Source organism: Metopolophium dirhodum, chromosome 7, assembly GCF_019925205.1.
Source record: "Metopolophium dirhodum isolate CAU chromosome 7, ASM1992520v1, whole genome shotgun sequence".
In the NCBI taxonomy this organism is placed as follows: domain Eukaryota; kingdom Metazoa; phylum Arthropoda; class Insecta; order Hemiptera; family Aphididae; genus Metopolophium; species Metopolophium dirhodum.
The window spans coordinates 8,134,315-8,206,403 of record NC_083566.1 but is presented as its reverse complement, the minus strand read 5'-3'; the positions used below and the strand labels follow the sequence as shown (position 1 = coordinate 8,206,403).

Genomic DNA, 72,089 nt, shown 5'->3' with positions numbered 1-72,089 from the left:
TATTTATATGACTTGTAAAATATAAATTATAACCATAACTTTAGTACAATTATAATACCAGTTGGTAAAAATAGAATTATATTTAATCGTTAAACGTAATTATATTGTGTTTCGTGAGAAATTATTATAATAATTCATAAATGGTTCATAACCATAAGTAATATAAAATAATATTAGAAAATATTTGTATATATTATACAACATTTAATTAAACATTAACCAACTTTCAGTTCATTAAATCGACAGTTTTCATTTTATTGGCACGACGACGTAACGTCATATTTATTTAACGAACCATCTCTCGATTGCGATCAACGACCACTTTCAAAATCGATGTTATGTGTGAGTTTTATTTAAATGTATGCTTGTGAATTTATTTTTATGCGAATAACTCAACTAGTATCTGGTACACTGAAGGAACATCAAAATTAAAATTTTAAAAAACCGTGAGCAAAATGCACCGTCTTAGCGAATAAGTCGTTTCGACTCGATGAATAATACGCGTAGGTAAAAATAAGACACTCGTATAAGAAGTACAATCTATAATAGCATGACGGTCGAAGGTGTCTAAATAATAATAACGACATCAGAAGTCCATTTATTAATTGCTATTGATGTTATTTATTTCACTCAGCAGTCGACCGTTGAATATACCGAACGAGCTTCCTGTGGTGCACAGTGATCGTCACGTACAAGCACGCGATATGTATCATTACGTACGCCATTATAAACGCTATAATATAATATTAAAGACTTTGACGTATCCACTCTCCTTCTGTCTCTGTCTGCTCTGTCTCTCTCTTTCTCTCTCTCCCGGTGAGTGATGATAGTGCTATAATACACGACTACCGCCGAGGCCGGATAATCGTCGACCGTCGTTGTCGGTCTGTGATATGGCGGTGTTTTGATTACATAGACGGTAGCCTCACATTATAATATTAAGTGCATACCTGCTCATCGGCGCAAATTGGGTTTTGCTTAGGCAGGAGCTTTGTCACCCCACCCCCCTAATCTACTGTTATATCATTATCTAATTAATTACTCGACTGTCTGCAGTGTCCTGCGGCTGTACACGCGCTGTTAACAAAAAAAAAAGTTGTGGAGGTTTAGGGATAGGTAGTTAATATTGAAAAAGATATTAACAATAATGATGTGAGTCATTATTATCGATAATCATAGTTTCAAACGATTGTCGTGATATCTATAAGATAATCAATGTGATTTTCGATTATTATTGACGATTAAAATAAGATATACTATGTATATAAGTACCAACTACTGTTTCTAAAAAAAAAATTACAGGGTTTGATCCTACTTTGATTCCATTTCCTATTTGGGCCTATCCTCGCATATTATACGCTGCACAGAAACACGGCAACCGATCACCACCGGTTGGAATCCGAACGTCATGATGATAATAAAGAATAATAATGGCATATCGGTCGGCCCGCTGCGGTTCATCGTCGTTGCGACCGGGGGCGGATAATAGAAATAAATAAATCGTACCATTATAATTGCGAAGCGATTATTGTTGCTCTGTATAATATACCATATTATACATGATGGCGGCGGAGGAGTAGAACGGACCTGCTGCAGCAGTGTATTTTATAACATTAATTATTGTGCTCTTCGCCTTGTGAAACACCTTGTCCGATCATCACGCGCGCATCGGCCCCGGGAAAATTAGCGAATATACCTATACGCCGAACAGCCGCCACCACTCGACGATCAGAATATTGTTCAGAACGAGTGCGCGCGCAACATGTACTTGCGTGACATCGATGGGCCGCCGCCGCGCTCTTGTATGATAATGCCTATGGGCACCCCATATTATGATGATGATAAAATATAAAATTAAAACGCCGTACGATACGTGTAAGTGATCACACTTAGTGGATGATAATAGCAATAATTGTAGTAATGATAATATGTATATCAACTATATTATATTATCAAGAGAACTGGTTTTTTTTTTTTTTACTATTATTATTCTGAACGTGTCGAATGCACGAGCCCCGTATACGTGCATGACGTAATAATATTAGAAATAAGTCATCTCGATACCGAGCGCATAGTAAATTGGGTTTCGTTACAAGCCATATATATATATACAAAATACATATACATATATAATATGATATAGAATCTGATGGTACTCCGTAATTTATTATATAGGTACTAAGCACAATACACGTCAATAGGAAAAAAAAAAATGTAAAAAGTCGTGCGGACAGTACGGCACGGGACTCTATAATATGTAGTATGTACTCCATAATATAATATCGCCCCAACGGAACATATCATATTATTGTGAAGTGGCCAGTGCAGGTACCTAAATCAAAAGTTGTTTAGTTTTAGTCGCGGCCAACACAATACGATTTCGTATAGTAAAAGTTAACGTCGTTGTAGACGATGCACTTGTGGTTTTTTTTATTTATTTTTTATATAGTGTACAAGCAGTAGGCGTTGCCCGCGGCGATAAATGAATCGCCGAGTTGGGCAATTCGCCCGTGGCGGATAGTGTGATAAACTGACGAGTAACTTTTTTTTTCTTGTACGTGAACCAATTGCAAGCAGAAATTAACGAATAAGTGCTTATGACATTAGTATCATTAATAGCGGGGAAGCCACCCTTTAAATAACTGGTTCGATCTATATCGTCCAAACCTTCCTTAAATCGTTAAAATTGTTCGAGTACTTTTTGATTCTATAAGCCTAGGCCATACACTTTGCCTTTTATACATAATAGATTAATACCTGTGACTATACTTCTCTAATACTCTTACGGCCCATTTTAAATCCAAAATAATATGTGTGGAAAATGTCATGCATTTTGGTAAAAAACTGTCGATTTATATAATATGCGTCACTTAGGTGTATAACCCTACTAATAATATAATATGTATTATTATACCATTACATATTATAATCGATCATTTTCGTTTTGCTTCAGTTGAAATATTTTCAATAATATATTATATTGTCTTTTGGCAAAATGTTTATGGTTTATAAACCTCAACCGTACACTTTGCCTATTGCTCTAATACAAACGGAATAATAGCTGTTACTCAATTTTACATAACATATTGTATATATTATATTAACGAGTGGCCTGAGTGACTGATTCATAACAACGCAGAGCCGAACCTATTAGAGCTATCGATTTGAAATGTTGAGGGCGTAGATTAAAAGTAGAAATTAGTATTTATTTATTATTGGTTAATGCAGGGAGTTACACCCAAAAGGAGTCGAACAACCATATTTTTTTTTTAAGAGTTGCCATTTTGTACGGGCAACAAAGTGCACGGGATCAGCTAGTATAATAATATATATAGAATAGCCCTAAATATCAAAGTATAGTACAATAAGTATGGACAATTATATCCAATCGTAATCACCGGAAACAGTCCAGGACTGTCGTATTGATGGTTAGGCGGATTCCCCCCTGCGTGGAGTCGTGATACTATTATCAGCTTGTATGTATTTTCCCGACATTTTGTATACGCGTTTTGCTTCAAGTAAAAAGCATTTGAATGTATTTGATAATGTTAGTAGAAATTGTACTTACCAACTTATACAGTTAGCTATAGACTATAGGTAACAGCGAATAAAGTGCAGTCGATAGCAAAATTGATTAAAAGTAAAATAACCAATATAGAACTATATACTTTATACACGAGTATCTTAAATCGGAAGGTACGAATTGTTTTCCCCAGAGCACATTTTGTTAATATGTTTACCCAATAGTGTTATATGGGTTGAAAACCAAGTTACCCCGAGTAGTAGAGTACCTATCTATTGATATAACTTTTATCGAAAATGGTACAGTATAGACGTATAGTCTATAGAAAACGGACAAACAAACATTCGTTTTTAAATATATAGGTACTAGAATATTATATAATGCAGTAAGATTGGATGTAAAATACTTTATTAGCGTCTAACATTGTGCAAAATCCAAACTATCTCAAGGTACGGGGACCTTAATCATATGAGCACTACGCACTAATGTTCTGATGGTGCGATTCGATATAGTCGTTTAAAAGATTTTTTTTTTAAAACCACCGTTCATTGACGTCAGAAATTTCACTATTGCCCTGGCCCCCCTGACCTTGTGCGTCATTTCATTCCAAACACGCATATACATATAGGTACTGGACAATTCTGTTGAATTAAAATTCTCAATGTCACGAAAATTACTAACGTTATTGTAATTCTTTTTTATTATATGTTTTAAGTCGTTACAAGTTCTATATCGTTTTTTACTTTTTTGAATAACGACTTACTTATATTTCATAAAACTAAGTAGAATAATTTTCTGAGAATTTATATATTTGGGATGATTTTCCAAGTATGCTTCCTTTTATAATTAGTTTATTAAAGTTCTTTTTTTTGAATTTTTAGTGTACAGGACCATTTACTATTTATTACAGGACAATTATTATTTTTTTTTATTGTCTTGAACATTCCTTGAACAAAAAAATATTTTCAATCCCTTTCCTAGTTAAAAACTAACATTTTCGTTCAAGCTATCTAGCTTAGTTTTGATATTCGTCGGAAATCTTTCGGCCGCATTATTCAAAAACATGCGTGATATGTATGGAAATAACAATCAACAAGTGTCGCTAGTACTTAAGTTAAAAAAAAATTCAAATTTTTGAAATTATTAGTTTGTCAACGACTAGATCACCATTTACTTGTATGGTAAAGCCCAGTTTGGTCGGTCGAAATACGCTACTTCTCCTTCAAAATCTATGGAACTTAAACCGCGCTTTGAAAACTATTTTTAATTACTTTCCAAGTTGATTTACAAAAATATAATTAATTTATCATTGCAAATATTATGGCCCTTGAGCTTTAGCTATATACCTGCTTGAAAATTTCATAAATTGGAATTTGATATAATATGGCAAATAATGGGGGTGGGCCTGCTTGATAAATTCCTAGTATTAAAATTAAATTTCGATAACGTGATTAATTTGTTATGACTTACAAGTTGTGTTTAAAATGTTGAAACAAACGGAGTGGCAGACCAACTTCATGAAGGATACCCTTTGTCTAAAAATGATTAGGTACTAACTAGATAATTATTGGTAACAGTAAAAATATAATGTACCGATTTTCAAAAAATTGGTTTTATAATAATTTCAAATTATTTAAAAAAAAATGTTTTCATAAAAATTAATTATTGTATTGACCGGAGTTGAAAGATGGATCTTGATTATGTTATATGCTACCCGATATAGTTCACCCACTGTATAATATTATCATTAAACTCGGGCTAATAAATAATTATAAAACCGACTATAAAGTTAAAACATTATTATTATACAATTAACGGGCACACCTTAGGTAGGTACCTACATCATCCTAGAAAGGCATCATGCCCACTCCATTAAGTGTGATTAGTGTGAATATTTTTTTTTCGCACTCGGATCTCTGCAGTTATTATGTGCTCATCATTAACAATGTTGCGTAGCAGGTGAGTATATAATATTATATAGAAAAGAATTAGATGCAAATATTCAAGTACCCATTGATCACGCGCAAAGTGATCGAATTTATTGATTTATGTTAAATATTTTCTATTTTCACACGAATAAAAATGACACGTAAGACATCGTCTAAACTATCATATTATAATTTATACGTATACACAATACTGCACAACTTGTCAATAGTATATTTACGTATATTGTATATTATAATACAATTATTATATAATAATAACATCATATATATTATAGATAGGTACTTATTTAAGTATAATAAATTATATATTGTTGTATTTTATATCATATTGAAAAATTAGAAGAAAAAAAGATCTAAGAATAAGACGCGGTGGTGAACTTTCCAACGACGACGAAGTCTAGTACTTGGGCGGTCCTAGTGTTCGCTGCATAGGAGGCAACTGAAAGTACCGGCCTTGCTGGTTGTTCGGTACGTACCACATCTGTTGCGGCTCAATGCTGAACTGACGTACCGTCCCGGGACGTTGCCGCTGATTGAAAGTCGGTTGCTGCTGGTTGAAAGGCGGTTGCTGCTGGTTGAAAGGCGGTTGCTGTACCGGTCTTGCGTTGAACTGAGGCTGTAGCTGTAGCTGCTGCTGCTGTTGCTGTTGCTGTTGATACCCACCGGGCACCAGCCTTTGCAACACTGGCACGACCTTTGGCTGGGTCTGTATGGCCTGAGGCACCACCTGTAGGACAGGCACGACGGACGGCGCTGCCGATCTGGGTGGTTCGAACCTCTGCATGACGGACTGCTGCTGCTGCTGTTGCTGCGGTGTAGGTCGCGGCTGCGGTCCCGGAGCTGGGTAGGCTGATTGCAGTTCCGGAACGGGTTGGCCGCGGAACTGTTGGTAATAGTCTTGGGGATTACCAGCCGACGGACCTTGCGATTGGTCGGCCGTCGCTACTGATGCGCGGACGATCATTTCCAACGGCTTTTCGGTTGGCCCACGGCCCACGAACAACACGTTCTGCGATTGTTCCGCTTGACCTGCGCTAACTTGTTCTGCCACCGACGGCACTTGTGGCTGCTCCGATGACCGCACTTGGGGCTGCTCCGAAGACCGCACTTGGGGCTGCTCTGATAATCGCACTTCGGGCTGCTCCGATGACTGCACTTGAGGCTGCTCCGATGACCGCAATTGTGGCAGCTCCGAAACCGTTTGAAGCTGCTGCTCCGACCGGGCTTGTCCGCCATCGTCCGACGAATCGGAGTTGGCCAACCTGAACTGCGGCCGGGCGAAGGCGGTCGTCTGGGCGACGTTCTTGAACGCCAAACTTTTGGGCAAGTTGGACGCCGCCGGCGGACCAACGGGCAGATGTGCGCCGTATGCTCGGAACCCGTCTACTCCCGCGGTGTAGGTCACCTCTATTGGTACTCCTTCCGGAGAGACGTACTTGTACGAGCCGACCACCGAGTTCGCTTCGTTTTCCGTTCCCTTGTTCAGCATAACGCCACGTTCTTCCGCAAAAATGCCATTTCCGGTTTCATATCTGCAGCATATAAAATATACATCATATAATGTATGTAGATATGGATATAGGTATGTATATAGGTATAAACCAACACGAAAGAAATTAACTGGATTAAACACTGCACAAATAATATTCAACTGCTATAACCTTACCGCGACATTCATGCGAGAATAAAATAATGCATGTGACAATATAGATGTTCGCAGCCTTACAGATAAAAGTGGATACTCAGCTTGGACGGATATATAGGATATCTCTTGAACCCTGATTCCTCCTACTATAGAGTGTGAATTAAATATAAAAACTCGTTTCTAATAATATGTCTCATTACTTTTCTTGGCCATTATATTTTACTGTAAACAACCAAGTTTATAGGCCACGTCTAAAAAGGTGGCAGGGTCGTAAGTACCTACATAATATTCTATTAATTATAAGATCCAATCAATATCATTTAAATTTATTTACTTTACTGACTAATATTAATTTAATTGAACGTAAAATATTATTTAGATTTGGTACCTAATAATAATTATATTATAAGTACCTACATAAATACGGTTGCAAGGTGGTCCAAAATATAAGTTTAGCTGGTCAAAGTTAAAAATAAAACTATTGACACACAAAAATATAAATTCTATATGATTTTTTGATATGTAAATTACATTATGTTATATGTCTAGATATTTTCAGGGCAACAATAATAATAATAAAACAATACAAACATATAATATATTAAACAGGAATTATTCTACTTCTTGTCTGTATATTAGGTTGGGACAAAAATATGTTATATTTGGAATCGGTAGATTATAACTTATAGGCGATCAATTTGTCATCAGTTTATTATTTATTAGACAACTTTTTTCCATTGCCTATTTTTGACGCACTAACCTTATGTTTTAAAATTATATGCAACGGTTGACGACTAATGGGTAAAATTCACATCAATCAAATAAGCAAAATTACTTTTTAAACACGCTCCTCAGTATATTCGCTCTTATATACTTATATTTTATATATTCCATGTACAATATACTTAACTAATAAGCGATATTAGGACTAAATCCTATCCTTTATTAGACATTTCCATATTATCAGTTAAAATAATAGTAAGATATCCCTATTATGTGGAAAATAATTAATATTATTGCTTGACAAATATTAATCAATTCAAACTTGACATTTTTGACTTGTAACAATTTTTTTTGCAACATTTTTAACAAATGTACACCAAAACTGTGTTAAAAATATATTCTGTGGCAAATTTTGTATAGTAACAAACGGATTTTCAAGGTTATTAAGAAAAATATGTTTTACAATTATTATAAAGTTATTCTTTTTCCTGTTATGTATATTTATATTACGAAAATTATATTATACTTAATTCATAAATAACTAATATTAGCTAATTTTATTTATCCTAAATCGTAATCATAAAATCCCACGATAGAAACTAATTCCTCATTCATATCTAGCTATGCGATTCCTCAATACTCATGTTTTCATGTTTATTTCATCTAACCAACCGTAACCTCTAAATTGTACAACACGTTATTAAGTCCAGCTTCCCACGCCATCGTCATTTTCTAGTGATAAAAAATTATTTTAAAAATGTCAAGATCTATGTACCTACTACAGCGAGTTATAAATATTTGAATATTTTTTTATAACATATTAAAATAGCTTATTATTTATATATAGGTATTTGGAATAGATTAATAAACAATGTTCACTGTTAAATAATACCATACTTATATGCCTAATATGGCTTATATGCATATTTTTCTTGCTCACATATTTATAATATTTAAAATTGTAAATAATACATATATATATATAAGTTTGGTCAAAATAATATTTACGCATTGAAGAAAAGTAAAAATTGTGTTTCATTCAATTTTAGTAACATTTAAAGGATACATACATTTTTATTTTCACTATAACACTACATGTAAGTCATATCCATTATCCATATAAATACTCGTTTTTTTATAATGTGCAACAAGCAGTTAACCAAATGGGCGGAATCAAACTGGTACAGGGCCAAGAAAAATTGCATCTTTTTAGTTTATTAACTATGTGGTGCTTAAATAAAATCATATAATTAATTTTGAAATCTCACTTGAAGTTATAATCACCGTCCAATGAATTTTCTCTAGCGTACAGGTATATTGGCACAAAATCTGGCTTTAACTCATTAGCTACTTGCTCTTGGGAGTTTTTTGCAGGTGAAGAATTCAATGTTTGTGGTTTTTGTTTTAATGGATCAGCTGCCACTGACAAACACGTCACGATCAAACCCATCAAGGTATATTTCTGAAAGTAAATTAAACTCTAAAATGAATGTTATTATAGCTGGTGCACTTTTGCACATAATGTACAATATGTATAGTACGACTATGAACCAACTATTATTATTTTAGTAATTTTATTATTTTAGTTACACCCCCATATGACTTGGCTTTAATCGTTAATACATCGGATGTTAGATGATTATCTTGTTAAAAGTGGAATGATTATTATAATGAACGTTAAAACTTAAAATTAATTATGAGTTGTAAATAAATTCAGTAAAACGTAATAAGTGTTGATTAGGATATGAATATAAATTATAATATTTATACATATATATATAATTAAAAAAATTACTCACAAATAAAAATAATAATTCAACACTATAATGTATTTTACTTAATACGTGTTCATCAATATCATAATGTATGTAATAATCAAGAAATACTGTAATATTAAACAACGAAAACCTTAACTAAAAATAATAAAACGATAGCTTTAATCATTGTTTAGAACATAATATTTTAATAATTATTAGTAACTTTTAAGTAAAGAGTAGTAAAATGTCCAAACGAAAATCAAAAACACATTTTACTCGTAAAGATAATATAAGATGAAATTATTAACGTTAAAAAATATTACTCACCAGAAGCTCCATAGTTTTTGTGTTATATTTTAGAACCATTTTGGAACTGCGAGAGAGAGATTATTGTTTTTACTTTCTTCTCGTCGAGCCTATTTATATGTATGTAAACTCACGGCCAAGGTTAGGTTACAAGTTCATGTTACATCCGAGTACCTGGAATGGGTAGGGTAGAACCACTTCCTTCGATGAATATCCAGGCCTATGGTGGCGATGCATTACTTTGGGCGAAAGAAGTAGGAAATTAATACAGAAACGTGTGGGTATTATGCAATAACTATAATATGCGGCAGCCGCGTCGAACGCAGAGGTTAACGACACTCAATTATTATTGTTGCCCACAAGACGCCGAAATCATATATCTTAATCCCGAGGCGATTATTGTGAGGAAAAACTGGTCATCGCCGATGATCCGCGGTATACATTATCATGTTCCACGTCCGTTTCGAGTGTTCTATTTGATACCTATACATAAAATATAGATAGATAATATACATCGTGGTAGATAGGCAAGTACATCGCCGTAAATTATTATTGTAGCACACGAAACGCGTCAGTTTTTTTTAATTAAAGTGTAAGACGTATCCACAATGTTTTGTCGTAGCATTGAAATCAATTACTTTTACTTTGTACGTTTCGTAAATAGTGCGCATGGCTCTCAATTTTCGATAGCTATACCATCTGATAACAATAATATTAACGATGTTAGAAATCCGAGGTAATAATAAAAATAATATATATAGGTACATTCTACCTAATCTTGTGTAATATTATAAAATCGTTTGTTTACAAAATTTAACGTTTAGGATTAATAGCCTCAAGCGTCGATCTACAATTATAGAAATCGTATCGTAATATCCACTTATTAAAACATTTTTTTTTTTTATTACCACGAACACATACGTTGCGATGAAACTCGCTCCTATCATAATCATCTTCGTTTATGTTCTTAGAAGAAGTACCGCGCATTTAACATAACGTGACGACCTGATTTGCTTAATATAGTGACGATGCAAATCGGATAGATTTATTACACATATATTTTATTATTATTATATTCGTTGCATTAAAATTGAAAAAGTCTCAAAAACGCTTTTAGTCACATACTCACATTAACTTGTATTATTCAATTATAGCTAAATTATTATTTTTAATTTGCACTTTCAAAAACGATTTTTTTTTTAAACATTCTGATACTCAGAAGCTATTTGAAGGATAACGGTTTTTCAACTATACATTTAGCTAAACATACTTATTAGTTATTGATGATAAATAATTATGACGATGATACTAATTTATTATAGAAAATATAGTATCAATCTCAACAACGTAGAATACTCATTAATCATTGTTTTTACCGTATAGTTCTTAAACAGTATCTGAAATATATATTATTATATGATGTTGCTTAACAAACGTCATAAAATCTAAATCATGATAGAACAACTTTCCAGATTCATAACACATTATAACAATAAAACGTGAATTAAAATACGCATAGCCGCATAATATAATATTTTAATCTGAATTGTAAAAATAATCACGTTTTACTTAAAAAAAAAATCCACACAGAGGCGTATTTTGGGTAGGGCAAACGTACGGGGTTTGGTAAGTTCCCACACGAAACATTATAGCTGGTAAACATATTATAATATGCAATAGATATTATAGGAAAAAACCCAGTAAGTGCGTACACTCATAGGTACACGAGTTCCTACATGTAGATACAATTTAATATGCGTTATTTTCTGTATTGTACATGTGCATAATAATATAATAACATTAACAACATACATAAAACATTATACCTATAACATAATCCATACTATTTAGACATATTTGTATTGCCTACCTATTATGATACGAAAATAAAGCAGTTCATTCTCCCGAGTTCAGTACTCGTTGACCGTTAAAAATTGGATTCAAGACGGTTTTTTATGCAACATAAAAACAAACAAATTTTAACCTCACCAGTATCACCAACTACATTTAATTTGTTTTCCCTAACTCCCGAGTCTGAATAAAGTGGAAGAAAAATTTGTTTTAGTTTCAAAATGTTGTCATTTCTGATCCATATTTTCTAATAAAAATTGAGCTAAAGTAAATATAAATTAAAACGATTTCTTTTGACGAATGGTGGGGGGGGGGGGGGGGTGTACCTATATAATTTATTATTTTTTTTTTGTCGCAATATATTAATTATGAAACGTGGTCTCAAAGTGAGAGGGGCCAGCCCTCTTCAAATCCACTGCATAATGTACTTATAGTACTACATATCTGACTATTAATATTGAGAAGCTTAACAATAGGTGCATGACAAGAAACACGAGTAATACTTAAGCTTATACTTAACAGTTTCAATAACTGAACAAACATATAGAATACATTTATACCTATATATTATATAATATCAAATAACTGTTTGTCTGTTTAAGTGTATAATACTATAGACTTATAGGTTGGTACTAGGATCACAGTTATTAACATAGTTATCGTGGCTGCAGTATTCATCTTAAGTAACAAAAAAATAAACTAAATCATGTGATTTATATATAACTATTACCTATTTTAAAACTTGTATTGTAATAAAACGTAATGTATTTGCTAAAAAATCTGTTTTATATAAAATGTATATTCTAGAGCAAATATTAATTTAATTTTAAATATGTAAGTATAATTCGGGACTGTCGAATTATTACAGATAATTTAATTTCATCATTAATGCTTATTAGTAGGTACTAGACGCGGTTGGATAATATATTGGTAATTATAGATGTATAATTTCCAGCAAAAGCATATTCATAAGTACCTATCTGTTTTTCTGACCAGCGACCGGTGAAATGCGTTTGTATAATAAATTATATGTTGTATTGTTACAAAATATGTACATATTTACTATTTATCAATACATTTAAATTTTAAACGAAATTTGCTTTTTTCCCCAAAAATCTGATCTTAAGATGAAAGAATATTATAAACATTTTTAAACGACTCAAGAGTTAAGAATAAAAATTAAAACTATATCCCAGGTCTAGTATACCATACCTAACGATTACCATCATAGATAATATTTATATTTAAAATAGTTTCGAATCGAACGCGAGTTATATAATATTATTATGAATATTAAAAACACTAAATTATCTATGCGCAACAATTGTTTGGCCCCTTGACGTGTAAATTCGATAAACCCCCTAATTTAGGACCACGCATATTCGACGGGTAATAATAGTATAATGGAAATTTATAAGACGTTATGCACCTATAACATGAGCGTGTATAATATATATATTTATAGGTAAAAATTAAAATCAACGTTGCCGTTGTCCTTGAGATCTTCTGTAAAAAAATAATAATCATATCATATAATCGGATCGAGAAAAACTGTAATATATATAATACGCAAACGACGTCCGTGTCTTTTATTCGTGTAGGTACTTTCAAGTAGTGTTTGGACAGCCTACGCGCGTTCATAACATTATTATTATATTATTATCGACGAACACTGAATGCACCGCCACCTGTTCTTATGTGACGCAACTGTCGACGGGGGGAGAACAACTTGGGTTACACGGGTGCACGACTGTTTGAATGTTTACGCATTTTACCACGTCGAGTATTATTAATTTAGACTTTGAATAAGTACGACTAATTACCTTCTATTTTTTTTTCACGTAATACATGACATACCTACCTATATATGTATGCTGTAGACTGGCACCTCGTATGTTGTATTATAGTGTATCGCCTACGTGGTTATTACAGCATTCACTATTATAATATATACTGTCTATAGGCACTATATACACTATAAGACTATATGTCTGCGCGGTCGAAGTCTCAAAACGAGTCGAGACACGTCCAGTCGTCCGTTTACAGCAGCTGCAGTCCCGCAGTGCAATATTATTATGCATCCGATGTACAATCAGACCGCCGGGCTGTTGAATTCTGGCGCACAAAACATCCATCACACGCGAGTTTCTCACGAGAATATTGTGCAAATTGCAGAAAATAAAATATTATACACTATAATATACTATAAAAATATTATGCTGAGAAACTAGATTCAGTCTATCGCGCCGTGAGCGACAATAGTAAGACATTGGGTACCTACCGTGCATGTATTATAATATTCGTATTCGAATCGAGAGACGCATAAAATCCATTATTGTTTTGACAGTATTACAAGTTATAATAATATACGCATTTTGAGTGGCATCTTAAATTTATTTTTTAGGAGTTCAAAACATATATCCGAATCACATCCATTTTTTATCGCGTTAAAATTTCTATTACAGTACCTATTTATTAAACTTACGGTATATTATTTTGTTACCTATATCGAATTATTCGTTTTGCACTGATGTATATATCAGCTATATAACTACCTGTTAAAAATAATATTGGATTTACTACCTACATAATTAAATCTAAATCATGGTCGTGATGTTCTAAATACGAATTTTAATAAAGATACAAGGATACACTTTAAATTATAATAAGAACGATGCGTAACACACCCATAAACCAATCATAAAAAGTTTCGAAATTATGAACAAAAATTATAACAATAAATATATACATATAATGATGACTAGTAAATTCTAAACCAAAGCTATAAGCACAGAGTTTAAGTTAAAAGGCAAAGTTATATAAATCATAATATTCATATTAAAAGTTATGTTTATAATTTATATGCCTATATGACTATATTATATTATATTATCATTATACAGTCGAGTCGCGATAACTCGAACCTCGATAACTCGAAAAACTTGACAACTCGATTTTTTTTTTATTCCCCTAGAAATTCTCATAACACTCAATGTATTATAAGTCTTGTTAACTCGAATATAAAATTGTAATGAATAGCTTAGTCGAAGTATATGATTTTTATCTGTGATATATGGGTATCTGGGTATTTCGTAATATTTTGTTTTATCTACTTTAAGATAAAATGAGTAGATATAGAAACTGATTATTAGCGCATTCACAATAACAGTAAGTATGTATGTATGGTTAATAATGTTAGTATGTGATTTTGTCAATAAACAGCCGAAAACCTAAAAATTAATTACAAATTATTTTTCTACTGTATCTAATAAATAATACATATGTACATATACTTATAATCTATTTTAGTCATGTTATACAACATTTATTTACATATATTTATCATAAATTTTTATAATTTTTATATTTTATTATATTTCATTACATAACTCGAAGTTTTGATTTAATTTTGATAAATTCGAGTTATATATCTCGAATAATACATATCTCGAAGTGTATTTTTATCCCCCTTCAACTTCGAGTTATCGCGACTCGACTGTATTTATATATGTTTCATGTGTGTACTATGTACATTGTACAATGTGATGTATTTATGATCTATCTACGTATAGTAAAATTATAAAACTGAACAATTTTATTACCTATCACCAATATAGGACAGGTAGGTCGGTAGGTGTACCTACTATGCACTTCATTGTGACATAATTATGAATAATATCAAACAATAAGCTTGTGGTAAAAAATGTGTAATTATGTTTTTGTAGGTAGGTACCTAAATTTAGACGAGTATTGAATGTAACAACCGATACAGTAAAATTGTAAATGTTTCAAAATTAAACTGTCGATTCATTATTCGTAGGTATATAATTTATATTAACAATCAGAAGATCTATACGACTTAAATATAAAATACAAATAATAATAATAATAATAATAAACCGATATCATCGTTACACCCTATGTTAGTATAATACCCATATAAATACATATAGTCTGTATGATAAAATATGTGTGATAAAAACATTTAATGGGGCAACAAAATTAAAATGAACAGAACGTGCATAATATTATATTAATTTATTACGACTGCTATATATTTTTCCCAATACGCCATAAGACTAAAAAATATCTGCAGTAAGAGCCAATACAGTATTTCACCATCGTGGCCTATAATTTAAAATAACTGTGTTAATATAATATATAATATATTATTATATGAAGATAAATGTTCACTCAAACAAGTATATATGTACTTACCTAGTTTAATAATTATGCTAATGCACATACAAATAGTATATAGGTAATATACGAGTTTATTAAATTATGTAAACGCGTTAAACGTCAAACTATTTAGACTGCTGCAATAAATAACTGTGACTTAATTTATCCTAAATTTGAATACCTATCTTTTTTACTTATCATCAATCTTGGTATAATCGAGGAATATTTAAGTATAAATGACGAAATAGAATGTGAAAAGAACGGCAGCTGCAGGGATAGCTGATGGTTTCATATATTGTAAATAAAATACTAATATTCGCAATATTTGATGCTCATGATGGTCACTATATAGCTGATATAATAATATTATAAGCTATATATTATTTTTGTATGCATAAGATATAATATGTAATGTGTATAAAATAAAACTACCTACATTAGTGGAACACTGTAACTACTATCCCAGTGATTTTGCATGCAATTTATCTATTTTAGTAACAAAAAAAAATTGACTTAGAAAACTAGCCTAGAGAATACCTGGAAAAAGTAGAATATCAATATCACTTTTAGCTTGTCCCCGGTGTTTCAAAGATTTGTGTTTTTTTTATAAATATATTTTTAACAAAAAATGTATATCCCATATTATTCTTACAGCAGATTGAGTGCTTTGTGAAAATCAATTAACGTGCAACTTACCCACCTAGGTAAACAATCTATGCCAACTGTGCACATTAAATATTCTATACGATTATGAATAGTCTATAGGTGACCTATAAGAAAGATCACAAATAATAAAACCTTTATACATTATAGGTACCCAATCAATAATCACTGAATCAACTATTAACTACTATCATTCGAATGTTTCAATATTTTCTTGAGTGCAGTCAAATCATGCTTATGCCGTGGAACGAAACAAGCAATTTCTATCACCTACTATATGGAAATTAATTGTTTATTTGAAATAATTAACTATTATTATCTGTAACCAAAGTCAATAATTTATAATAGAAAAAATATTTGATTTACGTTTGCCGAATCAAAATCCTTGTTTGTAAAAATCTTTTCTTATTGCACATCTGTAGAGCATTAAAGAAACCACAGTTCTAAATTTCAAGTTCATACGTTTTGTTAGTTTGTAAATAAGTCAACGAATTCGTTCAGGCTGTGTTATATTACTGGAAAAATGGCGCGACTGGTGTGTTTTTAATTTTATTTTACTGGACAAATGACGTCAAAATTGTATTATTACTTTCGTAATTTCTATTTAGTTTATTTATTATTTGAACTTTTCTCGTTATTTTCTCGCAATTAATCTACACACCGAACACTTGTGTTTAAAATAAAAATCATGCTGATCGGTTCTGTAGAACTTCAGATATAGCCGTCAAAAGAAATCACCTTACAGACCTAGGGGTTTTACACATTTATGAGTTGAATTTTTAAAAAAAACCGTTCTTAGCTGACATCTATAAACTACCTTAAGTAGTTTTATATATTTCGTTTTGAGTCAGAGAGTGACTTTCACATTTATATAGACGATTAATCGCAAAAAAGTTACATTATTACAAATATGAAATATTACATTCATACAAACTTTAAAGATATAATATAAACCTAAAACGCTATATTTAAGCTTAAAATAAATAAACAAATTTTAAAAACTCCAAACGCTAGGTCTTCAAAGTTAAAACTTGGTACATAATAGGTACAAGACTACGAAATAAATTTTAAAATTTAAAAAGTTATCTATTAGTACACTAAAAATTGCAAAAAGACATTTTTAACCGTTCGTAGAGAAACTGACGCTCAGGACCGTTTTTCGAATGCAATACGTTTTTCGTTCAATCACTTACCACTAAGTATACGGCTCTGCAATTGGTGAATATTAGTAAACTATTATATTTGGATAGTAAACGCGGATTAAAAATTAAAAATATATATTTATCAATCAAAATATAAATTGTAGAAGATTATTCATATTTACCAATTGTATACTCTTAAGGAATAAAATTAAATATTCTACATTGATACGACTCTTCTTAAGATAAAAAAAAAGTGTAGCTACCTTAATATATATAAATAAACTTAAACAATAATGTATTTTGTTTATTTATTTTTATTTATTCTTCAAGAATATATTGGTCTATACTATAACTGAAGATATTCGTGTAGGGTCCCATATATTATATATTTTATAAGTTTATATTAATTAGGTAAGTAATAATACATATTGATTTTTGATCACACGTTAGTTGTAATTTGTTCAAACGTAAAATACAAATTAATAATTAATAATTTATATTTAAATGTATTTTTTTTTAAACAGATATTAGGTTTTCAAAAGTGTTCTCGTGTAATATCCAAGTAAACACCATTATGATATATGTAAGTATTCTAATATATTACAATTATTTTATTATCTGTATAAGTTATATTATTACACGTGACAACATAAACCTATATTGTCGGTATTTTAATCCTATCATTCCTATCCAACTTTGATAATAATATTATGTTCAGTATTATAATATTCTATAGATATATATCTACCTATTAAATATATGCCATTTGAATCTATGTGAATCTACGTCCCCTTTATTTAACTAATTTAAATACTATTATCGTGATGTTGAATAGTTGTGATACATTTTATTTAAACTTATCGTAATATAATACCGGTCGTACGTATAGTTATAGCCTCATATACACATCGATAAAATGTTAAGACAGTTGTAGGTATATCTATATATAGAATATATTCGAATATGAACCCAACTCATCATGTCATACTTATGCATTATACATGTAACATATCACATATTATGTAGCTATTAAAAAAAAATAGTAATATTCATATGAATAAAATCGTAACCGCAAACATGTTTCACGTGACACTGAATAACGATTCAATTTCGAAGAACTATATCTTTCGTTTACGTTGGGTCATTTCTATAAGATATCATCAGTGACATAATATTAACTATTTTCCTGAAGGTATCATATTTTATAGAATTTCAGCGTTCAAATCTCTACTTTGAATTCATCGTGGTTCGTGAGTTAATAATATAGTCATATAAATGCACAGTGATATCGTGATTGAATTATTCGGTGGGCGGGAGGGGAGTGGAGAATTGACAGACAATTTATCATAAATAATTGGTGGGAGCTTAGCCTTGATATTTTTGAGGGGGCTTCGGTCAAATTTGGAGTAGAATAGAGTTCATTATAATGAGTACCACTAGCATTACACCGGATACGTACCTATAGTATAATAATATTCATTTAATATGTATCAAATAATATTTTTTTTGTAAAACATTTTTTTAATAAAATTATTGTTCTGAAATAAAACTCAGTATACGTTATAATTTGAGTATTTGACCAATCATAAAATTATATAAGATAATCTATATACAACTCCTCTTTTTCGTAATATAGTAGGTAGTTTTCTAACCACATCATTTTAAAATCGGTACAGGCTGCGGATAGACCAATGTGCGATGCACGACAGCAATAAAAATCATACTAAGCGCTACATAATATATAATTATGTATTCCTACTAAACATCACACAAACGAAATCTAAGCGTATTTCAGTGAACATAGTCTATAGGTATATAATATATATATTATATTCCGGGGGACACGTTGGATGCTGGAAAAAACGATTTGGCCATTCGAAGGCCAGTTCGTGAAGATTATCCATCCAGCCCCACGATATATTATACATATATATATATATATAACGCATTTAAGATATTATTATGTTTTTTTCAGTATTTAAATGTAACGTATACAATATATATATATTATAATTTATAATAAAATATACGTCATCGGCTCGACCGTCGTGCGAACTGCAGTTAAACATTTTTAATCATCGGATATGGCGTGCACGGTGCAGCCTGGTAGAAACACACGCGTGTACACATTAACATATACGATATTATACACGATATATCATTAAAAAAAAAATAATAAGAAGAATATTCGTTCTGACAATATATTATATGGACCGGTCGAAAGCAAAAAAACCGGCCTAGCCCGAATTTTATTATTTGATAAAAAAAAAAAATAAAAAAAAAAGACTACGCGAGTATTACCTGTAGGTATAATGTGTACCTATAGGCACTACTCCGACGATATAAGTGAAGACAAAAAAAAATATATATAAATGCTTCTTTGAAAAGCAAAAGTAAATCAATCCGGTTACGTTCGCCTACGCTGTACGCGCGGTCTATATATATATAATATGTTATACAATATATGTCCGGCCGTAAGATATACACGCCGCAGCCGTAAGGAGTGATTAATTTGTGTCGGCTCTTCCCGTGCGCACAAAACCGAATCAAGCCGAGCAGATCGTTTAAGTTTAGTAGGTATAGCATGTCGTACAGCATTTATAGTCGTACGCGGCCGGCGAGCAAAATCGAACCAAAAAAAAAAAAAAATAAATAAACACACGATATTATTATATGCACCTATATAGACAATATATATTGTTGTGTTCGATCGGGTCCACTATAGGGTACCCATAAATATTGCGTGACGTCGTGTACCGCAGCAATATAATATTATGTACAAGAGTAGATACGAACAAATACTCGGGAACTCAAAACTTAACTACCTATATAGAAGTTGTAGTGTAACGGAGATATAAATTACTGCGCCGCAGACTACCTATGCCGACGGAAAATTCGATTCGCTATAGGTTTAACTTTATCGTCTTATGTAGGTACTATAATATTCCTACCTATATGTGTACACATATTGCGATACGGCTGAAAAAACATATTAACCGAGCTCGAACAAAACCCGCGACGATACAGCGGTTATTATATTATAGTATAATAATACCTACTGTTAGCAGCAGCAGTCAGCTAACGACAAAAGCATTATACCTATGGCTTATGGGACGCGTAGAATTTTACGAAACCTATCCAATAGGTACCTATACTCGATGAATGGTGAGAAATTAAATGTATCGTTTTATTTTATTGAAATCGAGCTGTAACACCAAGGTCATGAATTTTCACCGAGTTTAGCATAGTTATAAGTAGGTGGTAACTGCAGGTATAAGTAGGTGCCTGCCTATATTTCAAAACTTATATAGTTACTAATATAATATACGCTGCTGAAATAGTAATAAATTAACATAAGTACCTACTCGCACTTTATTTAATATTAATTGCAAATAAAGTCGTACTTATTCGTTTATATTAACTTTCTCAATAGGCATGGGTACTAAAAATTGTTTAGTATAAATGTATAACATAAAACAAAATGTACATAAATATTAAATAAGTACATTGTTTCACGCAACTTAATCGCGATTCGTCAGCTAGGTACCTACTTCACGTGTCTGGAAAATCGTAAACATTTTACACTTAATGTGCATTTCCTACTTAATATGTTTTTTTTTTTTATGAATTGTTATGAAATTTTCCACCTGCACGAGGAATTTATAATATATTCTATTGTTCTTTGATTCAAATAAGAAATAAAAATAAACTTTTTAGATTATTTGTCATTTTTACGCCATTCTAGTTTTTATACATTTAATATTTTATGAGGGTTTAGTTTTGGTGAATTTATTATATTAATATATTATATATTTATTTATATACCTACTAAAACAAATATTTATTTTTGTTTCTTTAATATTTAATTCATATTCAAGATTCGTACATTTATAATTTAGAGATATATGTATATAACATATCTATCTATATTCTATATATAATCATTCTGTATGAAAATTTGCTTCTGGAAATGTAATATAATAGTCATAAACACCTAACTAAATTAATGTTTATAATAACCTACTTTGTAATGTTTTGCCGTGAAATTCTGATCGTGATTCCAATCTTACACCGTGAACTACCTTGGTGTCATATAGAACATAGAAGTATTATAGACTTCATGTAGTATGATAATCATAAGTTATTATCTATTCAATCAATTCAGAGATTTCAAAATTAATGATTAGGTATACATAATTACAATATTATTTAATATGTAGCCATGTATAGGTTAGGACGTATATACATATATGCCTGTAGAGTGTATACTATATAATATAGATATACAATATTTAAAACACTGTATTGTTCTACAAAAATTATATATTTTTCTAAATATATTAGGTAAATCCTTTCAAACAGATTAGCTACAAATATATCCAAACAAATAATGATGAAGTGACAACAATTGTAACTTTTACAGTAAGTATAGATACAGTATGAAATTAAATTTACAATATTCTATAATACACTATAGTTAGTTTTGATCAATATTTCCTATAGTAATTATACATCTTACTTAATTTATAAAAGTAATTAATTTTCTATAGTTCAATCATACGTTTTTGTGATAGTAAAAATCCGTCCAATGGTAGATAATGTGAAAAATGATCTACCTTGGATCTACTTATTTTAATTCTATGCATATACTAATACTAAAAAGAACATAGTCTGGCTGTGTGCAAGTAAACAAACGCTACATTTCCGGTAAGTACTTAATTGGTTACATAATATGATTCTATGGTCTAGACTAATATTATTTGTAATTTTTTTCTGGCATCTGTTAAAACAAAGAAAATGTATTTAATTTACTAGTTACGTACAAATTTATGAAAATGTGTAACTCTGTACCTTCATTACAACCCTAGCTTAAAGTAGTAAGATAATTTAGTATAATATTACGTATTTATTTAATTCGTGTTTTTATATTTATTTTCGAATAAATAAAAATGTATATTTATACATACCTAATACATATTGTACAATATTGTTATGTAGGTACTAATATGTGCATTAAAATATAGTATGTACCTATATAAATTCTGGTCCATAAAGATAGATGTATAAACACTTTTTTTTCGTAGAACAAAATATGTAGGTATTTTAACTAGTAAGTACTATATTTTGAAGTAATAATGGTCAATGGAATAAATCAATAATTAAGTACAGTTTATTTAAAAATAAAATTATAGTAAATGGTATCCAAAGAACGCTAACGACTCATAATAATAATATTACAATTTTACATGAGCGAGAATGACAAAAAAAAAAGTAAAACACTCTTAAAAGTAAATCATTTTTAGTAACTTTCTGCAAGTTTTCATTTGGTGGGGTGGTGCAATAACCCTGTAACAGGATATAAAATCTTTTTTTTAAGTGTACCTACATAATACAGAACTCGATAATTTTAACTATTTCTAATCGAATATTGAAAACTCGAATCATCATTAATCATTACTTACAAAGTTTCTAACACAGAACCTATACTATAACTATATAGTCACCTAACAATAAAATAACAGGTAACAATTGTTATACCTAGTACCCACCTAATACCATAGAATAATATAATATAATATAATTTAATACCTATCTGGCTATCTACTTATAAGTGATTAGTATCATCATTGATTAGTGATGATACTAATCAGTAATTACTAATTATTAATAATATTGGTAATTTTCATTTGGTGCAATTGGTGCATTCATCGATATGAATAATAAAAAAAATAATGATTAATGAATAATATACAAATAAAATATTCGTCATGTTTACTTATCAAGTTAGCGATATTGAAGACACACGTTTTTACTTCGTATAGGTAGTAATTTTCTGTTTTTACATTTCTGTACGCTTGGCAATTAGCATTCCATTAATATACATTAACGATGACACCGCTTACAATTAATGACATCCAAAGAAAAAAGAAATCCGACCGTTCGACCGGTTATCAACTATATAATATTATTATAATTTATAATATACCATTAAGTTTTCTAGACATAATAATTAAAATCATACTAATCGAGTGTGTAGTTTCTTGCATTGTTTATTACTTTGCGACATATGTTTAACTATTTGATTGATATTATAATATTATTATTTTATGACTAAAATAAAATAACATATACTAATCGAAAATATGTTTATTTTATTCCCTTGATTAAAGTTGCTTTATTTAAAATACTAAAAAACCAAAATAAAAAAAGCAAAACATTTAGGGTACTACCTACTACTATAAAATATTAACTGTGCTCATTACACATAACCTAAAATAGTTCAAATTAGGTAGGTACCAACAAGTGTTAAGCAAAGAAATTTGGCATTTTATTTTTATTTCCTCTCCATAATGACCTGTAGGCTGCAATACTAGAATTTGGTTAATTCAACGTTACAATAAAATAATTTATATTTTACACTAAATGGTGTACATTTTTATACATTTCGTTCCAAATTTAATTATGAAGAAATTGTATTGGAATAATAAAACATATCAATATTTCTCTGTGCAGAAAATATCAACAGCAGAGATCCAATGGAAATAACATATTTTACGCCTATGAATATTATTGATCCACATCGTGCCAAATGAAGAATAAACAATTATGTAGTTTGAAGTTTAAACTTTTATGTTTTCTATACATTTTGTACAACTTTAAGTACTTAAATGATAATCTGTTTTATTCATCCTACAACGCACTATAATATATTAGCCAACATTTACGTTCAGCAGAATCCCTATTTAGTTATAACTTTTAAGATAATATTGTGGTTACTAATAAACCTATTCTATATTTCTATAGGTATAATAGTGTATAACATCCAGCATTTATTATGAATGATTAGGTAATTTTGCAGATATTATTTGACAAAACATTTTCATTTAGGTAAAGGATCAAGTTTTGCGTCCCATAATTAGGGCAACTCCCGAGTGCGTCCCGTTTATCATATCGTACCTTTTTAATAGCCCAACTGCGTCCGCGATAATATCACAAATTATATTGGTATATCCCGTGTGCGTCCGCGATATTATCACAAATTATATTGGTATATCCCGTGTGCGTCCGCGATATTATTGCTAACATTATTTCATCAGAAATAGGACAATTTTTAAAGAATATATTTGGATTATCCATGCTGAATGAACACGATATTGAAATAAGTTTTACTGAAGATTTTATGTCTATCAAGCCTGATGATGAAAAACTAAATCAGTTTATGGATTATCTCGTAGAAAACTATATTGATCCACAGTCAGATTTCCCTCCTCACACATGGGCAGAAATGAGCAGTAGCAGTGAACGAACAACAAATGCGTGTGAAAGCTTTCATTCTAAATTTAATTCATGCTTTTACACCCCACATCCGGACATATATTCCTTCTTAGAAATATTAAAAAAAATTCAAATAGACACAAAAATTGTAATACAAACTTCTAATCAAATACATAAAAAAAATAGATCAGTCAACGAAAAAAATATTAAATTCATTGAAGAAAATATACAAAAATACAAAACTCTAGATATCTCTAGATATGATTATGTGAAAATCATGGCATTAAAAAGTCAACCAAAAAAATAGTTTAAATATTAACCCAGCATTTTAAAATTGTATGTAAGCCTAAATAATTTAATACATTTATATAATAATAAACTTTTAATTTTATAATAATAATATAATATAATAAATAAATAACCAAATAACCAAATATTTTTGGGGTGTAAGCCAGTTCACCTCCTCGTGGTGCACCCTGGGTAACTCTAAATGAACTGGGACGCATTCGGGCTATGTGAAAAATATGACCTTTTTTCTCGGGACGCACTCGGATGACACCTTATTCTGGACGCACTAGGAACATTAAAAAAGGGTCATTTCGGGACGCACTCGGGCGACGCCCCATAATTATTACCTAGTGCACACTTATAAAAGAATGCAGCATGTATTGTGCACGACTTCTAATCGAAAAACGCTCAGTTTTCTTGTTTTTATTCATAATTTTTTTTTTTATCCTGGTTTGTCGGAAATTCCAAAACAAACATTTTTTTTTTTTTTTTAATGTTCCTACGTACACCTATATACGATTTACTAATGACGGCTACGTCGTGATCGAAAAAAACCGACGCGCCGTGCGATAATGTCGGTTGTGTACACTGCATATACGAATGCCAGCAGACTGCACTAGTCATCAACCATAGGGCCGCCGCCGGGGCACATTAGATTAATGGTTTTTCCCGCAAGTCTCGCACGACAAGGCCACTGTCTGCAGTATAAGCCAGTACCAAATCCGTGACTCTCCTGTCGAATTTGGGTGGTGTACGAGGGAAAAACAAGTGAATAAATAAAAATATATTACCAGCGCAACCGACTTAGGCATTTACCGCGGACTGTAAAATGTTATTAAATTTAAAGCATTAATATACCTATGATATCATGAAACTGGACGCTGCCATTAAGTAAAAATGTACAATATTATGGTAGTTTATGGTTCGTTAAATCGTTTTTAGTTTTTTTTCTTTATTTAAAATGCACAGATTTGTTTAGTAAAACGTACAGAGCGCTATTATCAATGAATACATGGTTTTTTTTGTGTGCCTGTCATCAACTTTTAAAACAAAATAAATGCACTATGCACTTATCTTTAATATATGTTCTTATAAGAAAGTGAATCTAGTTGATACTATACTACTATGGTAGTCAAAAATCAAAGTGAAAAATATAAATTCACAGTATTATTCTTAATAAATTGCAAAAAAAATTACGACATTTTTATACAAAACCAGTTCTTAACAAAATCGGTTAAGTTATTTTCTTGTAATTCAAAAACGAGTAACCGTAGATGATTGAAATTTGTATACAAACACTATTATAATAATTAATTATATTCTAAATGCTATGTTTTCGGCAAAAATTAATTCAACCTTGAACCTACCATATTACTAATTAAAAAACTGAGGTTTGTATCACCATAGTAGTACTCCTTAAATAGTACAAAAATCTAAATTATTCGAAAATATGGTCTTTAAGTCGATACGTTTAAACATTTTAAATATCAGATTTTGAAAAAACAGTTATTTATAATAACTGCATTAGGTATTGAAAACAAGTGGGTAAGCATGCTTAGTAAATAATGTTGTATAATAATATTATGTACTTATAAAGTAATATATTATAATATTATAATATTTCCGCTCAGAATCGTTTTTCGTATGCAATGATTTATCGTTGAATTCAAATTTAACACATCCATTGATCCATTAGTAATGAACCATTTTACAGTGACATATTCAATGACGAGGTACACTCGAAACCAACTGTAGGTACTATACCCACTATTTTAGACACTTTAACATTTAGTTATTTAACAAATTTACTCTAGACAGCAAAATAATCGTTTATTAGATTAGAATAGGCATTTAGGTGAATAAAATGGGTATTTTAGACGATATGCAATAACTATATTATAATTAAAAGTTTCTCACAATATGTATAGGTATTTTTTTATTAGATTTAAGGATCTCGACGTCTGAGGTTATTAGCCTCTAAAGTTGGTAGGGTTGATAGGGTTCGTACGGTAAGATTGGGAATGGTTGGTTAGGAACACGTGTATATGTGACAAGGTTTATTCGCACGCTATAAACGTGGGTGGTCACCCATCCGCGCACAAGTGGTAGCGGCCGTTGCTTACTTTCAATCACATTGCGTGATTGATTTCAGCCACTGCGCCACAATATGTAGGTATATAAAATACTCAAACAGGGATAAAATACTAATTTTTATTGTTAAACAAATTTCATTGATTCAATAAGCTTATTATGTTGTATATTTTATCAAACTTTATCACTCTGTGTCACTTTAAAGCTATATTACATGTTAACTAAATCGAAATAAATTAAATTTGTATATTTTCTGGATTTTACTATTTTATTTGTAGATCTTATGGCCTAAAGGCTAAAAACCTTTCCTCATTTTTAATATTATTACCTTCTGTATTGCAGGGGTTTTCAACCTTTTTGGGTTCACGGTTCATCCGATTTTGAAAACAATTTAATATTTATACGGCTCCCTTACGAATAATAGTAATAATAAAATAAACAAATTTATATTATTTACTCCGGACGTGGCTCCTTGATAATAACCAGTGACGCCCCTGCCGAGCCGTGACACACTGCAAGTTGAAAACAAGTAACAACGGTTTGCTAGCTAAATTAGTTCACTATTATGATTTGTTCTTGGTTTTCTTTGGTATCAGATAGATTAATCTAATCACTTTGTTTGACTGATTTATAAATATACATATTGAACATGATTATAAAGAAATGTATATAATAAATGTATGATCATTATTATATTGAAATATTAATAGAAAATAAAACAATAGTTAATAGCCATCCGGTAATAGTAAAGTAATTTGTAAATTATATAATTATTTATTTATTAATCTATACTTATTATACTTTCCAGTTTTCCATCCAATGGGCTTGAAAAACATTTATAATACGTAAATAATAATAATTGATTTTAAAAAATACAACATACATAATATAATATACTAGCTGATCCCGCTGGCACTTCGTTGCCCGTTAAATGTACCAATTCTATAAAACTCAAACTTTGTTCAATTCGTTATTTAATATTCGGTGTATTGTGTATGGTGTTCAAAATGTATCTTAACTTTTCTGTTGCCCGGAATAAAAATTCTGATTCGCAGCAGTATATTATCAGGTAGGCAATCTACCTGCGGTAGATCGCGGACCCCGTGCTGTTTGTACGTATGATTTAACTCTAAAGTATCAAAATTGTACCAAGTTTGTCATTTTTACCTAATTCCACCTACGGAGGATTAATTTAATCAATTAATACAAAAGCCCCCGGTAGGTGCTCAAACAGGAATTTTGAGATTTACGATAGAAATTTTGGTTTTTTAATGCGGTTGCTATGGGTTATATATATAGATAAAAATAATTGTATAGACATTGTTGTTGTTTTTGGCCATGTCGCCAGGTGTGCACTTAAGAGGCCATAATTCCGGAACCACTTATCCCACAGCGTACAAACTTCACAGAAACCATCTACATATCAATCTTAATATGCCCTGAAATTTTTTTTTCGAAAATCGAAATCGGTTTGGTGCATCTTGAGTTATAAAATTTATTCAAAATGTACACTTATTTTTATATATATAGATTATAATATCAATAGTATTATACTATTATAATCATTACTATTAATTAATAAATAAATATATTCAATGATAATCTATTTATACAAAAATGGAGCGTGAAAAATGTACGTTACCTCATCAATCGAGAACCGGCTCAAATTTTTTTTAAGATTCTTCTTCTATAAACCAATAGCGCCCATTTATATAAACAAACACTTCCACCGTAAATCACAAAATCCCTGTTTGAGCACTTCCCCAGGCTTCTATTAATTTGTCGTGGCGTGGTGTTATAATATAGCCTTCCTCGATGAATGGACAACAAAAAAATAATTTTTCATTTCAAACCAGTAGTTCCTGAGATTAGCGCGTTCATACAAACAAACTCTACAGCTTTATATATTAAAGTATAGATATATAAATGAATGTTTTTGTGTAGATTAGACCTCTGGGAAGAAGACAGGCTAATTTAAAATTGGTTAAATTTGGTTTTCTTTTATTCATCTGATATTAGTATACGGTTAGGTTAGGTTAGGATTTTGTATTGATTATATTAATCCACCATAGGTGGAATACGACAAACTTGGTATAACTTTGATACTTTAGAGTTGAATTATACACTTACGTACAAATAGCACGGGGTCCACGATCTACCGCAGATAGATTGCCTACCTGATAATATACTGCTGCGAATCAGAATTTTTATTCCGGGTAACGGAGAAGTTAAGATAAATTTTGAACACCATACACCGAATATTAAATAACGAATTGAACAAAGTTTGAGTCATATAGAGCTGGTACATTTAACGGGCAACGAAGTGCACGGGATCAGCTAGTATTATTACAATAATTTAATTTTTCATTATGAAACATATGGCGCTATCTATGGCTAAAATTATTTACAATATACGAAGGACGGAATATAATATCTTGTATTCGGAGCTTAGGATAGGCAACTGAAAATACGTATCGCATGAATTTGATTTTCCCGTCATAGTCGGGTCTTGTTACTGTGTATATTAGTGTATATTTAAGTCCTAATTACGAGTTTAAGAACCTATATCGAATTTATTTTTTTTAATATTTAAAAAGTTCTCGTTAGTTTCCTGTGCTGTAAATTTGACCCATAAATGGCAGGTATTGAAAATATAGATTGTAAACTCGGCCCTACACTAGCAGGTAGGGTTTTAAAATTTCAAGAAATTTATTTTCTTGAAATATTAAAATAAAATGTTTATTATACCTAAAAGTTTAAAGTCGTCAACTTCTAAGTGAATATTTTTAAAATTTGGTTTATTGTATGCAACAAAAAAAATATGTAACATATTTACATATAATTTATAAGTTGTTTAACAAATCTATAATAGTCATAACAAACTATATGATCTAAGTATTAAATAATGAGCCCAGAGCACCTTCACATCACTTAGCCACATATACACACATATTATACGACTTTTGTACACTTTATAATTACTGAAAATACACTATTATTTCATTCATTGTTTACTTCAACTTTATAACAAACCATTATCTTTTGGATCGCTGATATACAACAATATTTTAATACTCATGTAAAAAAATGTTTTTATTCTCAAAATAATGCCAGGAATATTTTTCAGCCCTATATAATATAGAATATGAAAATACGAAATAATAAATCAACAAAAATAATATATTTTTTTTTAATTCTAAGTGTGAAATCAATTTATTGTTTCTAATCATCTATAACCGAAAACGTTTAAAAGAAGAAAAAATATTTTTCATAATTTCATTGAAATATTTCAAGAACAGTGTAATTTTCAATTTTGTAGTATTTCAATTGAAAAATTTCAAGTGAAATATTTCAAATTTAGAACCCTACTAGCAGGTAATTAAAATTACGATTTTGGTCTCGACCACGATTATTTTTCAACTTTCATCCATCCACAACTATACACACTATTCATCTCATCCGTCGACATCCGAGAATAATAATAATAATATAAGTCAATAATAAATAATAATAGACACGTACAACACATCATGTAAACACAATGTCACAATTACATTTTATGTACAGACTACAGATCGCACAATCAACAATAAGGCCACGAGAAAAAAAAATTGATTTTTGAGATAATTATATACCTAAATTCGTATTTTTTCCTGATTTTTGATAGTTTTATATTTATCAAAAGAAACGTATTGCACTGTGCACGTATGTAAGGTGACTTAGCACAATAATATAGATCTACATTTAAATATTGCTATCTCATTCAACATTTATAAAAATAATCGGAACAATAACGCTGTATATACATATCTGGCGTTATTGTTTTATAACTAATAAATATTATGGGAGCAATGGATAACCGTATATTGCCAAGTATAAGATTATTATAATAATATTATTTCAATAACCCAATGAATAAAATTAGGCAATACAAAACTAATTAGTACAAAAAGTTTTACATTTAATTTAAAGTTAAGCTATTATTATAATATTATATTTTATTGAAAATGTAAATTTTTATTTTTCTCGTTGATTATTAATATTATTATTATTTTATTATAATATTATAATATTTAATTATTAACTGAGAAGACTGAATTTAAATTAGATTTTATGATAATATTATAATGTTACAGTATTAAAATTAATGATAAGATATTATCATTGATTATAAATACTACTACTAGTATTTAAAATCAATGATACTTTAAATATCTATACCTAAACTACTAAAAGACTAAAGAGAAGTTTTAACTTGTGATGCAAAATAATATCATTTTTTGATTTTGTTAATTTTTTTTTCAGTTAGATAGTTACATTAAATCTGCCAAATTGCCCATACGTCTATATTTATCTATAATATTATTGAATCAATCTTTTCATTTTTTTTATTTTATGACACTATTTTAGAATTAAACTTACTTTCGAAATGTATTGTATGCTTTCGAGAACAGGGTCCCAGACGTACTATGCAGCGCACGACTATTTTTTGTTTATTGCACGCGCCGTTTGTTTGTACATGTATTATGCAAATATTGCGCCAACGCACAGTGCACCGCAATTCGCAAATGCCTACTATTTGGTAGTTTCCATAACTACAAATAAGAGTTTATCTTGCATCTTTCTGATGTTTTATTCTATATTTTTGTATACCAATAGAATGTCAATCTAAAAAATAAATACATTTTTGTATAAAAAGGTTGATTTTTTTCAAGGTGAAAGTGGATCGTAGGCGTATTGTAAAAAGTTATAAACCTATAGTACAATTGCTTATAAGACAGTGTAATAATATTATATTGTTTTTTTTTATGTAGTTGAAAATATTATGCTTATATTAATTCATATAATAATATATAATAACATACTTGCATCTTACAAAAATGAACTAAAAAACCAACCTACTAAATTTTAAAGTCAGAACTAGACTTGTTATTAACACGTGAATATAGCCACCTGGTACAGGTACATAATAACTTCAAGAACACAAGTTTACAAACATAATAATATTATTGAAAAATTTGTCTTTACGCAATCCAAAATCGGAAAATCTAGAAATACGCACTGTAAAAAATGTCAGTGACTTAAATTCAATTTACATAACAAGCGTCTAGCGACAGGGAATCCGAATGGCTGCAAGATGGCCGACATCGTTATCATGATCATCTATCACCGACTTTATTATCATTTTCTAATCAAAATCATGATGAATAAAATTAATAATATTAATAATAATTGGATATTGGGTAATTATATATATATATTAAAGTTGGTAACCCGTTGATATTTCAGTTGATTAATAATTATTAGTTTTTAAGATTTTTCTTATATTATCTATGAGTTAGCACCGATTATAAATCTTAGGTTATGAATTCAGAATTACCAAGTACATAAAGTACATTGTACAATTTATTATAGTTATTATAATTCTATGTTTTATAATTCATAATAATGAAATATTGAAATGGATGTACAATAGTTAGTAAGTAATAATTAGTTGTCAAACAAGTTATAATTGTTGTATGCTGACCATCAGAGATCTATAATATGTTGAAGTATTTGTTAATAAATAGACACTTATTTTGTGAATTTTTATTTAATTAAATACTTATAACACCATAAAACAATTTTACAATACATATTCAAATAGCACATCAAAGAAATAATAATAGAATATTATAATGCATTTATAATGCAAATACAATTAAATAATAATAATTGAGAATAGGAATTATGGATCCTTGCTGGCCAGCTCCATCATCGTGCACAATGTATTGATTTTAAATAAAGTGTTGGACAAGATAGGAGTGGTGACAAGGACAAGTGACCGACGTAAGGAACTTCAGAAGGAATAATCCGATTGCACATCAACCTGAGAGTGACATCCTTAGGCCTCCATAACATAATTAACGAAAACCATAAAAAAAATTAACAAAATATTATCTAAATGCATAATAGGAGAAAGCAAACACAATTAAAGAATATTCCAGTACATAAAGAAAAGGGATGAATAAAACATTTAATCTCATGTAGTGAAAACTCAAACACAAATATTGTAAGAAGTACTGAATGTACTGAGTTTTATCTGGTGAATATTTAAAATGAGATGGACTAATCAGATACTTCACTGTCACTATAGAATAATAGACTTGCAATTAGTATATTGGACTTGTACAGATTTATAATATACAACTTGGTTGGAAATAAGGAAAGGGAAAGAAATTTATTATTTTAAAAATAAAGTGATAGTAAAATCGGTGATAACTGATAACGATGTCGGCCATCTTGCAGCCGTTCGGATTCCCTGTCGCTAGACGCTTGTTATCTACACGAGATAAGTACAATAATAATATTATATAAAAAGTAAAAACTGGTATAGATAACTTACAATATATTAATATATAACAAATATTTGCCTAAACCGATTAACGAGTATCAAACGCTCAGCGGTCCTACATAATAATTATTAATACTGGACTTGTCATTTATCAAATGTGACGAGTAACAAAACGTGTGACGGGCACTCGCAAACGGACGTGCAAAATGGTCAAACACCACGTCCGTGTCATCCGCCGCGAGTCGGAAACCATAAACGCAGTAAATGATATGCGTGTGTAAAGTAAAAAAGATTCAAAAGAATGTAAGGGACGGCGCGAACGCAGTCCCAGCTACCAAAAATTATGCGTCCGAGGTATCCACATTAGGGATACTCGCAGGGGTCAACCCAATCGGTGTGCAATGATCGGGCCTCACCCTGGAGGAACCGCCTGATTGATCACGGTTGACCTCCACGCCAGGTAAGTATGCTAGTTCGGCGTGCCGGCAGAGCTTATATGCCATTGGAGGACTGGCCGACACGAGCAGCGCGCTGAATGTTTCGTCAACCGTTCCGCACCGAAATGTGACCTCGGACTCTAGACCATTTATAGTACCTTTCAATGGCGAGACACCAGCGTTCGAAAGTCCGGAAAACACCGTTTCCGGGCCCATGATTTTCAGTTCCGGGCCGATTCCCGTCGGCCGATAACCAGTTACAAACGATCGCCGAAGGGCGCGCTATCTGACGGCCGACCGCTGCGACGAGGAAATCCGCTCCGAAACGCTTCGCATTAATCGTACACGCAACGACGGCCGACTCGACACGACAAAATGTCAGCCCAACTGTAATCAAATATTATAATGACGTAAAATCCTAATATCAACGGCAGCGCGTGTCCAGTTCGAAACTGAATTAGTCAAACTCGCACGTAAACGTAATCCACTATCAGCTCTGCCGGTGCCGTTCGCGGTGTTCGCACGGAGTACCGCGATGGCGGGGTGGCGGGGCATGATAAATATTGTGCTGCATTAACGTAAAATGGCTTGATGTATATTATAATAATAACAATAATAAATTGTATTATGAATTTATGTCTGTGAATGTCATTTTAAACGTGAATTTCTTCGTCCCTTGTTGGATTTTATGACAAACGTTATATCGTTCTGTAGATGAAACACGTACTATGCTGTGTACACTGTGTAGCCATCTAGCGGCAGCGTAAGGAACCAGTGTCCAAGCAAAATGTTTTTCCAATAACATTCCCGAATGAGAATGATGAACGATGTTTAGGAAACCTTCATCGAACGTATCATATTGATTAAAATTCACCAAAATAAATAAAATATATAATTAGCTGAAAGAAAATTCAATTTAACTAATTAACGCAGTATAACACATTAATTGAAATCAAAACTACAGATTGATACTGTGAATAATATTATTATTTTATTCATGGTCAATATAAATAAAATATAATAATTGATATTTTGAATAATTTTATTATTGTAAATAAATTATGCCTATAACATAGTTCTTTGATTGAAATCTAGAAATGTAACTCCATTACTAGAATAGTCTTTTCAAATATTTTCTGTTTCATAATACCTCCTATTTATAATAGGTGCCTACCTCATACCTACCAGGAAAAACCTTCAATCACATTAATCCTCGCATACTCGCAAGTTGACTATACATTTACAATCGCAACACAAAAAAGTAACTTTCTGATCAACCAGATTGTTAAAAAAACTGTAAACATTATAATTATAGGCATGCAGAGACCTCGCTGGTAGGTAGCCAGAATTATAGGTAACCAAAGGTGTGCAAGTTAATGAAAATAATGAACTAGTTAAGTTAATGGTCTGTTGACCAATTTCGATACGGTGTCTAACAAACTTTATATCATATTATTATTAACTGAAGTCATGATATAGTGTATTCTTAATATTCTTTATTTCGACGCACTTTGTACTATTTGTACTCGTCTTATTGTAGGTTACTGATAAATCATTTTTAATTCATAACGATTTATATGTTGTATCACGGCCCGTATTGGCTCTAGGGTTGGTTATTGTTGAGCAGGCGGTCGGCTCAAAGCTACTTTAAAATCTAAGGTAGGGAAAATGCATACTCCTGCCCCCCACCCCCCCCCCAAATGACATCCCTGTTGTGGGGACAAACAGATGAGTCCATTTCATTGTTTCATTGCATTTACATAAAATGTCTATAGAGTTTAGATGAGCCAACAGTGTCCATACATCACATACATGTCCAGTATGGTAGTATACTAGTATTCATAGAATTCAATGTCGTAAATAAGTATGATTTTCAAAAAAAAAAATCCAAACCTTTTATAGTGTCAAAAAGGAGATGCTGAAAATTTTCAAAAAGTAGACTTGTCTGATTTTTGCAGCAAGCACTTCAGCTAGAACAATGATTTGGATAACAATAAAAATAACTGAACAAGTCGTCGTCAACTTCTACTACCGTAACTAATTATAAAATTGTAATAAATATCGGTATTCGGTAAACTAAAATAAATAATGATTACTACAATAATAATTTCAAATTTTCAATCTTGTCGCCTAGACCGTTCGCAACGATTTGGCGGAGACGGGTAGCCGTCCGGAGCTCGCAAAACACGGACGGTAGATGGCGCCGACGAACACGATCGTTTTGAGACGCGGTCGGCCGACCGACCGTGGCCGGTGTTCCGGCCTCGGGGAACGTGCGCGGCGTGTGGCCGGCGTCCCGGATGCCGCGGCCCAGCGCCGGGAACGCGTTCTGGAGGGCAGTGGCCAGACCGGAAGCCGTCGGATGTGCGTTCTGTTGAGGTCGATGCACCGTGCACTTCCGCAACGATCGCGCGGAAGCATTCAGTTATAAGTACGACGTCTAAGCACCCGCGCGGCATACTTACTTGGCGTCGAGGTTAACCGTGATCAACGAGGCGGTTCCTCCAGGACGAGACTTGCCCATTGCACACCGGGCTGGTTGACCCCTGCGAGTATTCCTTATGCGAATACCTCGGACGCGTAATTTTTGGTAGCGGGGATCGCGTTCGCGCGTCCCACCTAATCTCTAAAGCGAAAATTGTTGTCGAAGTTTAATTGTCTGTTGAAAAATGTCTCATCTGAAAGCCCTGTTTTCTAATCAATAATATCCAATCGTGCAAGTCTGTTCTCCTATTACATTTTTATTACGTACAAAATATTATAATAGCTATAAAACAAAATATTTTTTGATCTAATGTTAATATCACGTAATAAAACAATATTAAAATAGCGTAGATAAAGTTTACTTTAGACAATAAAGTGAAAAATTCGAAGTATAGACATCCATATTCCAAAGGGGATATCATTTTTAATTACCACCGGGTTAATACATTTTAGTATGGTATACTACATAAGCCTAGTGATTACTGGTTGTGCTAGTGCAACTTTAAATTATTTTTAAATAATAACTAGTTTGTTATAAATGCAATATGCATACTATAATACTATATCATACCTTCTTGTTGCTCTATCTATAGTATTTCTAGTTTCTACCTTAAGTATTTTTGAGGGAATAACATATTAATTCATCTAAATACAATTATGTCTTAAAAACTTTAATATCCATTTAAATTTACAATATTTTTTTTATATTTAAATCATAAATAATAAAATAAAAAACTGATAAGTCAAACCTTCAAAAATATGATCCACTATAATTTTTGTAATAAATTATTCTACTCTAAAATAACTCAACAGTCACAAAAACAATTTTATGTGAATGCGTTTTATTTGTTGCGCAAAGGTCTTGAAGAGATTTTACAAAAATTTCACTGACATAGTTACATCCTACTAACTAATAAATTATGATATAATATTAATTAGAAAATTAAGTTAGTTAACTAACTTGAGTAAAATCAGTAAGTTTATTAGTTTTTACAAAAATAAATGTTTAATTAATTCTCAATTTTGGTGATAATAATTATAATTATATCGCTCTGCATCATTGTCAATTAATTTTTAAAGAATAGAATTTCTTCAACAATTACAATTGTAATCAAATATTACAGTTTACTTAAATCTATAAACAATTTCACAGCACACTGAACAGTTAAATAAAAATAGTTGGAAAAATGTGAAGACACTTATTTAATGGATTTACATAATTTTTTTATGACAACAATAATATTATATTACTGGCAATAATTAAAAGTAGTATTTTTAAACATAAGCATTTGTATGTTATTGAACTTTATGTCAAATAAATATGTAATGACACTAATCACTAGTGCAGTTATTCGTAATATTACTTATAACTTATAAGTCCTTCTAATACTAATGAAATATAAAATGTCAGCACATGAATTACATATTTAAATCTAATATAAATATGTACATTACATTGTTACCTCACACTGAGATTTATTAATTATTATTAAAGTCAAAGAAAAATATATTATGTACTAAAAAAATAATCATTAACAGTATCTATATTTAACACACAAAATATTTTTTCTGGCTTTTTTCAAACACACAGCTTCAAGCATTGTTGTCCATGAACTGTACATCTGACATGAGGTAAATTGTTTCAGGCAGGGGTTTTGGTTGAGGTGACAACAGAGTTAACATTTGTCGTGAGGTGTCAACATTTGTTCTAAAGAAATAAAAAAAAATGTATTAAAATGGTTGTACATAAAAATGTTGTTATATTATATTGAATGATTCCAAAAAATATTTACACGCAGACAAAACCAGCAACACTAGTCCTAACAACGTCTTCTTCTACCATTGTACTGAAACTCAAAGCTAACACGTGATGCATCATATTTGGCCCTATAAAAAATTGTCAAAATATTTTTAAAAAATAATCTTAATAGAAAAGTATTTTTATTAAATAATATATGCAACGCACTAAATGTTTTTTATATTTACCTGGAGTAACAGGTTCAAGTTTTGTCTCTAAATCAGTTTTTTGCATATCTAATGGCATCAATGTATTTGGAATAGGTGGCGCTCCAATTCTATATACTTTTATGTCGGAAAACCTTACTTCACAGGTGTGTGGATGAAGTACATTCCTAGGACTACCATAAAAGAATTCTCGAATACGTGCCTCTCTACCTTCCAATCTAAACTTATTACTCCTTTCAACTACCTAATTATAAAATAAATCAAAATTAATTTTACTATGTAATAAAATGTGTTTTTTTTAACCGTGTACATATTATATAATATGCCTAATTCTTTAATACACAGTCCATAGAAGTAAAATCAAATTTTACAACATGGCTGTGATTAGACTAAATTAATTTTTGTGTTGATTAAAAACTAGAAGTTTAGAAAATAGTAATATTACTGTTGGTATAAAATGTTTTAAATTTAATTGTTACATTATTTATGATCATTATGACAATATGCAGCTTTTTATTTTTATAAGATAGGTTTTAACCGTGCTCTAAAACGTGTTGTATACTTGTACAAATACATTTTTAAAAAAAGAGTAAAACACGTTGAAGACAGTTTTTATTGAGTCATACACAAATATTCACTTTTGTTGCTTTTGTTTGACAGAGATAAATATTTATATACTGTATACCAGGATCAAGAATAATAGTTCATTTCTTTATTTTTTATAGGTTTCTGTTTTAAAAAGGATCCTTATTAGGAAAGTTTCACTGCAATAACAAATAATAATACTCTTATTGTGACTACTGCAGGTTAACACTGAATTTTATTATTTTAAGACAAATAGTATAATTAAGTCTGCCAAACAAATCTTAAGCCAAATAAAGGCGATGTACAACTGCCAACAAACGTACATTTTTATCTACATAATATGGGATTTACCATAAAAATAAAAATTTCTGACTTTTTCTATTGAGTATTGACCATAGTATTTTATCGAAGAAATGAGTAAGTGGGTCACAAATTAAAATCTTTCATAGGAAACAGATATTTTAGAAATGTAATGTAAAAATTAAAAAAAAAAGCAAATCCTATGCTTAACGTATTAGATTTTATTAGGCAGAGCTATTTATATTATTTTTTCTTACTACCTATTATAAAGGTAGCCACATTAACCAATAAGTACAAATAATCTTATTGATGATACTTACTCCTCCGCTTTTAGGTAAAAGGACAACTTTGACAAAAATTGGCATATCTCTCACTAGTTCATTATATAACCGTTCTTGATCAAGAACAAGAATAACATCAACTTCAAAAGCGAGTGCGATGTGAGTTAAATGCTGGTAACCTTTACCTTTTACCCAACCGCACGTGTTAATTATTAATCCAGAACAGTTAACTATAAAAATAAATTTAATACAAAATTAATCACAGCAATTCAAACATAATATACTATAAAAAATTAGCAAATATATTTTCTAACACTAATTATTATAAGAGTATACAATTTAGGAAAAAATCATTTATAATTGAAACACATTTTTTGGATTATAATTATGCAATATGCCAAACGAGTCAGCTATATAATTTTAGTTGTTTGTATTTATATAGTCACAGTAATGAGTTGATTGTTTATCTATAAAATATCAGACTTCGTTGAAATAATGAATAAACATTATACTTTACAGGAAAACAATAAACAGTAAATCAGTGTAATTGATTTTTAAATTTATAAGCCATAAAAATTGTGAATAAGTCAAACTTTACTCGTACTCCTCATAATACTTATTAATTATTATGCTTTAATTAAAATTGTAATAAATTGGCTAATATAAAAAAAATAGCTTCAGTAAAAACAGTTTAACTTATTAAATATTTACAAAATATTGGAAGTAATACTGAACAAATTATTATAATTAAACAAAAACTCAATTAATTCCATACGGACCCAATGTTTTTTAAATATTTTTTCTAATTATATCGATGGTTACAAGACAAATGGGGCTAAACGTTTTTCAAGGTATTCAGGAAAAGTTAAATCATTTCTTTTCGCACATGAAGTATCATGTAAATCCCAAACTATGAAATTCAATATCACTTTAAATCATAAAATAGTAAAATTTTCACCAATAGATAGAGCTCATCTCCTACTATCCAGTAATACATGCTATTTAGACTCTTTTGTCGTGTAGCCATCTGTATAATAGATATAATTATATAAAGTATACACTAAATTTAAATAATATTTATTAGACGAAAATTACTTCTAGGATTTTCATCCATTCGTTGATGAATAACTTCTGCCATACGAGATATTAAAGTGTTGTACAAAGTTGAATTAATACTCATGTTCGTATGTCCATAATGATAGACTAGTGGAGCTGCTTGGGAGAAACTTTCTTCTACTTCAGCTGGCCTTTCTACCATGACTGCTCCTACAAATTATTATTCTTGTTAGGATTACTGTCTTATGATGAATTTAAAATCTATACAAACCAATTGTTCCTGGAACTGATATTTGTCCCTGACCCGGGTCCAGGTCGACATAGATGGGTCTACGGCCAAGAGCATTCATTCGCGCACTATAGTTTAGTAGTATTCTACAAAGAGTAGATTTACCGACATCAGTCGGTCCGACCACCATTGTAACAGGACCTCTTATCTTTTCCTTTTCTGATTTTACTCGTAGTTGTTCTAATGACGCATGGCAATTTAAATAAAACATCTAAAAGATTAAACACTGTTAAAATGTGTGCACAATAAAGAATAAATAATAATTCAGACATTCATAACTATAAAAATAATTAATTATTAAAAATAAATGTTTTTATATTATCTAATCTGTGATTACTAAAAAACTTGAATGAGTTTTTTTAATATCAAAGAATTAAAAATTAAAAATATATCTTTGTGAGAGACATTGTATTTGTTTACTTTGTCCGATCTAGATGCAATATAGAAATGTACGTTCAATACAACAAATTCTGTGTTATTGGCTATAATATAAGATTTAATTTAAGTTAAAAAAAATTCTGTTGGTCATTGGCTTAATTAAATATTTTTAATTTTCTGTAGTATACATATACTCAGAAAATTCATCAAAATTTAAATACCTTAAAAAAATCAAACAAACAACCAGGGATAATGTTCCAAACTTTATGTTTTAAAATAATGTTAATTCACTTTAATATTAAAGCTAAGGAGTAGTATTGTGCTAACAGACCCTCCTCTGCTGTTGGTTTAAAACGAAAAAAAAAAAATATATTAAAGCTAACTTCACAAGATAGGTTCTGGTAAATGCAAATTTGGTATGTTTACATAAGTCAGATGGAAAAAAAAAGTCTACAACATTCCTTTAACATTTAAGATTAAATAAAAAATATCTATTTTGATAAAAAGATTTTCCAATAGATAAATTAAACTAATTGAAATGAAACTATTAAGTAAATTGAAGTAAAGTGTACAGTAATGTATGCAATTTTAATATTTTAAAAACAATTAATACATTATTATGCATAAACATCATATCATAGTAAAAATTAATAATAAATAGTTGAAATATGTAATCTCCATTAAGTAAATTAATTTAAAAATATCATTATTCTTAGTTCTTACCATTGGGGTCTCTTTGGATATATAACTAATTCCTTTTTTTCCACGTAATTTTATTGAACACCCTTGCCATGTAAACACCGCAATTTTTGCTCCAAAATAAAACGTATACGATTTACCTTTCACTAATTCTGTTCCAAAAATTTCTGCTAGCCCAGTTTTCAACTAAAAAAATAAAAAAATCTCTATAAATATATTATGTATATAACCTTTAACAGAATAAATCTAAGTGTCTTTACATTTCTTATTACACTTTAAGTATGTTTATGGTCACATAAGTGTTTCAGGATGCTCACTCTCCGTTTAAAAATAAAGATCACTTGATACTATACAATATTTTTTTTTATTTCATGAAATAAATACAATTGTAAATACATTTTAAACAATTATTATTTCATAAGTTCATATTAGTTTTTATCAAATGTACCTACCTAATTATTAAAAAATATATATATATAAGTGTATTTATTATTAATATTATTTAACAATACTGAGATTATTCGAAAACTATTAAAGTTATTATTAATCCTTCAATTGTTTAATTGTATTATTATTATAATAATCAGTGGATATTTTAACTAATATATTCACATTTCTGTCCCCCAGAGAAATTTTTTTGTCACCCAGTATATGATATATTTTATAACTGGGCGACAATGACTTTTTGTAAACATTTTGCTGTTTGAAATAATTAATATATAATTTTATTTATTGCTTATTTATTATGTTTAATTTTGTTATTTATTTATGACGTATACCATTTCGTTTGACAAATTATTATTGAGGATGAAGAATCCATGATGTGACCATCCACCGTAGCGTACGTAGCCCATACCTATCCATAGAATAATACAATGCAAAAAAGCAATTTATTTCACGCGGCACGCGAAAATGCGACATGTTTCATCTAGTCGTCAGTCGTCCCGACAAATATCTACAAATTGATTAATTTGATTTTTTTTAGTCCTTGTTCCTACAAGCTATTAGCTAAATAATTATTTCACTTAACTTAATGTGACAATAAAATAAATTAAAGTTAAGACATTAGTTACTAAATAACACGGAAAAAATAGGTAATGTTTACTATAATATTTAATACTGAAAAGTTTTTTATAAGCTCATAATATGTTGATTTTGATAGTCAGTGTGAAATTTTTTTAATGTCGCCCAGTGATAATTTCTTAAAATATTCACTGATAATAATATACCATACTATTAAACTAACATAATAATAATATAGAAGATATTATAATTTTAAATTAATAATATATAAATCTGTGTACTTGTGTCCAACTTTATTTACATTACTACCTACCATCACATTAAAATGTTGTATCAGATGTTACTGACATTGACATGCCAATTTAACAATGAGTAATAAACATATTTTATATGCAGACTATAAGAGGTACTTACTTCTAACACAACTGTTTCATTTTTATTTTCAACTTCAAATCTAAGTTCATTGTCAGGTTCCAATTGGAATTCCTGGTCTTCAATTTGAACTTCTACGCTCTCTGACATGATTAATATGTATGTTTATTCAATATTTCAAAGCACTGAAAACACACAAAAAAACAATTAAAACCTAAGTATAACAAGAAGATAAACGACTCGCTATCGCCGATTAGTCCAATTCTTTTGAAAGAAATTAAGAAACATGTTACCTAAATACCTACAGGCTACAACAAACATCTAACTAAAGTTGGTCCATTAATTTATTATACTAAAACTGACTTACAATTAACAGCTGATCATAACACAAAATTAATGAAGTTTGGAATTTGACTAGAGTCTGCACACCACAGACAACGTAAAACAAACAAACTAAAAAAGTTTTTTTTTCTCTTTATATTACAGTTTTAAGTTTGAACAGAAGTTAGGAAACACGTACTACGTCTATCACCGCCTATCAAGAAATAATCTGTTATCACTTATCAATGATCAGTGTCAAGCGTGTTTTGTTTATTTTACAGCTTATTCCATGATATTTTCCGGTGGCGGCAATTAATTTTTTTCGAATTAATAAAAATTATTTAATATTTAAGTAGTTAGTTAATAGTTATAAAGGAAATATAAAATATTTTCCGTTTTTCCAGTAACTTATATCAACCATATACCTTAATTGATCATCTTAATCCATGCTAACATTTTTTTATGTGTAAACAAAAATTGTTTAGTTTACACAATTCAAGTTGAATGTGGAGATGTTACCTACGATTATAATATGAAGCAATATATGCCTAAAAATATTTTATGTAACTCATGCAAATATTAATACTATACGGAACAGTGGCGTAGCCAGGAGAGGGGCTGCAGCCCCTTCCCCCCCTGAAATGTTAAGAAAATTAAAAAATGATTTTAATGGTCTATGATAGTCGCTCAGTATTAAATTATATTTAAAATATTCAAAAATTGTACTATAAGTACTAACACTTTTCAGCTATCTATCTGTGCTAGTACGTATTTAATGTGTTTAAGTGTAAAAGTTGATCAGCCCCCCCCCCCCCCCCCCCCCCGAAAAAAATCCTGGCTATGTCACTGATAAGGAATAAATAATCTAATTTATAATTCAATAATTAGAAATAAAATCACCAAATTTTTTTGAAAGTGCAGTGTTCTGTGTTGATGACTGATACGTAAGATATTTTAATAATTGATTATATGATTATATTGAATTTATTATATTATTTGAGTTAAATGTTAAAATGTTGAATCTTTAATATATTTTAAATTTTGTCTACTGTACCACTGTCTGATTCGATACAACCAAAATCCTGTAACGTATGTACTAGATGTCAAGATTCCATTATTTTATTGCTTGACTACTATATAGCTGTATAGACGTATGTATAGTATAAAATAGAAATAAAAATAATTTTTAGTGTATAGTTTATTTATAAAGCAGGTACTAACCTAACCTTTTACATATCTACTAATCAATTTAGCAGTCATATAAAATAACTAGGTAAATTTTTTGTATTTATTGTATCAAAACAATAAATATTCAATCTATGAAAAGTAAATAATAATGAATAACATAACATATTAAACAACAGTAATTTGAATTTTTAAAATTAAAATTTACACACAATAATAAATTGGACAACTAAAGGTGAATATAAAATAAACAAATAAAAATAAATAAACCACATATTGTATTGTAAATATTTAACACACTTGGTATATTTTAGACAATTATGCATCAGTCAAAGCTGCAACTCCTGGTAAGACTTTTCCTAAAAAAAATAAAAACATTTTTTAAAATAAATTTAGATCAAATTATTATACGCATAATGCTTCTTTAATTTTTTAATGTTAACCTTAAACACTCATTATTTTGGAAAACATTGAAGTTTATGAAAATATTTTTACTACATAATTTGAAATCATAACAAAACAACAATTTTTAATGGAAAAGTTACTTTAAACTTTTTTGTTATGATTTTTGACTTTGAATAATAGTATATATATTTTTAATTTCATATTCATAATTCAATTTTTATATATCAAAATTCGCAGAAAAAATATTTTACTCTGGAACAAGAAATTAAACTTACAGGTTGTTAATTAAAAAAGTAAAAACTTGACTTATGTATTTTATACTTATAATAATAGTTAATACTTAAAAATATAAATAGGCATATTATATCCAGTTTTGTATATTTCTAATATGTTTGACAAAACTTACCTTCAAGTAGTTCAAGACTTGCACCACCACCTGTGCTCACATGGCTTATTTGACTCTCTGTACCCCATTTAGCTGCACATGTAGCAGTATCACCACCACCAATTATAGTGACAGTTCCATTTTTAGTTGCCTTAACAACATCATCCATTAAGGCTTTAGTGCCAAAGGCAAATTTATCAAACTCAAAGACACCAGCAGGCCTAAAAAAAAATTAATTTATATATATATTATATTCATGTACAAAAACCGATGATCATTATTATATTTTTTTATTAAATGCAAATACAAAAATGTAAATAATTATTAATCAGTTTGTTAACTTAAAATGTAACCTTTTACTAAATCGTTAATTCCTTACCCATTCCATACAATGACCTTAGCACGAGCAATTGGTTCAGAAAACAATTTCCTAGATTCTGGTCCGCAGTCCAAACCCATCCAACCATCAGGAACTCCTTCTTCAACAGTTGCAGAGCTAGTATTAGCATTTTCATCAAATTTATCAGCAGTGACAAAATCAACTGGCAAGTGAATTTTAACATTACGAGCAGTAGCTTTTTCTAATAATTTTCCAACAATTTTTGCTCCAGCTTCATCGTATAAAGAATCGCCAATCTAAAATAAATTTTGAAATTATCACTATAAGATATCTTTAATACTTAATTTGTATTATTTATTAAACTTACTTTCATGCCTTTTGACTCTTTCAAGAAAGTATAAGCCATACCTCCTCCAATAATCATTTCATCAACTTTATCTAAAAGATTTTCAATGAGTTGAATCTTATCAGCAACTTTAGCTCCTCCCAAGATAGCTAAGAAAGGCCTATAACAAACATATAAATTAATTTTATTATGAATTACATCAAACAATTTAGTTTATCCATTAAACTACATTTAAGTCCAAAATAAATATTAACAATAAGTAATAACATCAATATACTTTTTAAATTATTATTTAGAATGTTTTACAAATTATTTTTATATGCAAACCTAAATTGATCATCTCAAATGTGTTTATATCATGATTTATAAATATGTATAATGTATAATATATGAGAATCAAAATAAAAATATTGAAACCATTAGATTATGTGAAAAAATATAAACATTTAAATGATAACATAGTAATTATTTTTAATTTGAAAATTAAGTTATAATAATAAAATACATATCTATTGAAAAAACAACATAACCTACTCTTTATATCCGAATGATGTAAACATATAATATTATATAAATTAATAATTATGAAAACCTATTAAAATTTAATTGATTAAATGATAAGTTTGTTTGTAAATATTTTGTATCGAATGGTAAATAGTTTTACAATACAATTATTTAGATCAGTACATGTACAACTATTTACATTAATTTAATTTAAAATTATATATTGGTAGCGGGAAGAAACATTTAATTTAATACCTTTCAGGATTATCCAAAGCCTTAGCGAAATAAGTGAGCTCTTTGTTCAACAAGATTCCGGCAGCACGCTTTTCAAAACCTTCACCCATCATAGAACTGTGAGCTCTGTGTGCAGTACCAAAAGCATCATTGACATACACATCTCCCAATTTCTGTAATGACTCTCTGAATTTTTTCACATCTTCTTTGTCAGCCTTAGTTTTTTCCCCAGCAGCATTTACACCTTTTCCTTCTTCTTCAATATGGAATCGAAGATTCTCTAAAAGAAAAATTGAACCAGGAGCTGGATCTGCACAAGCCTTTTCTACTTCTGAACCAACACAGTCAGCCAAAAATGTAACATTTCTAAAATAATACGTATAATGTGTAGTTATTTAAAAAATATAATTAATAAATAACTATTTACTTTTTACTTTCATTTATTTGATCAAAACAATCTTTCATAATTGAGGATAAGGATTTGTTTCTATAAGGAATGAAGGAAAATTAAGAGTTAAAGACAACACAATTTTATAAGGATTTACTATAAGTTATAACATATAACTATTATATCCCATATTTATATTTATCTAAGTAATATAGGTAATATATAGGTACCAGTGTTATTTGAGGATTTTTCGTACCTCGTGTTATGTTATATAATATATTTTTAAAAGTTTAATATTTTATTTTGAGTATTTAACCATCTGTTAAAAATGATAGTAGTTAAATAAAATATATAACACTGACTTTATAGCTCATTTTTAATGTTGGTAGATATTTGTTTTATAAAAACACTATAATAAAATAAAGACAATGGTTTACTTATTAAGGAGTTTCTGAAGCTCCTCGGCAACTGGTTTCATAGAGTACTTAGAATTTGGTAATCCATCTGGACGTCCAAGATGGGACATGAGAACTAAAGATTTAGCACCATTTTCAAGGACATAATTGATGCTGTCTAATGCAGCAACAATACGTTGGTTGTTGGTAATTTTTCCATCCTTCAATGGAACATTAAAATCAACTCTGAAATTATAAAATAAAAATTATTATTACTAGGTAGGTATCTTCTATTAAAAGCCTTAAAAACTATAAGTTATAGGTACCTATGTGATGTTTCAGTCTTACAAATGTACAGCATAACAAATTTAAGTTCATAAGTTTTAATTTTGTGTAATAACTAATTACCTTTAATAATAGAGTGAATTGACCTATTATCAAGCTTAAAAGTAAGAACATTATCTGTATATTTTATGATATTTTTAAAATACTTGCTTAAAAATTTAAATATTGTAAAAAAAAACCATGAAAAACACGAATAATGTTCTTAGTTGTAAGTTTGATCATATGTCAATTCACTCTTATATTGGAATTACCCACTGCTAAACACAAATTTGGTATGTTTGTAAGATTTAGACAATACATATGGGTGTGGCATCCTCTGAATACTAACCTAATTATATTTTGGAGATTTTTACTTAATGATTATAATTTATAATAATGTATAATTATAAGTCTTAAGGAATTAAGATATCCAATTAGTTACATTTCACTATGTAACATACATAATAATATACCAAATCCAAATACCAAATAAACGTTAAAGGTGGATCAATATGTAATGAATGTTTGCAACATAAAGGCGATGAGTTTGCTTAAAAATAAACACATTTCTTACATACATTTGCTACATGTAAAACCAGCTTCATGGTTTGTTTATATGTTATTAAATTTATTAAAAAATCACTAATTGCAAATACAAGTGGGATAATTTTAATCATTTACCAAAAAAGTAATTTAATAATTTAGTATGATTATTTAAGTATTGACAGATTTAAATATGCAATTTGATTGAAATTTGCAATATTTTATAATATTGGAATGGGGCTTTGGCATTGATACTTTGAATTTATTATGAATATAAACAGGTATTATTTTTTTTAAAACACTAATTAGTAACTACTTGTATAAAATGTTCACACAGTACCTAATGAATAATTATTAGTTCTAAATGTTTGAAACTAAACAATTATTGGTAATTATTATAAATTAGGTACCTACAGAATAATGCACATTATTATAAATAAAACAAAACTATTATCAAATAAGTTTGCAAAATTTGGTTTCATCAAAATGTGATTACATGATTTCTAGAAACAACCTCATGCTCAGCCATACCCATTTTTAAAACACAGAATAAACAATTAGGGTATTTTCAGTATTTTATTAAATACTATAACATAAAAAATAACAACTACCTTTAAATTGTATGTATTATATTTATAATTCTTTAAATTTTTTTTTTTTAAAATAAATATTTAGGTAAATTACTTGATACAATAACTATTATTCAACAAATTTTCACATTATAAAAATACTAAATCAAGTTATATTTAGGGAGATTGGAGATAGCAATACCACAAAGATAAATCTTAAAATAAAAATTAACTATACTGATAACAAATGCAATTATTGTTACTAAAAGCTAAAAATACCGTCTACTGAAAATTTTCATAGATTTGGATTAGCTAGGTCGATATTTAATAAGTATTAACATTTATAATTTGGAGGTAGATAAACACCAACGTGTTACATCCATATTTGGTTAGGTTAAACATTTATATAGTAAGGTTACCCAGACCAGACTTCGACCTATGCGGGTATATTGTTTTTAATTTTCAACACTAATATGTAATAGCCTTATGAGAAATAAATAATAATTTAACTATAATGTTATATTATTGTATAATTTTTTTTAAGTAGTCTACCATAATTTTATGTTAGAGTGAGCGACATCTAGAAACAAACTGAGGAATAAAAGGATTCTAATTTCAATTAAACAATAACAAATTATAAGAAATAATATAATAGATGTGCATTAGGTATTTGACCTTTAATATCAAAACTCGATAATATCAGGCATAAGGCATGGTTTCACACTATGACTCCAAAAGTCGACTTGTATTCAACATCAAAGAACAAGTACCTACCTACATAGATATTGAATATACCTAACAAATTATATTTACCTGATCAAAACCCGTTTGTTTGCGACTTCTAAACTCTTGATGCTTAATTTGTTAAGTGCCATTGTTAGTTGTATGAGAAACGATCCAATTATTATTCAAAAATGTTGAATGCGAGTAAACGAGGTACTCGAAAGGCGAGTGAAGAGACAACAAGTCAGTGAACTGTGAAGTCAACAAATGAAGAAGATTGAAGTACTCAACTGCTGTCGGCTAAACCTAAATTCTAAACGGGACGAAAGTTTATAATCGATTTATTTTTCTTATCATTTGCCCTTGACAAACCGTGACGGACAATCGCGAAATCTTTGGACACTCGTCTTCGTACTTAACGCAACAGAATAAATTCCCACGAGGAAGTTGGTGCAAATCGAATGTTTTTGTTTTTTACAAACCCTTTCTCGAACGGTCGAACGGTCAAATATTGATATTACTTTCAAATGGTCTATTATTGAGTTATTTCTATTTTCTACCGGTTGTCCAGTAATAATATCGATAGTTAGTCTACGATACACCCGATAGCACTGAAAGTGCTAAAATCGATTGTGCTTACACATCATAATATTATAATAATATTATGTTAACTACTTTACTTTTCTTAAACTTTAATCAAATCAAATCAAGTATTTTATAATATCGTTATTTGTTAAAAATAACTCAGATTTAAATTAGTCACTATGGTCTATGATTTAAACAAACGATTAGAAATCCAGGCTCAGAAGTCAGAAATGATCTAAAATTAAATCACCAATAGATGGCAGTAGATATGTAGGGTGACCATTGATAATAAATCGGAATGAAAAATTGAAATTTGAAAGTTCTTCGATAGCAGTTGAGCACTTGAGCACGTAGTACTTAAGCAGTAGAACATTGTAGCCATAGACAAGAATACTAAGTTTACAGCAGCGCTGCAACTATCGCAGATAACCCTCAAGTATAAATTATTGCATTAACTTTTTCTGAGTATTTCAGATTTTATCTGTTTGTTTCATTAATTAATAATTATAGAGGTTTTCAGATGCTCCATAAACTGCTTGTATTTGCTAAACCATATTGTTCTGTTTACAGCTCAATCAAATTTCACAAACCTTTATTTGCGCTCGACGTCCAACAGAGCAATTTTTTCAATTCAAAATACTCCTCAAATACTTGCATAGAAATGGCTACAAAAACTGCTTTATTCATTGTAGCAGAAGGCAGCGAAGAGCTTGAATTAGTGGCACCTGTGGACATCCTACGCCGTGCTAATGTAATATTCCTTCAATAATTTAAAACGTTTGCTAGTTATAAAAATTATTTATTTTATTTTTAATTTGTGAATGAACAAATGAACAATTTGTGATTAATAGCTATTTTGAAAAATTTCAAATTTTTTGTTTGTAAATTTATATATAAGTTGGTTCTATGAAACATCTATATATACCTATAAAGTTATAAAAAAACTTGCCATGACTGACTGACATTGCCTAGCCACAGAGGGGGCCTAGGAGGCGCTCCCCCTCAAGCTGTATTTCTAAACAATTTTATACAGCAAAATTACAAAAAAAAAATCATCGAAATTGTCTAAAAATTATGAACCCCCCTGAAACCTAAAACTAGGTCATGGAAGCCAATATTACAACATAATGTAATCTTTTTTTTAATAAATTGTTCTTATGTATAATATATTTTTCTTGTTATAAAGGTGACTGTTACAATTGCTGATTTAGCTGATTCTGAATATGTTAAGACTAAATCGAACCTACTGATTAAAACTGATGCGAAGTTGAGTGATGTAAAAAATAACAAATTTGATGCTGTTGTTATACCCGGTGGTCCATCGTACAAGGTTATATCTTCAGTAAGTTTTTAGTTTATATTTTTCTAGTGGTTTTAATCTAATTAAAATATTAATTCTTATTAAAAAAATAACTGAGGCAACATTAGTTAACGCAATAAAATTGTACTGTTAGAAATATTTACTATCTTATAAGTGTACGTTATATTAAGGTACTAAAAGCCGGTAAAAGCATTAAGGCGGGTTGTTTTTTCGTGCATTTAGACCAATTAGCAGAAGAAAAATTTACCTAATACCAAAAGCCCGATTTTAATTAAAAATATTTGAATTATTTATTCTTTTTTCTAAGTTATATAGAAAATGGATTTTCGATTTTTTTTTTTCTAAGGAACACTAAATGAAGATGAATTTTGAAAAAAAAAGAAAATTTAGTTGGTACTACTATACTAATTCAACAATACAAAAATTTGAAAACCCTTTACTACATAACCTAGAAAAAAGAATAAGGAATTCAAATATGTTGTCAAAATTAAAATTGGGCTTTTGGTACAGGGTGAATTTTTTTCCTTTTTTTGTGACTCATGTTGAAATTTTTTTGATCCCAAAACTTAGTGATGTGTGACTGCGCATGTGTATGTAGATGTACAATATCGATTTTCAAGAATCTCAGCTGTAAGTTTATCTTTAATTACATAAAACGTTTGGGGAATACAAGAACACTAATGATCAGTAACTACACACACAGTCACACATAACTCATGATGGATATAGAATATCCCTTAAAAATTGTTATCTTTCCACAGCCTTAATCATATTTTCTAAGTGGTTTTAATATTAAAAATTACAGGACTTGAAAGAGACCATTTCTATCTTTATTTCATAGACATTTTCTATATTATAGTACATAATATAGGCATCAAGGAAATTTGTATCTCTGTAGTCAGTGATGTAAAATACTGAGTATTCTAAAACATTTTTATTAATTTACATTTTATATTTTCAGGCTGATGTAGTTGGACAAATTTTGCTTGAACATGAAAAATCTGGTAAAGTCATAGCTGCTATTTGTGCCGGTAAGGGTCTAAAAAATACTAAAAATTATATTTGATACTTCTGTACATATTATCATTATGTGTATAATAAATTACTAATAAGTAATAACCATAACATTTACAGCCCCATTTGTGTTATTCAAACATGGAATCGCTAAAGGAAAATCATTGACATCTTATCCAACTGTGAAGAGTGACATTGAGGGTTTTTACCAATACAAAGAAGATAGTACAGTAGTTGATGGTAAAATTAAAATATTTCATTCAGCCTTATAATTGTTTAGTTTAATGCCAGCCCTCTCATAAAAATGGAATTTTAATAGTGAATTATTTTTAGTAAATTATCATTTATTCGCCAAACTAATATAAAGTAACAAAATGTTTGGTTTTAAATTTTTGATATTCTTATACAACATAATGCTTTAAACACAATCAATGGCCAAATCTTTATCAACTATCATAGGAATATACCAGATAGTTGCGTAGTCTTAATTCCTCAGTTGTTACAGAAATGAGAAGTGCTGATAAAATGTTTAACTTTGTAGTACTGTTATCAAATAATTTTTCAATCTATAAAATTTATAAAGTATAAATGTTGTGATAATTTTATTAATTTTCAAAACATTAAATTTTTAAGAATTATGAATACTTACCTGAAAATATATCAATAATTAGGTATTAATTAATGCTCTCTATGTCCAGTACGACATATTGTTATTAATTAGTTATATAATCAGATATTTGATAAATTATTAGTTAAAACTACTTTTGATCGGTATAGAAAAAACCATTCTTTAAGGTGTCTGATCCAATGCATTTTGTTTTTAGTAAAAAACTAGCCTCACAGGAAAACTATACAACGTGAAATAATTAGACTTCAGTAACTTTTCTTATATTCGTAAATGAATAATTTATATAGATTGCATTAGATTCTTATTTTTAGAAGATATAAATAGCTAATTAATCACAAATTGTTGAGTATTTTGAAATGTATTTTCCTGGCTCTATATAAAGTAAATTTAAAAATGTGATACCCGTACACCTGAATAAAGTGTTTCTCTTTTAGTGGCATACTCAGGACTTTACTTTATGGAAGAGGAGATTATAAAATATTATTGAGCCATATAGGGGAAGTTTTACAGATCTGTAACTTACATGAAAATTATAATTGAATTTATAGAACAATGGGACAATTTATAATTTTCCTGAAATTTTGTAAGGACTTCAACTTTCACACAACACTCCTCTTTCAAAAAAAAAAAAAAAAATTATCATAACTGACTTATATTATGAGGCGTGATCTTGTTTCCTAGAAAGTAATATATTTTAAAAATTACCTGAAGTTTTGTCCATGCCCCTTCATAAAAAGCCCTTTATGTATATTTTAAGACATATAACAGAAAGAAACACATTATAAAATGTATAGGTATATAGTATCTCTATACCATTCATCAATATTTTTGAATAGTTAATTAAATTGCTATATCTATTGATTGATGTGCATTTGAAACAAAACAAATGTTCTTTCTAAAATATTGAATATTATTATTTTATTATTTTACAATATGTTTGATATTTGATGTTATGTTTTGTATTTATAAAAAAAACTATTATGTAACTTTTCATTATTTTATTTTCTAAGTTGATTAATTTTTAACAATTTAATTTTTTTTAAGGAAATCTGGTGACCAGTCGTGGACCTGCTACAGCTGTTGAATTTGGATTAACTCTAGTTGAAGTATTGCTTGGTAATGAAGAAAAAGTTAAAGTTGCTAAAGGAATTCTCTACCCTCTTTAAAATATGATTGTTTATCTGAAATCTGTAAAACAAGAAGAAAATACAACTCAGAAGTCTTAACAGAATTTAGAAAAAAGAGCTTTTTTCCCATATACAATATTGTACAATTTTACTGTTTATATTAAGTAGTTTTTTAATAAAATACATTTTGATTCACATATAAATTAACTGAATTCTTTTAGTTTCAAATTCAGTTATATATTTGTTTGTTAGTTTGGTCACAATAAATTACCAACAATAAATATATTTTCTGAATTAACATCTAATGTAAAGTCTTCCCAGAGGTTGCTTTATTGTCAGATTGCGATTTTCAATTACTGTCCTTATTAAGACAGATCCCTGGTTTCTCCATGTATGCTCTACCCATTTCAGTCTTCTTAAGTAGTTTTTCAATATTTATTATTTATATTTGAAAATGTTGAATTTTTTTTATACTAAGTTTGTAATATGTGATACATAGACATAGTAGATACTACGTGCCGCAAGAACACTCAAAGTCCCAACTTATTGAAATAAGAGAGGCTGTCCCTGACTGCAGAACATTTATTGAATTAATTTTTACAAAGAAAATATGAATATGACCATTGATTTTTTCAAAAGTTCACTATTTATTTTTTGTCATTAAAAGCATATTTCTGAACAAATAAATAATTTTTCATGATTATGTGAGGTAACAGTCAGTGTCAGACTATAATATAATATGATAAACATCAATAAATAATAACCTGCAATGTAATTATTGTGGTGTCCGTCGTCCGATTACTTCCGAACAATTTAGTCAAATGCGTCCGAGGTCCGACGTCAAATGAAATCAAAATATTTTATTTTTCCGCCATAATCCACCTGGCGGCCGTTTCAGCATAAACTATTTTACTCAATAATGATTGACGAAAATATGTATATTATGATTATTATGAATATTATATTATATCAACTGTTACTGTATGCTCTTATCCGTTAGATAATTTTTAATTTTATTTATTTTTGGCTTCTCTAACTATTATATTGTTATGTGGACGACTATTAATTATTATTATTATTATTATTATTTTTATTTTATAATAATAATTATATTAATTTTATACCGTTACTTGATTTTCTTCACTGGCGGAGTTTACATGACCTCAATTTTACCTGTTTTTTTTTACTTCGGAGTTTACAGTAAAAAAAGGTACTTGTGGCGGAGTTTTCATGCGCCCAGTATAATATGAACTCATGGGTTTCGGGGGTCACGGCTCACGGGCCAGTTTTCGTGTCTCGGACTATGATATGTATAGCGGTAAGCGTATAATACAAGAGTAAGGTAGGCAATAATATATTATTCAGATCCGTCGACGTATTATTGTTGTTATTATAATACATTATAATGTATCGTAGGTAGCCGCCGTATGTCGGTATATATATATGTTACAGTAAATGAAGTTGGAAATTAACGTTATTCGCCGGTTATTAACGTTATTGACCAAATATAATATATATTATATATTATGGGTAATTATCGTTATAAACCGGAGACCAAATTCAAATGTAGCACATTGTCCGCCATTCGTCATAGTCGGATTGCCTATACCAGGATGTCTGAGTTGCACTTACTGCAACAGTGCAACGAGTTACACCCAAAAGGAGTTGAAAGATCACAATTTTTTAAGAGTTGTCATTTTTTACGGGCAACAAAGTCCGCGGGATCAGCTAGTAATTACATATTTTTTCAATTGTCTATCATTCAATTCAAATGTTCTACCCATTTATTTTAATTTTACAAAATTTCTTATGGGGTTATTTTTTTGAGGTCTAAATTTCCGGAGTTATTTTTGCGGTACCAGAATTACTTGATGCACTTATACAGTAAGTTATACATCATCAAATCGATAACGTTATTATTAGGTAGTAGGTACCCAAGCAGTAGGGCCGAGCCGCTGAATGAAATAAAAACTGGCAGTTCAAATAGTTCGATTGAACCACCCACCATTTCAAATGACTGTGAAACTGGCTCAACTAATATTATGTATAAATAATATAATAAGACAGTGGCCTAGAGACCTACTAAAATAAAAAAAAAAAAAAAAAAACCACATCTAAAATGTACTCGGTCGGGTGGTGCTGCTGAATGCCTGCCCAAAAATGTTAAATTCTGCTACTTTATATTTTATTAAATATCCTATTTGCTCATTGTACATAATGTTGTATAGATTATAAATTACTTAAATGAATAAAAAAAATAATATAATGACATCTGTTTAAATATAATTAGGTATAGCAGAAATACTAAGAAGTATGCACTATTATTTTACCCAATAAACACCCACCCACCCATGGCCGCATTTAGGGGGGGGGAGCTGGGTACAACTGCCCCGGGTGCCAGTATTTTGGGGGCTCCAAAATTTTGTGGTCAGAAATTTGTTTACTTGTGAATTATTAAAATTTTAAAATTTTAATTATTTTAATAACAGTATTATATAATATAATTTAGTATAATATAGTATTATGCTGTTTGAAATTTATTATTCAAACAACTATTGTATTTATAACAATATAGCTATCAGCGTTCGATAATTATTAATATCCTAATAACAGTTCCCAAATTTGTTGTGATTATGTCAATAGACATCAGTTATTTATAATAATACGGCGTATTTTGCTATCGTATGCGGCGTGCTATTTTACTACACAATTATTACTCATTAGTCATTAGGTACCTTGTAGGCCGGTAAAAAAGGTAAGTGGTAGTCAAAATCGTAAAAAAACTTTGTTAAAACACAAAAAACAACTTAATGTTGTTAACAAATGTAAAAAAAATGCAAGACTTGTTTGGTGAAAAAACCTCAACAGTTGAAAGTAAATATAGGTACACTATATGTCATGTCTATACAACATAACTTATACTTGCAAGTTACAATATATGCTATAAGTTATAACTACCTATGTATTAATCAGAATCAGAGTTAACCTAACCAAATCAAAATGTGCAAAAATAAATAGTTTAAAATATGTAAAACCTTAAGCCAAGTAATTCAAGAATTTGCAACACTACTGAGTAGAAGGAAAATTTACATTTAATAATAATTATCAATTAATGATTCGTTATAATTTCTTATACGTTTTAGTTAATTTGTCTAATTAAGTAATGATTTTATATTTAATAATTTTATCGTAATATTTTGGCACCCCCTATATTCTATAGCGGCGGCTGCTGCTTTGTATATAAACCCATCATACCTGCATTCACCACGCAGTTCAAGACACTCATCGCTGTATGACTGCTGTAGTACTGTACCTAATATCGGTATTTACCGCTTGGTAAATCAAATGCTTGACAATATTTAATAATATATAAATACTATAATATTATAATATATTATTCGGGATAGCCATTATATTTAGTATAAGTATATCCGTTTGGAATACAAAAGACTTTTCGATCCATTAATGGTATTTATGAAAACGGAACTGCAGCAGTCAATATTGTACACAAGTAGCGAAAAGGAACAACACAAAAGTGTACTATTATGTGTTAGGTACATATAATATTATTACATTTGTATTATTTGCAGTCGACATCCGTGGGAATACGCAGCGTGGTGGAATCTCGGTTGACCGATTATATTATATTATGCTACATTTCTGTTGCTGCTGCTGTTTTGTAGGCCAAGACCAGATTTCTGGGTATATGCGGTTTTGTCGCACGGGATCGTGAGCCTTTTTTATTATTCTTTTTCGACGCAGTTTTTACAAATGGGTTGTGCGGATTGTCACTGACTTGAAGCCACCTAAGACGGTATTGCGGCCATTCATCAGTTATTGTGCCGAAGAGTCCCATCTGTCGAATCTAAGTGATACATATATACACGGGGATTCGAATTTTACGCTTGTACACCGCAGAATTATTATTAATACATCATATTACACGCATTATGTACGGCGAATACCTAACCTATTTTATACATATATGTGTGTGAGTACACGTCTAGACTTGTTTTGTCAATTCGCTGGACTATAATCATTTTTACACAACCCACGTCGATCCCTCACAGTAGGAAACTACATAACAAGGAATCGTTTTGTTCGCGTAGTTTGTTATTAATGATTATCTTTACGTTTTCCCTTTCATATTGTATATAATAATATTATCTTGTTTACGTAGGTACGTGTGAAATATTCCAATAATCAATAATGTGACCTTTCTATATAGTACCAACTTCAGTATACCTACTTAGTTTATATTTGTATTCAGTTTTAAATATAACTTATATATATATACAGACATACAGCGTAGACCCTGCTTGATCTGGACTTGATGGGACCGGACTCTATCCGTACTATCAAAAATCCAGAATAAAGGAGAATAAACGAGATTTACGTGGAAAATAGTTTTACAAAAATATCTCTGACACGAGACTAACTAACAAAAGTATATAAAATAGACAAGGTATGGTACCTATAAATATTATATTTGGTCCATTTTTAGAAATTAATATCGATACAAATAGATTAATAATTAGGTAATATTAATCACTACAATATTTTCAAACCACCATAGCCAATATCATGAACATATTATATACCTATTATCCTTTCTACACAAAGTTATAACTCGAAAACTATTCGTATGAATTTTGATTCTGATATGTCAAAATATTCAGAAAAATGATCCGTCAAATAATTTATTTACAGTAGAAAAGGAGGGTTCTCATTTGAAAAACAGAAGTTTGTATCTACACAGAATTATAATACTCCTTATATAAGTAGTACCTATCAAAAATCTCAAGAATTTGAAAATATTGGGTTTAAGTACCTATAGGTATTAGGTATATTTAAAAATTTGATAAATCAGATTTTAAATAACAGTATACCTAATTAAATGAAAAAGTGGATTGGCATACTTCGTAAATCGCCCTGTATAAAAAAAAAAATTTTACATTTTAGAACTTTCAACTTCTATTTATTTATTTATTTAATACAGCGTGTGGGCTAGGCCAACAAATTAAATTAAATATATCGTGTTAAAATAATACAATAGAGAATGAAAAAAAAATAATATTTCAACTTTTAAAATTGACCACATAAATATCACCTTGTAAAAAAATTAACTCAATCAATTACTGATAATCTATTATCTGAAAATAAATTGGTGCCGTGACCTACTCAACACGTAATTGATAGTCGATTTTGACGAAATGTCCGGATATCATTATAGGTATTTACTGCAGACAAAATACAATACGTCAGAAAAAATATAAGTGCCTATCAATCAACTACAAATTCTATTGGGAGGACCGCTTATATTATAGTGACAGTGTTTTACCTTTATAATACGTACCTAAAATCAATAATATGTATGTGTAATTTTTATTTTATTGTTTGTGTTTGTAATTTACTATTTTCTGAGTGGTAAAATAATTATATAGATTTGAGTGGTTCTCAAACATTTTTGTCACACAATTATTTTTACAAATATGTATAATTATTTTCTAATGTTACGAGTTTACGACTTATATTTTGTAAAACAGTAATATTTTTAATTAAACCTATCAATAATTAATTAAGTACAATTATTTAAGTACGTACTCGGATTGTCGGATTTGTGGCTCGTCAGCTAAGTCCTGAAAAAACAATAAAGGAAAATACTTTTGTCCTTGCAATTCGCATCATGTCACCTTATTTATAGGTCACGTCCATAATTCGAATGGTTATATCTTTATACTTGGTCCACAACTATTAAATTAAACTGCACCGATACAAAATACTATCAGTTACACCGTGTGATCGAAGCCATTAAGTGTATGGTATATGGTAATTGGTATGTCGTATGTACATATGGAATATATTTAAAATATAATATGCATAATAGCACGATAAGTCGAACACAGTTTTTCACTTATAGATTCTCAAGTCTCAAACTTCTCGAATCCAACTGCAGTCATAATACATGGGGTACCTAATCGGTTTATATATTTCTACATATATAGTGTATTTGAGTATTACTCGGTGGTATTCCACGTTACAATGTCACATTGTAGATATAGGTATACTATAACTACTAAGGTAAATTTATATATACGATTCGAATATTATTATAACACTTGTATAGCGTACAACGTCTATTTACATATATATAAAATAGTTACATCTGTATACAGATTAATGTAACAATATAATAATACTTATGGCACAATATAACATAATAAAATAACGACTGAGATATTATAATTACCTCGTGGTGATTTGTGTACTATTGTGATCTGTGGTACTTATAATATAATATATACGGGGTGATCTATTTAACGCAATATCATTTCAGAAAACAAACGTTTTTGAAAATATTTCTTGTACATAATTTTAAGTTATCGTTACGTATAAAATTTTTGGGGATAATTTATATTTTTTACTATTTTGAATGACAACATTCGTTTTGTTTCATATTCTGAAGCAGAATATTATTCGGAGTTTTTTGATCTAAAATCTAAATAAATCAAATTTTGGTCAAACAAGTAATTTATTAGTTATAACTTATTAGTATTTAAAGTTTAGAATTTAGATGGAGTCTGTGGCGCATATAGGAATTATTTTCACTAAATATGGGCCAATTTACCACTGGTCAAGCATAACACTAATATAGCTTTAACTAGACATTTTTTAGGGAGCCAAGTGGTTATAAATTATAATTATAACATAAACAATAGAAATAGAGTTGGCGCTATAGGAGTTATACTAACTACTAAGGTAAATTTATATATACGATTCGAATATTATTATAACACTTGTATAGCGTGGTGCAATTGTATTTTATAAATATTTATTATTATAATACTATAAATGTTATGTAAAATTAATTTTTATTTATTTTAGGGATCATTCCCCACCACCGTAAATTTATATCAATGGATAGATTCTTCCCTCAAGACCACAAATCATAAAATACTAACATTATCACTGATACTTATTGTACATACATAATTATACAGATCGTATAATAAATATTGAAATACAAATATATATATATATATATATGTATTTAAAAAAATAAAAGATTGACAATTTCATCTACAGTTATTGTTATATTATACGATGAATCGTCAAAAATTAAGTCCTGATAATCTAACATTTCCTTGTTGATACCTCCAAAACGTTTTTAATTAACCTATAGTGTTGAAAGATTCCTAAAAACAGTGCAAATACAACAATGAATGGAAATCAATTTCCAAAAAATAGAACGCACAATTGACGTAATGCATGTAAACTGTAAAGATAACTCTCATAAGCATCACTGATCAGCAAGTATACAATTTAAATTCAAATTTTCATAATTCATATAGACTATAAAAAAAAAACAAAAACCTTAGTTATGACATCAAAAGTACGTACGAGCCACGGGGTATGGTTACCTATTTAGTATAATATATACATGCATATACGTATAAATATATATTTATGCATAAAGCAACATGCATATATGTGGTACTATGTTTGAATCCAACCTGTAATTTCACTATGGGCCCTAGACCAGGGGGTTTCACCCCTATATACGCTACTAAGTGGACTAAAAAATTTTGTCATTAAAAAAAATTATTAAAAATATTTAAAAAAAAAAACGATAACTATAAAAAATATATATATATTTTAAAAAAATGTTGTTTTTTAACGACCTAAAATGTTAACGTTGATCGTTTTTGAAATAATGATAGTGTCTTACTACGTTAAATGGATCACCCGGTATATTATATTATAACGCACCGTGCCACATACTAATTTCTCTTCACGCGAGACGGCAACAAAATAAACTGCGCAATGCGCCGGTAACCTGCAACTACATAATAATATATATAATAATTAATATAAAAAAAATAATAATAGCAACGACGACGACGACGTACGCACGACGACGGCCGATATGATACGTCTTGTAGGTACGCGGCGGCGTCAGCTGCAGTGGCTCTGTCGTGACACGTCTAGCCTCCGGAGCCGCGGGGCTCGCGCTTCGCCGTGTGACCGGCAATGAACTTTCCGCCGGAGAGCTTTCCCACGGACGCCGACTACCCGCCGCCGCCGCCGCCGCCGCCCCCGCCCGATCCTCAGCGAGACCGGAAGGTGGTGCTCCGCCTCCTGCGCAACCATCGCATTGGTAGCCAACGCTCCTCCTAATAATAATATTATTATTATAATACACAACACGGCTGCACGCCGACGATATAATATTATTATATTATACGACACGAGCGCCGTTCACACGCATGCCGCCGCCCGCGCTTTAAAAACCTACATATAGGCAGTGGCGTGGCAAACGGTAATTTCAGAGGCCTCGGCCTCTGAAATTTTTCTTAAATAGAGGGGTGGGTGGTAGCCAGTGGGCCCCCTAGTAAATTTAATTTGATATTCTCAATAGGTAGTCAATAACGATCTGAAATATAACTTGTCATACTAAATATAATACATTATTATGCATAAATACTTGGGATAATTGTAACTGGCCTCTGGAAAATTTTCAGTTTGTCACGCCACTGTACATAGGCACCATATTATGTCGTAACGTGTTCAGGGTACCTATGTAATATAATTTAGCCACCAGCTGGTAAGGTACTGCAGGACGCAGGTTAGATATTATGTTTTGTCGTATGGTCCGTCCCGAAAGGCTATAATATACCTAAATACGCGCGATATATTATATTATGGCCGTATAATATGTATTATAAACCATATATACGAGTATGCCTATACCCACTTGCAGTATAAATACAATAATATAATGTATATATATACATATTATGTCGTAACGCGTTTAAAACGTATACTTACATTATAATATTGTGTAGCTATATATTATAATATGTTTCTGTATAGGTATACCTCTCTATGCTTACTTTGCTGAGGCCGCACGCATGCGTGTCCGCGGCAGTATAGTATATATACGATAGGTAGATACACCGATCGGATCTCTACGGGAAAAAATTATTTCATTCCCTTTATGTACAGCCGTACCGGTACATATATACAAATTTAGAAACCTACAGCGAGAAACCGCACCTATGACTCCCTCCGCACGTTATAACTGCAAACGCTGCAGGAATATACCTACTGCACTGCGTTGTATATCGAATTTAATATATAATATATAATTTAATATAATATAGTCATATGCGCAAATTGACTGAATTTTTTTGGTGGGACTCGAGCCCATAGGCCATATTGCTTAGTACATATTGCTATTTGCTAATTACTAGATTTTGATCTGGGAGGACTTGACCGACATTTGGGGGGACTAAGTCCCCCCAAGCGACTCCTCCCCTATTTGCGCCAATGATTATAGTTATATATACGTGGAATATCATCGAAAATAAATTTGCGTACAATCGAGCATATTATATTATGCGAGATCAGACTTTGTTGGCAGGGGGGCAGAATTGTTGATAGTGTTGATATCTATAATAACCACAATCCGTGTCAGTTATTATTGTATTTTTAAAGTCAATTTATATCAGTTATGATTCAAGATATAAGATTACCTAATACTTGAAAAAAGTTTAGATCACAGATCATGCCTATGCAAATCGAGATTGATTTATATGACTGTACAATAAGCGATCCATTTTGGTTTTTTGTTATATTCTATTGTAGATAGGTAGTTGAGTATAGGTAGTATTACCTATACTGTACTATAATATAGGATATTATATATTATGATATTATATAATATGGATATTATCCATTACTGAAAAGCGGTGTATTTAAAAATATTGATTTTTACAGAGATATTATAGGGTAATTCCGGGACTTTTGGACATTCATAGTGTCTCGCCAGAAATCGCGGTGGTCGGTTGTAAGAAACGCCCCGTGGATAATCGATTTTATACTGAAATTCATTGTTATATATCTTATGTGTATTTAGGAATAATATGACTTATAAGCATTCAATAGGTATTATTATGTTTATAGATTATAGATATCACATTAGAGCAATAAGGGAAGTGGGCTGCTTGGACTATTAATTGGTAGCGGTGAAATATATAGTGCTTAATTGATAAATATATAAAATAACTATAAGATATTTAAATATACTGTTTAAAAATTATTAATAATATAGGCCGACAGACCGCCTTCACTCAGAATCGGTTTTCGGATACAATATGATATTATATTAAATTAAAATTTAATACCATCCATTACAGTGACTCGCTTGTAAGTTGTAACCTACTGTACAGTAGAGTGACATCCACTTACCCGTTTTTAGATTCTGAGAGGAGCGATGAATGTATTGATTTTACAATGATGTGTTTTTTTTCTAACAACTTCTGCAAATTAGATCTAACTTTGTCTTATATTGACTGTCTGACTGACATTATTATTATTATTACTAGAGCCCAAATTTGAATGAAAAATGCATTATATTTTGGAAAATCCCATGGTACTAAACTGCAGTAAATGCTTTTCAAGTGCAAAATCCATTTCATACATCTGATAATTGAAAAAAAAAACTTTAATTTTGTATTTCTACCAATTTTGGTTGGTTAAGAATTGTTAAAACAATTTTCGGTTCATATTTAAGGGCTTTATTGCGGTTAAAATATTTTTTTTAGTATACATTTGGAGAATTCTTAGGGCATTTAAATTCGAGCCATAATTATTACATATTATTATTTTTTATTATTTTTATAATTTAAAAACTAAATAGTTGCTTTGAGGATTTTTTCCTGGTGATTTTTTTTCCGACTATCAATATTTAATGTTATGCCTTACTTATTCATTATTACTGGTGCCATATTCTTATAGTACCTACCTATAATATTTCAAAATACCCATCTTTATTAAGTGTGACTATATAGGTACACATATATAGGTACCTACCGACATTCATAATTCCGTCAGTATATTCAGTTGCGTAGACATGATTTCTGAAAGGGGGGAGGGATCAAAAAAAGAAAACGACATAGCTAAATGGGAGGGGAATATTGGAAAATTCCCTACCCACTCAAAACTTTTATTTAGGTAGTTAAATATTTAACAATAAGGAACAATGAATAATATATTAATTTGAATTGATTCGAAATTCACATCAAACACAATATGGAAGATTATCCACTCCAAAGCCAATAGGAGGGGATCTGACCCCCTCACGTCCCCCCTTGTATACGCCACCGAGTATATTCAAATTACTGTTCTATATGTGGCGAGACACGATGGGACGTGTGAACGTTACCTGGCCGTCACGGCGCGTGTTTCGCGATTCTGTGACCAGAAGCAAAGATGGTGATCATAAAATACTTAAACGTGCAACATCTATACTCTGTAATTTGTACTTTGTAGTGCCGCATCATTTATCTTTACCAAAAATGTAGTAAATTATCCGAAACGTGCAAATAGCCTTCGAATGAATGTGTCTACCCGCAGGCTTGAAATGCGATCGATTTTTATTATATATATATATATATATACATATACAATATATTATAAAATATAATAGCTACAAGTCCTAACAATATATTATACATATAGAATAATATTATACATAAAAATATATGATATTAGCTGCGCACATGATAGGTATTATAATAATATAGGTATACAATAAATTACAGGCGGTTTTTTTTCCTGATTCAATTATTAACGAGCGTTTCTAAATAATGTACAATATACGTCGTCGAATTCAAGGAAATTACACATTTACACTGCAGTATTTTACTACGGGTATACCTACCCGGCTACCCCACAAAATATAGATGGACTCTGCTCGTCAAAACTTAAATAAATACAACAAAAGACTACAACCCAGCAACCCGATTGAGTCGATTTTTCTGTATATAGTATATTGCATATTATCATTACTAAGTCGGAAACATTGAGACGTTGAGTACACTGTACACCGAAAATTATCTACTTTTATATACGGTGTAACGACTGATAGGTAGTTATATAGTTGTGTTTAAGTTACTATATTATGCGGGACTAACAACGAAAAGACCTCGTCGACATTGGAAAGCGTATTGTTTATCTAGAAAACACAAAAATAGAATAATAAATGTGTAGATAACGAATAATAATCGTACAAAGGACGAAAACGTGTTAATACTTGTTACTCGTAATAAACTCGTATTTTATAGGACACGCACAAGTTGCAGGAATCGCGGACAAAAAAAGCCCAAGAAAAAAAGCCCAGAAATATAAATATAAATTTGAACACATGAATAGTTACTCCTAATTAGGAATTACCATTTACCATACCAAAATATGATAATATATTATAATAAAAATAATAATAAATTGTTAATTGTATAAAACATAGATTGTAAATCAAATAAAAATATAAATATGAACACAATATGTACATACGTCATGACATATTTTGTTATAAATTATAAGTAAAAAAACATAAGTCTCAGGTATATACATATACTACTTTAACAGATAATAATCATAAATAATAATAACTAGTAATATACATTTGTTAATTGTATAGAAGCCAATATAGGCAATTTTATATACGGATACTCTTATGTAAAAGAAGTAAAATAAAATCTTAAAATTTCAAATATAAATAATTATATGTCTGAATATGACTTATACTTAACTATTAATCATATATAACTATATAAGTATAATAAAAATTTAAATGTACCTACAATATTAGTATATATAAATATAATTTAAATTTAATTGCAACAAAATAATTATCATCGTTATTCTTCGTTCTATTGAAAATATTATATGAGCTTCTTTTTTGTTGCTCAAGTTTATAGTTTATATCCTAAACTAGGTTAACTTTATATAAACTAGGTTTGATACTAGGTAAATGGTTATACGTACATGGTAATTACTAATTAGGAGTAGAGTATACATGTGTTCACGTTTATATTTATTTTCTGGGCTTTTTTTCCATGGGCTTTTTTCCACCTACCGGTTGCAGGCCTGGTGTAGACGGCGTCCAACAAATGTTGACAAGGTTGAGAGAAATGAGAATATTTTTTCTGTGCTCAATGGTGTTATTAAAAAACTGAACCGTACTCAATGGAGTATCACCGCATATAAGTTATATTATAACTAATATTAACTACTCGTAAAAATTCAATTTTTATATAGGTACGTGTCAAAAAAATTATTCTGCTACGAAATATGGATTCAAAAATGTTTGTTTTCATTTAAAAAAGTAAGAAACTTGGAAATTGTTAACTTGAAAATTGTGAAAATTCAATTTTTTTTCAAAAATGTTGTTTTGCAATAACGTAATTATTTTTAAAAAATATTTTCAAAAAAGTTAAAACTTCGAAATTAATAGTGTGTAATATTGTTTGGCGATAATATTATGTGGTTATATGTGGGTTTAGTGTCTACCTATATCTATTAGTAAAACTGTTGTTACTTGTTGATGTTGTGCGGTTTAAACTTCAAAGTAGGTATGTTTTTAACAATGGAGAAAACACACCCGACTGAGGTCAATGATTCGTCGCACAGTATAATGTGACTGCAGCAGGTACCTACATAGTTTTTTTGTGGGTTATGAGGTCGCGAGACAAATTTTCAAGAACTCCTGCACACTAATAACGTTTGCTTAAATTGTATATAGTTTTCGAGATTTAAAATCCTGACCTAGCTGTTGTAGCTCTTTTCAGGTTTCTAGTTTAACAGTAACAACGTCAATATAACGTGCGTGTACCGTGTAATTGTAATAAGTGTCAACAAAGCATGCTTTTTAGTGTATATAGGTACATAATATTATCTTATATTGGAACAAAATATGTTTAGTATGTTTACCCATATGCTATTTTGAAGAGAAATCTCATAGAAACCATCAATGATCAAAGATTCTCTTCATACTTACGATTAATTTCAGCCGTCTGCCCATGTATAGAATTGAATTACCTATCCATTTAATACAGAAATAGGTTTACCGTATACCTATTATAAACTCCTTAAGAAGACGTCGCACTCGCATAATATGTTGTCTCCGTCTTACACACGTCCGGCATAGCAAATTGTACGCTCAGATGATGACGTTTAGCTCCGTTACTTTAAAAATTAGAGTGAATTTACGTCTCATAAAATTTAAAGGTTAGATTATTATCTAGGGTATCTCATAGGATTTTTATTATATTTTAATTTTGAAGCGAGTTATGAGAATTTTAAAATTGTAAATTGTTTGTACATCTTAAAATACTCACAACATGCTTTAAAATGTAAATGCCTAAATCCTACAATCCTACCTATAAATATTATATTATACACTTGGAAAATATTTAAAATATGTACCACAGTCGACATCGGTATGTAAAATATTTTGTGCGTTGCGTGGACCGCACACTGCAGCAGCAGACGTGTTTTGTGCGACGTGACGTTTACATGTCGCCTCCAGGGAAATCGATCGTTTCTCCGGTTTGAATTCCATCGCGATCGGTATGAAATGTTAGTTTATAATATTATAATATATATTAAAATACCTATGTGTGAATACATAAAATGTGTAAATATTTAGTGAATACATACGTGTGAATAGTGAATATAGATACACATAATATACCCATCGTATTATGTGCGTATACTTACATATTATTATCAGACATATTTTCGTGTACGCCCCACTCCTCCCCTCATATAAACAATATTATACTCGCACACTCGATCTCAACGTTTATTTTCGTTTTTTCCGACCCGTTGTTTTCCCATTGTTCCGGAATTAATGACTCATACACAATATAATATACGCATGCGACTACGCGAGAGACCCATCGTGTTGGACCGGCACACCGTGCGGAGATCCGATAGGAAGATATGATTTTTCGTGCTCCGTCCGTAAACGGAAACGTTGCCCTCTGGCCTCTTAACGAGTCACTCTCATTATATTTGTATACGTTAATAAAATATATATATATATAATACAACAATATATTATTATTATGTTTGTATACAACGCTTGCGTATACATATATATATATATAGGTAGTGGCTGCGCACAGTATATATATTATGTGACAATATATTATAATATGTATACGATTCTCATTATAGATTATAAGCCGATGAAGCGGTGAACGTTTTTATTTCTTCTCTCTCCTCCACTGCTGCGCTTCGGACCGTCGAACGAGGATGACTCGTCAAAGGCGTGTCGTTACACCCTATACCGCACGCGAGTACTGCTTTGTAACCTGTAAGTAGGTATACATTATGTACGTTTTTCGCGTCCTGTCGCACAACATGCGTAATATTAGAATATAGTCAATATACGCTCGAGATATATAATATTTAGTCACACGGGTCAAAAGGAACACGTTCAAATCAACTGGTTCTAGGTTACCCCAAAGTCTATCAGCAAAACGCGCTTTTTTTTTTTTTTTTATGAGATAAAAATAGGATATTTACAATCTGTAATATTTATATAAAAAACAATAAGTAAATTTGATAGCTAAGGTACAAAACATGAAATGGCGCGGTGAAGGAGGCCCACTGGATACCCTCGCGATGTAACCTTATGGATCAATAGAAAATTTAACATTTATATAATATGTATAATAGGTAGATTGTAAACACAAGTAGATGAACGGAGAAGAAATTATGTAAGCAAATTCAAGTATATCGTTTTTTAAAAACCAAATAATAGCACCTGTACATAAGTTAATATATTATAATCATTGTTTATCATCATTATTTGAAAAATTAAACGCAAAACTAGCTTGTGAACACATGAGCATACATATATTGTGACTCATAATGTATGAGTAATGTAAGTTTTTTAAGTATATACTCCGAAGATGCAACTACCACGTATATATAGGTGCACCGCAAGACGAACCTCGGATATACATACTGAGACCTCGAATTTCATCTTGCATACAAATTGTTTTAATATTATTAAATAGGTACTACCTACTACCTAGGTAGTAGGTACTTATTTTAATTATGACGTTTAAGAACGATTGCGTGATTAAAAATTAAATTGTTCCATACAATTCTTGTATATAACATTATTATTAAATATAATTATGAGAAGACGATAATTAATTTTCATACAAATTAATAACTGTAGTATGTAGAAGAATCGCCCTTCTCATATACCGTCACCCGATTCCACTATACCTTGGTCAACGTCGTGTGGCTCACGGGAGTTCCTATATAAAAACCAAGAATTTCAAACAATACGTCGATGATGTTCCCGTTATTTTGATAAAAAGTTCGGACATCATAAAATATCTGATTTGGTTTTAAGTATCAATTTCAAACGACGCTGTGCTATCGTCAGAGTGAACGGTATTAAATGGTCGTGCATCGCTTACTGCAGCGCACGAACTTTATGCTTGTTCACATAAGCTCGTGCAGTGGCGTAATTACAAGGGTGCATGACCATCATATACGCCAACGCCCTCGTGGTAGTTCGTATATACGGTATACCGTGAATATTAGATTATTTGTCAATATGGTGTTATAATCAATAATAATAAAATATTTCATAAAGTTGTATAATATTGAAATGTTTACCCAATATATAGGTTGACTTGCTGAATGTATTTCATTAAAATAGATTTTCATATAGTATATACTATGACTTCCATGACCTATAGGTCCTATCGGTCCCATAGTGGTAATCCTTCCCCCATATTTACTTATAAATACCATCAGCTAATATGATCACAGCACTCAGAAAATAGTACTAGTCTCTTCGTCATTACCATATTAAAATAGCGCCACTCGGGCCAATTATATGTATTCAAAGTACTTGTCAATAATTATCCATCTAGCCTCCTTTTAATACGTACCTGGTAGGCTGGGCCTCATGCATATGTAACAACTGTAATATATAGATATACAGGATGATTTTTTAAGGAAATAACTCAACACATAATTATGCTTAAATTATGCAGTTATACCCGAATTCTGATTTTTGGAATTTTAAATTATCCTTATAGTTTTTAGAGATCGTTTTTTAAACACTTAAGGACTTAGTGATCACATGACTATTTTATCTCAAGGTTGTAATATAATATTATAATATGGATTTTACAAACCTACAGTATAATATACATGAATAGGTAGTAGGAATAATGGTTGTATTATATTATAATTTATGCAAAACTACAATAAACTGTAAATTACAGCCGTAGAGGATCCTACGAGTAACTTGTATATAATATACATAATTAT

General features: G+C 30.0%; 4 protein-coding genes and 2 non-coding genes across 8 annotated transcripts; 2 read left to right on the top strand and 4 right to left on the bottom strand.

The window, feature by feature from the left end:
• Positions 1–5,524: 5,524 nt before the first annotated feature.
• On the bottom strand, positions 5,525–10,080 carry LOC132949098 (uncharacterized). Its single transcript, XM_061019881.1, has 3 exons — positions 9,925–10,080; positions 9,109–9,302; positions 5,525–7,004 (listed from the first exon to the last, which is right to left on the bottom strand). Exons 1-3 carry the CDS (start codon positions 9,961–9,963, stop codon positions 5,870–5,872), a joined length of 1,368 nt encoding a protein of 455 aa, XP_060875864.1. The 5' UTR covers positions 9,964–10,080; the 3' UTR covers positions 5,525–5,869.
• A 23,954-nt stretch (positions 10,081–34,034) lies between these two features.
• LOC132949811 (U1 spliceosomal RNA) lies at positions 34,035–34,197 on the bottom strand. The gene has a single exon (XR_009665137.1). It is a non-coding gene; the product is annotated as a U1 spliceosomal RNA (small nuclear RNA).
• A 2,426-nt stretch (positions 34,198–36,623) lies between these two features.
• On the top strand, positions 36,624–36,785 carry LOC132949812 (U1 spliceosomal RNA). Its single transcript, XR_009665138.1, has one exon. It is a non-coding gene; the product is annotated as a U1 spliceosomal RNA (small nuclear RNA).
• A 520-nt stretch (positions 36,786–37,305) lies between these two features.
• LOC132949465 (protein CLP1 homolog) lies at positions 37,306–44,139 on the bottom strand. Its single transcript, XM_061020375.1, has 9 exons — positions 43,966–44,139; positions 43,641–43,783; positions 42,228–42,389; positions 41,109–41,337; positions 40,877–41,047; positions 39,821–40,011; positions 38,637–38,859; positions 38,444–38,537; positions 37,306–38,358 (listed from the first exon to the last, which is right to left on the bottom strand). Exons 2-9 carry the CDS (start codon positions 43,746–43,748, stop codon positions 38,244–38,246), a joined length of 1,293 nt encoding a protein of 430 aa, XP_060876358.1. The 5' UTR covers positions 43,749–43,783; positions 43,966–44,139; the 3' UTR covers positions 37,306–38,243.
• A 960-nt stretch (positions 44,140–45,099) lies between these two features.
• LOC132948747 (probable phosphoglycerate kinase) lies at positions 45,100–50,648 on the bottom strand. Of its 2 annotated transcripts, XM_061019379.1 has the most exons (8): positions 50,633–50,648; positions 50,351–50,573; positions 48,144–48,347; positions 47,340–47,684; positions 46,602–46,740; positions 46,274–46,530; positions 45,916–46,115; positions 45,100–45,463 (listed from the first exon to the last, which is right to left on the bottom strand). In XM_061019379.1, the coding sequence occupies exons 2-8, from the start codon at positions 50,410–50,412 to the stop codon at positions 45,423–45,425; spliced, it is 1,248 nt and encodes a 415-aa protein (XP_060875362.1). In that variant the 5' UTR covers positions 50,413–50,573; positions 50,633–50,648; the 3' UTR covers positions 45,100–45,422. The 2 variants fall into 2 exon arrangements, with proteins under 2 accessions (XP_060875362.1, XP_060875361.1); XM_061019378.1 differs by lacking the exon at positions 50,633–50,648 and having other exon boundaries at positions 50,351–50,588.
• Positions 50,649–51,126: 478 nt separating this feature from the next.
• On the top strand, positions 51,127–55,138 carry LOC132948748 (protein dj-1beta-like). 2 transcript variants are annotated; one of them, XM_061019381.1, is made up of 6 exons: positions 51,127–51,281; positions 51,416–51,596; positions 52,032–52,187; positions 53,128–53,197; positions 53,301–53,420; positions 54,853–55,138. In XM_061019381.1, exons 2-6 carry the CDS (start codon positions 51,507–51,509, stop codon positions 54,972–54,974), a joined length of 558 nt encoding a protein of 185 aa, XP_060875364.1. In that variant the 5' UTR covers positions 51,127–51,281; positions 51,416–51,506; the 3' UTR covers positions 54,975–55,138. The 2 variants fall into 2 exon arrangements, with proteins under 2 accessions (XP_060875364.1, XP_060875363.1); XM_061019380.1 differs by lacking the exon at positions 51,127–51,281 and having other exon boundaries at positions 51,366–51,596.
• Positions 55,139–72,089: the final 16,951 nt, after the last annotated feature.

Coding starts and splice junctions, on each gene's coding strand:
- LOC132949465 (XM_061020375.1), bottom strand. CDS start 43,748: ATGTCAGAGAGCGTAGAAGTTCAAATTGAAGACCAGGAATTCCAATTG. Junction 38,860..39,820: donor TTTTACCTAAAAGCGGAGGA/GTAAGTATCATC, acceptor TTTTATAATTAG/GTAGTTGAAAGGAGTAATAA. Junction 38,359..38,443: donor GTTGCTGGTTTTGTCTGCGT/GTAAATATTTTT, acceptor TTATTTCTTTAG/AACAAATGTTGACACCTCAC.
- LOC132948747 (XM_061019379.1), bottom strand. CDS start 50,412: ATGGCACTTAACAAATTAAGCATCAAGAGTTTAGAAGTCGCAAACAAA. Junction 46,531..46,601: donor AAGAGTCAAAAGGCATGAAA/GTAAGTTTAATA, acceptor AATTTATTTTAG/ATTGGCGATTCTTTATACGA. Junction 45,464..45,915: donor AAGTCTTGAACTACTTGAAG/GTAAGTTTTGTC, acceptor TATTTTTTTTAG/GAAAAGTCTTACCAGGAGTT.
- LOC132949098 (XM_061019881.1), bottom strand. CDS start 9,963: ATGGTTCTAAAATATAACACAAAAACTATGGAGCTTCTG. Junction 9,303..9,924: donor CAAAAACTATGGAGCTTCTG/GTGAGTAATATT, acceptor ATTTACTTTCAG/AAATATACCTTGATGGGTTT. Junction 7,005..9,108: donor GACGGTGATTATAACTTCAA/GTGAGATTTCAA, acceptor TATATGCTGCAG/ATATGAAACCGGAAATGGCA.
- LOC132948748 (XM_061019380.1), top strand. CDS start 51,366: ATGCTCCATAAACTGCTTGTATTTGCTAAACCATATTGTTCTGTTTAC. Junction 51,597..52,031: donor ACATCCTACGCCGTGCTAAT/GTAATATTCCTT, acceptor CTTGTTATAAAG/GTGACTGTTACAATTGCTGA. Junction 53,421..54,852: donor AGATAGTACAGTAGTTGATG/GTAAAATTAAAA, acceptor ATTTTTTTTAAG/GAAATCTGGTGACCAGTCGT.